Raw genomic sequence first — 60,948 nt, 5'->3', positions numbered from 1 at the left:
ACCCTGTTCATCATGAGCGTCGGAAACCAGACTCCCCGTCGAGTTGTCTTTGATTCCGCCCGGACCCGTTCGACCGGTTGACCCGACCCTTCTCCGATCGGCTGGACTTCATGCTGACCCTTTTGACTTCTGGCTTCTACGTGTCATTGGCTCCCCACAAAGGGGGTCCCCCGTCCTTACTGCCGGATCAGAAATAAACCTTTAATTCATTAAAATTAAGATTAAAATAAGTTTTAAGTTAGTTTAAGATTTTAGTAAGATTTAATTAATAAGTAACTTAAGTTTAATTAGACTTAATGTTTTGAGTTTTATTCGATTAAAATTTAATTATTTACTTATTAATTATTTAATTAAGTTTAAAATTTAAATTAATTAAATTCTAATTGTTTAATTATTTATTTAATTAAGATTTAAGAATAAATTAATTTAGGATTTAATTAAAGTTTTTAGATTTTCTAATTAAAGCTTTATTTTACATATTTAATTGAGGCTTAAACTTAGGTTTTAATTAATTAAAACTTAGTATTGTTGATTAGATTTAACTATTTAGGTTTAGTTAAAGATTTAAGTTTGGTTTTGAGTTTAATATGATTATTATTTAATTTTGGATGAATATTTCATAATTGAATTTAGGTTTTATTTTTAGTTAGATTTAATTATGTTTTATAGTTTTAGTTAAGTGTTTAAGTTTTAACTAAGTCTTTAAAATAATAAGATTTTTTTTTTTAAAAAAATATATTTATAAGGATTTTTAAAATACTTTATAAAATATTTTAAAAGTTATTTGTTAAAAAAATATTTTTAAAAGATTATTAAAGAATTTTAAAACAATTTTAGAAAACATTTATAAAAGAATTTTTAAAATATATTTTATTTTAAAATAATTTATAAAATACTTTTTTAATTAATTTTTAAAAATGATTTTTAAAAGTATTTAAATTATTAAATTTCATTTAAAATAATTTTTAATGAATTTTTAAAATAATTTTAAAAGGATTTTTTAAAGGATTCGTAAACAAATTTTAAAATAGTCTTAAACATATTTTAAAAAATAATTTAAAAGCATTTTAAAATAACTTTTAAAACATTCTTAAAGATTTTTAAAATAATTGTTTTTGTTTAAAATATTGTAATAAATTTAATTTAAACATTTAATTTATTTAATTTCAAAGTTAAATTTAATTAATTTAATTTTAAGGTTTAGTTAATTAATCTTTATTCATTTCACTTTATTTATCTTTTCAACCAAGTGTATCATATAATTTTATGAGTTGATTAGTTATAATTTTTTTTTTGAAAAATTGTTTAACTTTGTGTTAGATTCAAGTTTAACTGTCAGTCAATTAAATATAATTTTTAAAAATCAAATTCTAAGCTTTGGCGACGCATAGGGATCTTCTTGAATATCAGAGCAATGAAAACTTCAATTCTAGACAAAATCTTTTTAAAAAATTAGATATTTAATTTTCCTATTAATAAATCTTGATCTAACTAGTCTAGGATGTGACGAGGTATCTTCGGTTATTTCCATTTAATTAAGTAGACCAAGTAGGGTACGTATTAGTTATTACCCAGCTTGACTTTCTAGTCCAAATTTTTCTAACGTACTATCATCTCGTCCTATCCTAGTACTAGGTTAGATAAGAATCAAATTATTTTTCTAATCTAGTCTTAATTATCCAAATGAGTAAACTATTTTTAGAGGTGTCAACAAATTTGGTGTCTCCCCTAAATCATTGAACTATATTTTATTAAGTTTAATTAGGCTTAATTTAAGTTTTGATTAAAGTTTAATTAATATTTTAATTAATTATAGTTTAAGTTTAATTTAAGTTTTTAATTTTGAATTAATTAAGTTTGTTAAATTATCTTTTATTTAAGATTTATATTTTCTTTTAATTTTGAATTTATTAAATTATCTTCCTTTGAAATATTATCTTTAATATCTGACTTATTAGTAGTTTATAATTTTAAATTTATTAAATTATTTGAATTATCTTGATTTAAAAGATTATATTTAATATTTAAATTTTTTATTAATTTTTAATTTATATATATGATTTAGTTTTGATTTTATCGCAGTGGTTTAATTTATCCGTCTATTCATATTTCCTTTGTGTTTTAAGTTTATATTATTAGTTAAATTTATTAGATTAGTTTTATCTACATTATTATCCTTAAAATTTAAATTTTTATTAATTAAATTATTTTAGTTTTGGATATAAACTTCTAGATTGAATATTTAGATTATCAATTATTTTATTAAGGTATTTATTAATTTTATCTACATCTTATCATTTTTAAGCTTTAAATTCAAATTTATCATAATGTTTAAGTTAATTAAGTTACTAATTATTTCTAATTTTTTATTTAATTTTAAAATTTTAGAATTAATTAATTTATTTGTATTGATTTGGTTAATGTTATGTTTGACCAAGTCAAGATTGATGTCGATTTGATCAAAGTTTTAATTGATTTAATCAAAATCTAGATTATTTTTAATTTAATCAAAATCTAGATTATTTTTAAGTTTTGAATTTTCAATTAAATTTGAATTATACAAATCTAGTTTATCATGCACCATATTAGGGGTAATTTTATAATTATCTAAATTATCTTGTAGAATTTTTAAATTACTACTGACAGGGATATATTGGTAAATTATACTAACCTTAAACATAATTCCTAATTCAGTAAGCTTCTCCGTTAGGTTAGACTCAAGTCTATATTCACTTTTGACTTGATCCTCCAGCTTCAACAACTCATCGTGAAACTTATCAACTTAGCCCAAAGCTCGTATACATTCTCAGACTTTTCTAATCTGCACAATGCATTGTTAGGTAAAATATAACAAATTAACTTAATTATCTTGTTATTTAACTCTGAGTCTCGAGAAGTTTTTTTCATTATCAACAAATAGTGAATATTTACACTTCCTAGAAGTATTCCATTGCTCGCCTCTAGTAATTGAAATCTTCTTAATCATATGCAGGGGCAGACCGAAAGAGGGGGCTAAGGGGGGCTTTAGCCCCCCCTCCTCCTCCCCGAGTTTGTCGGAACCGCCTAATATGGTGGTTCCTGATTGTGGGGGCTACTTTTGCAGCCCCCAATCTTCTTCTCCGACATATTTTTATGTAGGAGGTGATGAAGCGAGTGGTGTTGGTGGAGAAATGGAGTCAACCTGAGCTCTATATATTCCACATTCCGTCTCCTCCCCGTCCTTCTTCCCACCCAAAAGGACACGTTGAAGTGCATCTGTGCATACGATCGGTGGTGGCAGTGACGGATGGTCCGTGCAGGGTGAATTCAGCCCCCTTGTAAAAAATTTTCTAATTCCGCCCCTGGTTATATGGCGGAGATTTGTTGACATTTCGTCCGAGCATTTCTTTATTCATCATTTTTCCTGCAACCATAGCAACGTCAGTGCCGAGCCAGAGAGGGGTTCCCGGCGATAACCCTCCGATTTTCAAGTCAAACACCGGCAATGTAGAAGAAACGAGGAAGCAAAATGGTAGGATAACTATAGCTACAGTAGAGATTATGTACACCTCCGTTGAAGCTTAGAGCCCTTTATATAGGGCTCCGGGGAAGCGTGTGCACGCTCCTCGAGGCATGCACTCTCCTCAAAGTATACCATGAAAAGATATGTCAGAAAAGTGTCCCTGACACCATACCTTAACGATCCGAGCATATCTTTGATAGGACAGTAGAATCTTCCGCCGTATGATCCTCTGCCTGTTCATGCCGCCAACCATGCCGTCTGTCGGTGACGCGAGTCCTTATGAGGATATCGGTTGATCCTCCTTTTGTCTATTAGTGGGTCGAGCGGGATGGCCGCTCGGCCAACCCTTGGCCGTTCGGCGGGTCTTGTCCTCGGGGCGAGCGGAATGACCGCTCGGCCAACATCAAACTGTCCTGGCTCCATATATGTAGGCCAGAGCTATGTCTGAATGTAGTTTGCTCGGTTATATGTTTTGCCGATGTAAGTCCGAGTGGACTGGCCGCTCGGCACATACCTCGTTTGTTTGAGCGTCGGAGCTCGGTACATGGCCGAGCTGTGCTAGCATCTGCTTTATGTAGGCTCGGCGATTCTTCCTCCCAGTCGGGAAAGGGGGTTGTCCGATCGGACAATAATACCGAGACGCTAACCAGCTTGACTTTGACCTCCACCATGTCATTGACCACCCTGCTGACTGGGGCCCCTCCTTATCACCGGATCAATATATATATTCGAGAATATGGACTAAATGATCCACCATGAGAATATTTCATGGATAGTTGTATGAGTGTCATAAATATTCTCATAATGACTATTAGTATAAATAATTCTTAAACCTGAAGTTACTACTGTTCTCTACATACGAGGTAGTATACCTTAGTATCAACAAACATCATCTGTAATAGGGTGAACTATAAAGTCAATTATTGTGTATGCAATAAGTCATGTGGAGCGATATGAGTGATGTAGACGAGATCTATCCCTTCCATATGATAGAAGTGATATTTGTGGGCCCCTTGATTAGAAGTGAATGGAGTGAATTCGTCTACTTTTATGTGGATGCTTAAGTGTAGCATGTGATATAAATTTTGGATTGTATTTAGAGATTTATGGATACAAAAGCATTTGGGTTATGATTAAATATGTCTTTTATGAATATACTTTTTGGCTGTATTTGATAGATATTTGTGATATATTTATTCAATTTTTACGATGAAAAATATTATGTTGTAGTAAAATATTATATACATTTTTATCAATTAAAATTATATTGTAGTAAAATATGATCAATTACTTTACCACTTATGTTGATAATATTGATAATCTTCGCATAGATCTTCTAAAAATAATCTTGATAATATTCCGCTGCACTTATGTTATTTTGCACTCAAGTTCCTAAGAGAGTTTGTATGTTTAATTTGTCATAGTTCAACCAAAATGACATATTAATGCAAAATAATTAAACAAAATCTATTACATCAGTCTAGATGCGTGGACTCGGGATCAAGATATCCCGACTCAAGACGCCTTGGCGCCCCGATATCCCTAGTCCCTCTACTCGGGATGATCCAACATCTTGACTCAAGCTCGGGAAATCCCTTTGTGTATTCTGACAAGAACATATTCAAGGAGAGATTTTTGAACAATCTATTTTATTCTTACTCCTTGGTGACTTCACAAGCATCAGAGGGATTTTACGCAACATCCCCGGCGCTAGGGCTGTGGGGATGCAACACTTCGAGTCGAGACAGAAAGACAGATGCAGTTTGGAGGGAGGTTGCGGATTTTGACCGCAACAAAATCTTATTTCAAATATGCTAGTATATAGCACAACAACAAAGTCTTATCCACTATCGACTAGGTGGATGGATCGGCTTTCATTTCTACTAATATCCCAACACAACTTCAAATTGCGTAAATAAAAACATACGAGAAGGTAAAAACTATGGCAAACTCAAGTTGCTCCCTCGTGCAACTATAGACTTCCTCACTCTTAAGCAGCACTCAAAGTGTTCCCGATATCGAGAACAAATCGATAGCGGACATCAGTCTTTGCGAGCCTCTCCATGGCTTTGTTCACATAATCCATGCTGATAAGCTCGATATCCGCAGTCACATTGTGCTCTGCCGCAAAATCTATCATCTCCTGAGTCTCCTTCATCCCACCAATTATACTCCCTACGATAGATTTCCCACCTGAACTCGATCCAATTAAACACCAATGCACAAATGAGAAGAGCTAGTCAGAAATAATGATCGTAGCAAACGTAAATTGCTGTGTGATGGCATTTGTGATTAATTAATATTACCTAGAAGTAAGGGGAAAGCATAGATCTCTAATGGCTTCAATGGTGCACCAACCATGATCATTTGTCCAGAAGTTTTGAGAAGAAACAGCCAAGGAGTTACATCATGAGCTGCTGAGACAGTGTTGATTATGCCGTCCATGGTCCCCCAAGCGGCCTTCATCTCATCGGGGTCTTTGCTGACCAGGAAAGCGTCGGCGCCCAGTCGCTCGACGGCCTCCTGCCTTTTGCTCGGCGACGTGCTGATCACCGTCACCTTCGCGCCGAAGGCCTTGCCGAACTTAACGGCGACGTGGCCGAGCCCGCCGAGGCCCACCACTCCGATGTGCTTCCCGGGGACATCTAACCCGAAGCGCTTCATGGGGCTGTAGACCGTGATGCCGGCGCAGAGCAGAGGAGCGCTGCGGTCGAGCGGCATGCCCGCCGGGAACTTCACCGCGAAGTGCTCCTCCACCACGATGGAGTCGGAGTAGCCGCCGTAGGTGACGGTGCCGTCGGCGTCGGTGGCGTTGCAGGTCACGATCATGCCGGGGCAGTAGTTCTCCTGGTGCCGCGCGCACTCGTGGCAGCTGCGACAGGAGTTGACCATGCAGCCGACGCCGGCGTGGTCGCCCACCTTGAACCTGCCCACCTTGCCGCCCACCTCGGTGACAACGCCGACGATCTCGTGACTGCAGCGCCGACAAATTCAGCCAGACGTTAATCAAAACGAAAACAGAGCGAATCCAAGATGTTGATTCATAACTAAAATTACCCAGGCACGATCGGGTAGACGGAGTTTTGCCACCCGTTCTTGACGGAGTGGAGGTCGGAGTGGCAGATGCCGCAGTACAAGATCTTGATGGTCACATCGTTCTCCCCATTTTTCCTGTCAAGCATTTCGACGACCACTTCTCAGGCACTCGTCCGATCATCTTTCGGAAGAATATATTTGCACACACAATTAGCAGTACCTCCGGGAGAAGGTGAAGGGTGAGAGGACGCCGGAGGTGTCTCTGGCGGCCCATCCGAACGCCGGGCGGCGGTGGCCATCATCTGGTGATGCGGCGGCGATGTTCCCGTTCTCCATATATCGTTCCTTTGCAGGACTAGGTGAGGTGGCTGTTAAATTAATTGGTGGGTGCTGCATTTGAGGGGCTTAAATAGTTAAGGTGGTGAAAGAATGGATAATAGAATAATAAAAGAATCCACAGTCGTTGGCTCTTAGAGAACTCCATTTGGCTCTTAAAATAAAAAAAATATTAATGTAATTTAATTTTAAACTTCATCGAAATTAATTATTAAAGGATAGATTCTTAATTAAATAGTAAAACTAAACCATTCACAAATTAATATGAAAAGTTTTATTTTAATAATTATTGTTTCATGCACACGTACTGTGTATTTAATATAAAACATAAATACATATAAATATAAATTTTATAAAAATAAATACTACATTTAATCTTAGTTAAAAGGTCGCCTATAAATTAGATAATGATGAATCATATCCATGTAATAGTGCAATGTAAGGATAAGGCTAGCGATCGTGCACATGCGCGTGTATGTAATATAATACATGAATACACGTAAATTTTATGAAAACAAATGTTATACTTAATCTTAGCCAAAAAAAGATCGCCCATAAATTAGGCAAGGATGCACTAGATCCATACAATAATGGCAATGCAAGGGTGACATTCGAGAATCTCAGCAGCAAGCTACACCGACTCATCCTTATAAAAATTTAATTTAATATATTATATTTGATCTTAGCAAAAAAAATCGAGAACAATATGCTTTCTAACGTCGCCGACCTAATGTATTTATAGAAGTTCTTTGCTCACAGTGCTATCAATCTTAAGATATGAGATTAAAAATATTTTAAATTTCTAATTGATTAATAAAAAAAAATTTAAATAATACATCATCTATATTGTTGATTGATTAAACTCTAAATCTCTTATTGATACATCTTTAAAAATTATTAATGAATTTTAGAATTGTTTTCGATATGAATTAAAAAAAGATTAACATCGTTTTATTTTAAATTTTATCAAAGCTATTTAGTAAGGTCCAGATTATTAATAAAATAATAAAATAATTTTGATTTCCTAATATTCTATCAATTCAAATGATATATTCAATAATTTTCTCTTTTTTAAAATGGATGATACGATGGGAGACGTGCCACAGAAGGAGGAGCCATTGTCAAAACCTAGCTAGCTCTATGATGATCATCCTAGCCATATTCATAATTTTTTTTTATTAATTATCAAGATAAATCACACAACACTTGTGATGGACGACCCAAAAATCTAAGCCCCTTTAATTATGTTTTTCATTTAAAAAAAAAATCCTATAAATTTATCCGATTTTACTCTTTAATACTTTCAATAGATCGCTAATAAGTCCAATGAATATAAATTTAATAAATCATATTGAGGAAGAATTATATTAGTTAAAATAATTTTCAACATCATTTAATCCAGCAATGTATTAAGATTACAAATAGAAATATTCCTCTATCCTTTTACATTTATTTGTATTATCGATAAAATTTTGTTATAGAATTAAATCGATTGTTTTTAAAATTAATCAATTTAAAAAAATTAGATATCTCAATTACAAAAAAAAAATATTAATCTCGGGAACAATGATACAATGCAAGGATATCTTTTAAATTTTTTTAAACGTATTGATGAGTCAGATTTAATAGAAGAAAATCTACGTAACTACGCAGGGTAAAAAAAAATTAAATAAATAAATAAATAAAAATAGAGAAATATTAGATGGCGTAATTATACCTGCATATCGAGCTTGATGTTTAGATGTCGGACTTGATAAAATAATAAAATAGAAAATTTAGTCCAATTTATGACTTGACCGCCATATCAAGTTTGACCTGCGCATTCGTCTTACTCTTTGATACTTGAATACATCGCTAATAAATTTTAACAGGCGCAAGAGTTTTCGGTATTGGTACTTCAACTTTCAAATCAAGTTTCCAACGATATAAAATAGTAAAAAAATTATAACTAAAGCGTATGAAAGAAATATATTGTGCATATTTCTATCGTGGAAGGGAACCCTCTTTTTATATAATTATGGTAGTACTTATGTACGTATCTTAAAGCATAGACATATCTTTCAGATATCCCACGAAAAGACAATTCCAGAAAGTGTCTTTGACACGTTCTCTCAATAGGATATGTATATTTCTAAAGGGACAGTAGGAATTTCTACCGTACGAATCGTAGGCAGACCACGTTCTATTGTCTGTGGTGCCAATTCCCAGGAAGATATGTTAAGATGAGCAAAGGATCCTACTGTTTAGGCAAGCGGGCGAGCTGCTTGGCCAAGCGGGCGAGCTGCTTGGCCAAGCGGGCGAGCTGCTCGATCAGGATTCCCCGTGCGACCACTCAAGGTTGTTCCTTCCTCTGGTCGCTCGACACAGTAGTTGTCCCTTGCCCGGCCGGATAGGAGACCCGGTCAAACTATACTTCGAGCGACACTTACTTCTTTAGATCTCAGACTACTAAGTGACGATAACAACCGATTAACCTATTATACTCGATCGGTCGAAATCAATAAGTAGAGGAAAGAAATAATATAAATTTTTTTGATAATCTTATTATTAAAGTCAATAGGCTTATTTATACAAATTGTCCAACACAATAATGAAAAGATTAAATAAGACATACAATCATAATAATTATAAACATAGTAATATAATAGACTTAGAAATATTATTTTTCCTATTTAATTCATGTCGATCTTGATTACGTGTCAAATATAATAAATCTCAATTGATTGAAATCAATTAATTAAAGATTATTTTCATTATTGTCATTACACGACATCTTGTCTTCCTCGCCCGGCCGTGCATGGCCCACTTGACAATACGACATCCGCCCGACCATGGATTATCCACTCGGTTGTCCCCTAATTCGCTCGGTAATTCTCCTAGTCTGCTCGACCGTGCTCTAATCCGTCCTGTTGTGCACTGGTCTACTGGGCCTCGCTCTACTCGGCTAGAAACTAGTCCACTCAGCCCGTTCACCTGGCCAGCCTTAGGACGATTCGTTCCTTTGACTTTGACTTATCTGTAGTAAGGTGTCTCGTCTGGATAAATAAGTCTATTGGCTTTAGTGATAAGATTATCAAAAAGTTTATATTATTTCTTTCCTCTATTTATTGATTTTTACACGGTTGACCTATTATATCTGATCGGGAGAACACGACATCTTGTCTTCCTCACCCGGCTGTGCATGGCCCGCTCGACAATACGACATCCGTTCCGTCATGGGTTATCTGCTCAGCTATTCCCCCAGTTCACTCGACAGTTCCTCTAGTCCGCTCGACCGTGCTCTAATCCGCCCTGTCATGTCTTGATCTGCTGGGCCTGGCTCTATTCGGCTAGAAACTAGCCCGCTTGACCCGTATTCACCTGGCCAGCCTTAGGAGGATCCGTTCCTTTTGACTTTGACTTACCCTTAGTTAGGTGTCTCGTCTGGATCATTATTTAAACGTCTTACGTTGCACGAAGGCATCTGTCTTATTCTTTAATACTTTCAATACATTACTGATAAGTTTTAATAGGTCTGTTAGTATGAATTTGATAAATCATATGGGAGGTAAAACAAATTATATTGGTTAAAATGATTTTCATTGTCATCGGATTCGTAGTTTCACCAAAACAAATTAATTAATTAATTAATTAATTAAATGGTGATAATGAGGTTCACCAAATATAGAGAGATAATGAGGTTCGTTTTTTCAATGATAATAATTAAATTAATGATGATGACTAAATAAAATATATTTGATGGACGACGATTTACCTGACCCAGGTCGGGTCTAACTTGGACTCGGATCGGGCTCGTAACTGGGTCAACGTGCCGGTTGCCCGTTGACCCGGTTCGTCGGGGTCGAATTGGAACCGACTTGGCAAGTTGTCAGGTCGGTTCCCATTCCGTTGGTGCAAAACCGGCAGCCCGTCGGTTCAACCTTTGTTTTTGTTTTGATCATTTTTTGATCAATGACTATGATTTAGTGTCCATTACTATCAAAACTTTATAAATAGAGAGCTCATTTCATCATTTTCACACACATCTTCTTTACACTTAATCTCAATTTCGTATTCTTTACACGCTTTCGTTTCCAATTTTCAATTACAATGGAAGGAGGCCGCGGAGGTGCGTCATCTAGAGCTCGGAAGGGAAAGGAAATAATGAATCCGCGGGAGGAAGACCCCAACATTCAATCCACCGATGATGAGATGGAGCATCTTCCGAATCCGACACTCGAAACACAAGGAAGTATTGATGCAATTACTTATAAGGTTCGAGAACTTCCACCTCTAAAGTCTTCTATTCTCACTAAACATTTTAAGAAGATCACTCTTCCGTCAGGAGAAATACGTGCAAAATGTAAGCAATGCAATGTTCCTACAAATTCCAAGCCGGCGACATCAATGAGTCGTTGAAACGCAGCCCGGATCCTCTAGACAGCTTTTTGTGGTCCAGGGGATAGTCCCTTGATGTGGATTGGTGGAGATGAATGATCCCCACCTATTTTATGAATGGGGACTATTCATTTCACCAATCTATGCCAAGGGATCATCTCCTGGATCACAAAAAGTGATCCAGAGGATCTGCCTTCGTTGAAACGACATGTAGAAACGAGCACCTGACGTAATTTGGACTCGATCGTTTTCAAACACAATTATCAAGATTTTCTTCAACTAGTGGTAGTACCGATTCCGGTTTATTTTTATATTCAGATAATAAATTAAGAGAATCATTTGTTAAATTTATTTTCGTAGAACATCTTTCTTTTAGTTTTGGATCTAAATGCATATTTGAAGATTTTTTGGAAGAATCTCTTAGTCTATGTGTTAAACGTGTTCTTAGAATTACACTTACTCATACAATTAAAAATTAGTAAAACAAGGGAAAAAAAATAATTGATGAATTTAGTAAATTAGATAATAAAGTTTCTTTATGTTCCGATATTTGGAGTGATCATTGGCAAATACATTCGTATATGGTTGTTACTTGCCATTGGATCGATAACTTTTAGAACCTCCAAAAAAGATTGTTAGCTTATAGAGTTTTTGATGAATCACATAATGGTTATAACATCGCATAATTATTATGTTTAATTTTAGAAGAATATGACTTAACTCATAAAACATTTTCAATATCATTAGATAATGTTAGTTCCAATACCGCTTGTATAGATGTTCTAAAATTTATTTGTCAACTTATTATTGGCGGTTTATTTTTTCATATTCGTTATGTATGCCATGTTTTAAATTTATGTGTTCAAGATAGTTTAAAAATTTTAGAAAGTTATATTAAACCAATTAGAATTGTAATTTCTTATTTATGATCTCATCCATTTATAATGAAACAATGGAGTATGTTTTGTAAAACTAATGGAATGAATTTCCACCAACACGTTGGAATTTAACATACCAATTATTACAAGATTCATTTCAATATAAAGAATTATTATGTTCATTTTTTGCACAAAATACTAATACTAATATATATTTATTTTCACAATAATGGAATATTTGTACTAGTATTTGTGCAAATTTAAAAGTATTTAATGATGCAACTGAACAACTTTCCAGTGTTTTTTATCCCACTGCTCAATTAGTTTTAGAAATTTTTTCTAATATAGTATTAGTTTTAAACATACATATTAATAATGAATCTGTATCGCCTTGCATCTTAGCTATGAAAACTAAATGGGAAAAATATTTTTATTTTATTCTTGAAATTTATTTATTACATTTGCTTTAGATCCTAGATTTAAATTAGAAGTTTTATAATAAATGTTAACTTTATATTAATGTTAGAATTTATTTATATCACATTTATAATCAATATTATGTAAAATATGGAACACAAACAAACTATAGTAATTTAAAACTTACAAAAACATAATTTTTATTAAAAGAACGGAGAAAACGTCCACGAGGATCCTAAAGTTCCATACAAGAACTTGAGAATTATTTTACAACTTCTTTTGATTTTAATGAAGTAGATAGCGAAAATTTCGATATCTTAAAGTGGTGATCACAGAATGCTCAAAGCTTTGTCGTCCTCTCCGTGATCGCCAAAGAAATTTTAGCTTGTCCAGTGTCAATTGTTACTGTGGAGCAGACGTTCAGTGCCGGCGGCAAAATAGTAGATGAACGACGATCAACTTTGTCTCCCGACTCATTGGAAGCCCAAACATTACTGGACGATTGGACCAGAGCGGAGAAAAGAATCCTAGGAATGTAACTTTCAGATGACAAAGTTGAAGATTTTGATACTGAAGGAACGAATACGACAAGAACGAGAAATGAGAGTGAAAATGTAAAAGAACAAGTTGGCTTTGATTCCCCTAAGAGGATACGTAGACAACTTAAATAACTGCAAGTCATTTTTTCTAATAAATTTTAATTTATAATTTATAATTTATAATTTTTTTAACATAATAATCTTGAACCGTGACGAACCGTGAATGGGAGGTTCCGAATCGTGAACGGTAATCGTTTTGGACGTTTAAGGTTAAGGATCGACCTGCCTGAAATCGTTGAACTGCCGGTTTTGAACCGTCAAATCGTCGGTTATGAACCGTGGTCAGATCTAGATGACGATTAAATAAAATAAAAAATATTTATTTGATGGATGATAACTCAATTAAATAGAAAATATGTTTTTGAATGAGTGAAAATTAAATTAAAAGGGAAATACGTTTTTATGAATGATGTCTAAAATAAATTGAAAAATATGATGATATTTTGATTTTAAGAATAAAGTGCATGAATTTGTGAGGAAAAACTAATTAAATATAAGTAATTTAAAATTACTAATTAAATAAAAAAAATTTAATTTTAAGAAGAGGAATTGAGATTATACATAGAATCATAGATGATGTGAGATTCGTTGACCTGAGTTTTTAATTGAATCAGATGAAGAAATTTAATATGCTGTTTATCATAGTGAAATGTTATTATGTAGACCTTAAGATTACATTGGGTAGTAGTTAAATTAAAATTATATTATAATATTAATTATTTTATTTGGTACCGTTTTAAAATTATAATATAATATAATCTAAATTATACACGTTAATAAAGTTTTATAATCTGATTAGAAGGTCAACGTCATTTAATCTAATTACATTATGAAACTATCGTTTAATTAAAATTTTAATGTCAAATATAGTTCTACTCTATTTTTGAGATCAATCGGTCACTGACGATGCTTCGGCCTATGCAGGCCACCACAGATCGTCACTTCCGGGCATCGCCGACGGCCATAGCCGGTCACTGATATCACAGAATATTTTTATAATTTTATAATAATATAAATTATATTTATTATAAAAAATATTGGATATTAAACAAAAGAATATAATCAACTTGTAATCAAATATTATACATTACATTACTAAACATAATAATATAATGAAGATTATATTATATTACGTTAAAGGTTTATTATACTCCAATCTAGCTAGATTGCATTATCCCAAATAAATGTAGTCAACTCTCAACGTTTATCCTTAGGTTATGTAGAAGAAAATAAATAATGAGGTCATTTTATTACCGATCGCCTAAGTGATTAGGGTCCGAAAAATTTTTTTTCTCCGATAATATGTACTCATCTAAAATTGATCCCTTACCTGTAATATACCGAAAAGGACGAATAACCATGAGGAACTTTTTGAAAATTTTTAGGAATTTTCTGGAAATTTTTCGGAGCACGTATGATGTATTTTGAGGGGATGTATTTATAGACTTGGGAAAAAACCTATTTGAAATACCCAAAGTTGGGAGTTGATTGAGGAATTTAACTTATGCTTTAATTAAAAGGACCTAAGTTATAATTTCCCTAATCCTTTTATTTCCTTCCTCCCAATCTCCTCTCCCTCATTTGCGTCGAACACCCTTTCCTTCCTCTCCTCCCCAACCTGGCGCCGCCTCTCCCCCTCACGGCGTGGAGCGCTTCCTCTTCCCCGAGCTCCTTGACTTCCCCAACCCGACACCTCCCTTCCTCTTCTCCAAATAGCGCCGACCCCTACCATTTCTCCCGATTTTCTTCCTCTCATCCGCCACACTCCCCCTACACATCGCTCAACACCGACACCACTGTCGCCACCCTCTCCGGCCACCGTCTTCCTCCTTTAAGTGGACACTCAAGGCTTACAAGAGCCCTAGTTCTCCCGATCACTAGACGTCGACCCTCTCCTCCTCTATCTCCACCGATCGGCCACTCATCCCGCGTGCCCTAGCTTCCATCTCCGCCGCCACCGATGGTTTGCCGCCAACCATGGAGATAGTAGTCGGTCCCACATCTTCATCCCCGGTTCCTCGCTGAGGCGTGCCCTAGCTTGGATCCACTGCCCTCTTCCGATCGCATTACCCTCTATGCAGTGCTATCCTCGCCGTGCCATCTATCGCCAGTTTGTTCTTCACCTATATATCAACAACCGCTTTCTATTAGGTCTCCGGCAGAGAGAAAGCTGCCGGCACAAGCTTAGGTGGCTCCGTCCATGGTTTTGCTGGCAGCAACTTCTCCTAGGACCAACCACTTTGTTCTAGCAGCAAGTTATCTCCGGCTATGGATCACCGGCTAAGGCTTCAGAATTGGGTAAGTTGTGCTATGGATTTATTACATTAAGTATGAGATTAGATTTAACAATCAACCTAGATGTTAATGTTGGGTGGTTGATTTAAGTTTATTGTGATTGATTATGCTTATAGTAAATCCTAATTAGAGTGGATTAATTATATACATGTTGTTACATGACCTTGAGTTACGATGTGAGATATATCTGATACGATCTCCATTTTTGAGGTGGGTACCTTTGATTTATCTTTTTGATATTATCATTCTGATATGCTTAGTGAGTTATAACTAGTAGTAATAGTTATGCTTATATCTGCTTGGTATGTCACTACTTGATATCGTAGTTTACCATATTGTTATCTGTTATGCATTTATGCTTATGTCATCTTGATTCTTGCATTGTGTACTTATGTAGTGACATATAATGCATTTCCGGATACAGGTCTAGCTACTAGATTTACTTGACATGTGTACCTAGTTTACTACTTGGCATGTGAACCTAATTTATTACTTGACATGTGTATCTAGGTTTATTACTTGACATGTGTACCTAGATCATTGATATGGACTTGATTTTCCTTTTGGTACACATTATGAGGAGATTGGTATTTCTAGGATTACATGCTTAGTGTCATGCACCATTTTGCATGATTGCATGATGAGCGATTGTCGGCTCTATTATTGTTGAGCACATCGCTAGTTACATAGATCTACACACACAACCACTCATGGGTTAATGGTATATCAGGCAGAGTGTCTTGCAGTAGGTTACTCTGTCAGGAATCCGCTGGTCCGCTCATGGGTAGTGTGATTGTAGCATAGTAGCGGACAGGGATCCCTCCTGTTGACTATGACACAGGGAGATGAGAGCATTGAGCTCCCCCATTATGATTTGGAGTAGGAGGATAGTGTTGGAACCCCAAGGTTATTTTGGTGTGATCAACAAGTTAAGTTAGGTCCTATCGTGTTTTTAACCTTGTGTCTAAGTGCGCAGGAGTTTAGGAGCACAGGGAGTCGAGCAAAAGACGCAGCTTGCGAGAAGGACGACACGGGAGGGAGCCGATGGGCTCGGTGTGTCTGAGGTACGAGGCACTGTAGAAGAGTACATCGGTAGACGAGAAGGAAGCGTGCGGTGGTTCCGAGGGACGAGAAGCCGGAGCGGAAGACTGCTCGAGGAGCAAGAGGCGCAGCTAGTGAGAAGGTCGGCATGGGGTGCGATAGAGGGACGAAGACTACGGATGAGTGCGCTAGCGGACGAGAAGGAAACATGCGACGATTCCAAGGGATGAGAAGCCGGAGCGGAAGCCTGCTCGAGAAGGCCGAAATTGGATTCGGGTGAGCCTTATTTCGGTTGGCTGAAATCACCCAAGTAAGCAGAGCCGGAGCGAAAGACTCGGACCGAGGCGAGCAGCACTGGAGCAGAGGGCTCGGACCAGAAAGTCAACTTAGTTGACTTACTGGTCCGGGCGCCCGGATCCATTCCGGGCCCTCGGACCGTCCGGGCGCTCGGAACCATTCCAAGCGCCCGGAGTTGGACTTTATCTAGATCCCGGTCAAACAGTGATCCGTACATTGGGGATAAAGTTTTATCCCCCCAAGGCGCCCGGAACTCTTCCAGGCGTCCCGACCAAGGCTATAAATACAGCCTTGGTCCAGAAACTTAATATCAACTCAAGAAATTTATTTCCAACACTTGTATGCTTTATTTCTAGATTAATTTCTTTGTTTTTGCGCTTCACAACTGTAAGAGGCTTCTCCGCCTGAAGGAGTATTTAGTACTACACTTTCCTTTAATTAACAACCTCTTCGGTTGTAACCAAGTAAATCCTTGTGTACCTCATCTTTTTTGTTTTATTTGTTCAATTATTTATGCAAGTGTTATTCTGTTGAAAGTTCAAGAAAGGTTGCGCTTTTTGTTTACAGGTTATTCAACCTCCCTTCTAGCCGGCCTCTACGATCCAACAAGTGGTATCAGAGCCAAGTTGCTTCAAGAGGACTAACCGCCGATCGAAGCGAAGATGATGGCTGGACAGAGCATATACCCGCCGAAGTTCGAAGGGGATTCCACTACATGGAAAAAGCGAATGCAGGTATTTTTTAAAACCGATTTCGATTTAATGTTAATTATCAAATTCAGTTTTACAACACCGGAAGGTAAGGAGAAATACCACTGGATGAAAAAGGAGCAGACCGACTATGTGACAAACGGCAAAGCAGAGTACCATCTGCTAAGCATTCTTCCGCCACAAGAAGTCAACCGAATCGGCAATTACAACTTCGCGAAGGGACTTTGGGAGAAGTTCCTTGAGTTGCACGAAGGAACGTCCGAAGCCAAGCTCGCAAAATGGGATTTACTCCGTAACCAACTCACCAGCCTATGACTTGGGGAAGACGAGACAGTTGTGCATCTGCACTCGAGAATTAAGGAAATCATCACCGGACTCTCGAATCTAGGAGAAAATGTAAGTAACTAAGATTCGCTAAGGTACACACTCAATTCCTTTCCTAGAAATACAAAATGAGCATCACTAGTAGATGTCATTTATATTTCGAAAGATTTAGAAAAAATTACATTAGGAGAATTCTTTTCCACATTTGAAGTGCATGAATCAAGATGTGTAGGTACGAAAGAGCCCAAGCAAAACATCGCCCTCAAAACATCGAGAGACAAACCTGAGTCAGAGTCTTCTCTCGCCGATGAGGAAATGGTAATGATGGTAATGCGATTTAAGAAGTTATGTAATTCTAGAAAAACTAACCATCCGCAGGGTAGAAAGAAAAGGACGATCCGCTGCTACCACTACAACGAAGAAGGGCACGTCAAGGACAACTGCCCCAAGCTAAGGTACAAGGAAAAGGACAAAGGTAAGACGTCTATCCAAAAGCGCAAAGTCTTAAAAGCGATGTGGGACAATACGTCATCCGAATCAGAAGTCGAGGCTTTCTCCGGACTTGCATTAATGGCAAGTCATCAAGACGACAACTGCGATTCAAGTTCTTCCGAGATGAGCATCGAGAGTATCAATAAAGGGGGAGCTACACCGGAAGATAGCAGAGTTCAGGGGGAGACACAGACAACGAGATCGACAACGTAAGTTAGATATGATCTCTTCCTCCGGACAAATTATTTAAGTTCGTTAAATTGATAACAAAGGATTGTTGTAAATTAGAAAAAGAAATTAAGAATTTAAAAATAATATTAGCTAAATCTTGCCCAATAGAAGAATTCAACATAATTAAATTAGAAAATGATAATTTAAAAGTACAAGTAAATAACTTGAAAACCCGTGCATGCTCATCTAATACAAATGTTAGAAATTTTAATAATCTAAATTAGTATTTTAGATATCACAAGGGACAAATTAGTAATATTTCAAAGAAATATGTCCCTAAGAAATTCTTAGTTAATCCAGTTGGCTGGAACCTATATTGGGTTCGTAAGTCTTGCTTAATCTAAATTTTAATCAGATTTAGTGCTTTCTGCGAGAAAATTAAATAGTGAGTTTCTTTATGAGGCTTTGTTTAAGGAAGTGGTTGTTGCTCTAATAACCAATAAGGCCTAGTGCCTCGCCACGACCTGGAAGGCAAAATATTGAAAACAATGTTTAATTAACTTTCTAATAAAGCATTATAAGGTTGAAATTTAATAATGCTTTAAAAAGTCTTTTAAATATTTTTTTGAAAATTTTCAAAAATATTTTTCTTAGATTTTTTTTTTAAAAAAATGCTTAAGTTAAAAAAGTTCTTCTCAAATTAAAAATTTCTGCTTAAATTTTTACTTAGAAAAATTTTTTAAAATATTTTTTGCAAAATTTCCTAAGTTAGAATTTTTTTTCTTACTTAAAGCTTTACTTAAAAAATTCTCTTACTTAAAGTTTTTACTTAGAAATTTTTCTTTCTTAAAGTTTTACTTAGAACATTTTTTTCGTTGAAAATTATTATAAAATTGTTCAAAATTTCAAATTTTTTCCCTTAGAGTTTTTCTTTGAATCCTATTTTTTTATGTGATCAAAGGGGGAGAAGGAAAAGTATAAGTCTAGGGGAAGGTAGACCAAAATTAAAATTCTATCTTTTTACACTTAATTGCAAAATTAGTTAGTTTATCTTTATGTCTATTTGCCCTAGCTTAACTTAGCTTGCTCACATCAGAAAGGGGGAGATTGTTGGAACCCTAAGGTTGTTTTGGTGTGATCAATAAGTTAAGTTAGGTCTTGCCGTGTTTTTAACCTTGTGTCTAAGCGTGTAGGAGCTTAGGAGTACAGGGAGTCGAGCAAAAGACGCAGCTAGCGAGAAGGACGGCACGGGAGGGAGTCGCCGGGCTCGGTGCGTCTGAGGTACGAGGCGCTGCGGAAGAGTACACCGGCGGACGAGAAGGAAGCGTGCGGTGGTTCCGAGGGGCGAGAAGCCGGAGCAGAAGACTTCTCGAGGAGCAAGAGACGCAGCTAGCGAGAAGGTCGACAAGGGGTGCGACCTAGGGACGAAAACTACGGATGAGTACACTGGCGAACGAGAAGGAAGCACGTGAAGATTCCGAGGGATGAGAAGCCGGAGCGGAAGCTTGCTCGAGAAGACCGAAATTGGGTTCGGGTAAGCCTTATTTCAGTTGGCTGAAATCACCCAAGCAAGCGGAGCCGGAGCGGAAGACCCGGACCGAGGCGAGCAACACCGGAGCAGACGACCCGGATCAGAAAGTCAACTTGGTTGACTTAGTGGTCGGGGCTCTCGGATCCATTCCGGGCGCCCGGAGTTGGACTTTATCCAGATCACGGTCAAACCGCGATCTGTGCGTCGGGGATAAAGTTTTATCCTCCCAGGATGCCCAGAACCTTTCCAGGCGCCCCGATCAAGACTATAAATACAGCCTTGGTCCAGAAGCTTAATATCAACTCAAACAATTCATTTCCAACACTTGTACGCTTTATTTCTATATTAACTTCTTTGTTTTTGCACTTCACTACTGTAAGAGGCTTCTCCGCCTGAAGGAGTATTTAGTGCTATACTTTCCTTGGATTAACAACCTCCCCGGTTGTAACCAAGTAAATCCTTGTGTGTCTCGTCTTTTCTGTTTTATTTATTCAATTATTTTATGCAAGTGTTATTCTGTTGAAAGTTCGAGAAAGGTTGTACTTTTTGTTTACAAGCTATTCAACCCCCTTCTAGCTGGCCGCCACGATCCAACAGATAGGTGTACTCCGACAGCATCATGTCCACTCGGTCACTCAGGTGACAGAGTACACAGTTGTCATAACCCTACCCACTCGGTCTCATCATCGTGTGTGAGATGGCTGACTGGCGTCAGGGGTGACCAGGATATTTTGCATCATATGCATAGATTGCATTTATTGCTTGTGATTGCTGCATTTTGGATGCTGCATTTTGGTAGTTGCATATAATTGACATGCATACAGGAGACATGAGGTATTTGGTCTGTCGACCAATATATCCGAATAGGAGGTCCTGGTGAGTACAACTTCTTTGCTGGTTCAGTTTTCACATTTCCTGTTTTTGATCAGGAGACTGTACTCCATGATTATTACTGTTAGATATATCTTACTATGCATGTCAGCTTGATACCTGCTGAGTTGTTGAACTCACCCAGTTGTTTTATTTCTATTTTAGGTTGAGACTGTCAGGAGGTTCCAGTCGCTAGTCCCCCACCTCGTGTAGATATGGTTTTCTACTTTCAAACTTTGTTTTCTTGTTTTATGATCTACATGCGTGTGATGTGTAGATCTTGTACTCGTGGATGTTATATCGAGTTTTGGTCTACTACCCTTGTTTTCCGCTGCGATGGTTTTTCATTGTGGGTTGTGTTTTCCTCGAGTAGTGGAGTAAGTTTTATAATAAACTGCGTGTTGTGATTTGTTGTGTAGTCAACCGAAGGCTGATTTATTATAAACTGCATGGATTGTTTGTTTATATTATTGTATATGTTCCGACCGTGTTGGTCAAGGATTGTGAGGGGTCCTGAGGGCTATGTAGTCAAATTTCAGATTGTCACTCGTACATGGAAGATATTGTTAAAAAAATTTCTGACAAAGATTTTCCCGGGGCGTAACATTATCCCTACTATAATAAATCTTAATATGCTCTTTATTAAGTCTAGAAAAATAACCATTTTCTTTCAAACAGAAATGCAAAAACACAATTAAATCTTTATAGGAATTCCGTGCTCTTGATTTTGTGTCAATGTATTGGTTGCAATTGAGGAAGTTCGATGTAAAGGGAACATGCAACTAAAATCAACATGATAGAGACGATAAGATCTTCATAATGTTGTTTTATCATGGTCATGCAAGTCAACTCCAACCATACAAAATTTAGATCGCTGTGGGATGCCCATGCCCGTTACTGATAAATTTACTATAACAAAAGAGAAATTAATTTTTTATAGACATATATTTTTGGAGAAAAAACTCCTCTTACCCCCGACAAGTGATTGTCGATCTTTTTATATAATCTGACGAACTATAAGGAACATTTGTGACGAGCATAATCACTTTTAGCTAGACAATACAAAATTTAGTGTAATATTTGTTTCCTTTTTTTCCTCTTTATTTTTTTATTTATTGGACGGAATTATTAATCATGCAATCCATCTTAAATTGGATTGAGAATTTTTTAAATCCATCAAAATGACGAATCAATCCACCCCATGAATTCATCCCATCGAGAATTTATCAATTTGACAACCAAAGCCGGCCTAGGGGTTGTCAAGGTGAGGCCGACATACAAGGCCCCATCTTAGCAGGCCTTTTTTTTTTTTAAATATATATATATTTATTAAGTATAAGCTAATAAAATATATTCATTAGACAAAAAATTATAAGATGTAATGATAAATTTTAAAATATTATGGATTTTTTTTATAAAGGTGCCCATAAAAAAGAAAAAAATCCACACGAGAGTTAACAAGTCTTTTCTTATTTCTATTTATCTAAATTCTAATATTTCAGAATCCACTTTTATTCATCCTCAAATTCTTCGCCCACACCGATAGCCATCGTCTAGCATCGTCGTTGTCACATCATCGCGTTGCCGCCTTCACCCACCGTCTAGCCATCGTCTAGTCAATGTAACAGTTACGTCCCTAGCTTTCATTCTTTATAATTTTTGGATAAGATCACTTATGATTTATTTTTATTTTCATAATTCAGAGATGGACTATAAGAATGTATGGATGAACGAAATTATTATTTTACTACAATTGAGTTGAAATTTTTATAATTTTAGATTTATGAATTGTATTGTAAGAGAATTAATTTTTTTAAGAAATGATTTTAAAAATTCACTTTTTTTTTGTTATACGTTTGTTTGATAATTATCTAATACAATTTAGTGAGATATATGTGATAGGTTTTTATCAGTCTTGCTCTCTATTAATTTGAGCCATCTTCAATAAATTTTAATAGGTCTGAGTATAAATTTGATAAATCATACCCATTTAGTAGAGATAAAATTAAGTTCACCTTGAGTTATTGAGCCGTCAACCTACTCGCCCTAAGCCATTGCCGCTAGACCTGCTCCAGCACCACGTTCTTCAATTACTTCATACCTCCGAACTACTAAGTATGTCGCATTGGTCACACCAAGCCAATGAGCTCTCTAGGTTCTATGTGGGCCCCCAGGGGCTGGATCAGTTGGTAAGTTGGTGGTATGTTTGTAGCATGGAGCGACGGTTCGAGTGTCGCCAGTTGCAATGTGGGATAATATCCTCGTCTGCTGGCTTAAAGCCTCGAACAACCATCAACTTGCCAACCCAGCATTCACCCTGATTTACCTTCCTCCTACAATACCATGGGGCAGGCGTAGGGGGCCGCTGGGAGACAGAACCCACCTTTTTGCAGCATCTCTAGGCTCTATGTGCGTTCCCGTAAATCCATTATATTCAAACATACATATTACACCCATGGGGCAATATCTAACTTGAACTCTTTGTCTAAGCATCAAAATTCAAAGTCATTTGGAGCTTTTGGGGGCATAATTGCACCAATAACAACTTAATCAAAGTTAGGGGAATCAAAGACTTGTGTTGGGATGCAATTGATTGGTGGTTGAGAAAATCATACCCCAAGTGTTTAAGAGTTTTATGGTTTCACCAGTTGATTGATGATTGTGTTTAAGAGTTTTATGGTGTCACCAATCGATTGATGATTGCAGATTCATTGATTGGTGGTTGAGAGAATCATCCTAAGTGTTTTTTGCCCCTTTGATTTGTATTTGAGGACTCAACTGGTGACTCAATACGGTACCCAATCAATTGAGGTTTGTTCGATCAAGAACAAAATATTTTCTTTTAAATTGGACAGTCGATTGACTAATCAACAATGATCAATCAATTAATATTACAACGACTAATTCAAACGCAACAAGCAACTCAAGATTCATACAAGATATTGTGGATAAGTCACATCAATAACATGATAGCATTTATGGAGAAGATATAATAGAAGGTAAGGTGTTGCAAAAATGAAATATATATCTATGCAATGTAAACAACTAACGCCCACACTACTCTATCACATTAAAAAGTTTTCTTAGAAATTTGTAAGAGATTTCTCTACCTTAAGTATGTGAAAAATGATAGAATCAAGAGTGATCTTAATTCCTAAGGGGATTATAGGCCATGGATTACGAGTTTGGAGTTGCCAAATACATTAAATCAATTGCGTACTCTGATTTGATTATTTTGTGTTCTTTCTTTATTATAGAGTATCACATATATTCTTTTAGAAGGCCAATATCGCAAGAAGTGGCATTAATAAATCATGTAAAGAACAATCAAACGGACATGTTTGCACGAAGCAATTAAACGAACTTTTATTTCAATTTCACCTGCAGCATCCCATAAATAATTCCAATTGCTCCCTCATGCATGCAACAATAAACTAATTCCTCACACTAGATCTTAAGCAGCACTCAAAGTGTTCCCGATATCGATAACAAATCGATAGCGGACATCAGCCTTTGCGACCCTCTCCATGGCTTTGTTCACATAATCCATGCTGATAAGCTCGATATCCGCAGTCACATTGTGCTCTGCCGCAAAATCTATCATCTCCTGAGTCTCCTTCATCCCACCAATTGCACTCCCTACGATGGATTTCCCACCTGAACTTGATCAAATTAGACACCAATGCACAAAGCACAAGAGCTAGTAAGAAATAATGAACATGGAGAAAGATAAAGGGAAATGTGTGATTACGTACCTAGAAGTAAGGGGAAAGCATAGATCTCTAATGGCTTCTCTGGTGCACCGACCAGGACCATTTGTCCAAAAGTTTTGAGAAGAGACAGCAATGGAGTCACTTCATGATTTCCTGAGACTGTGTTGATTATTCCGTCCATGGTTCCCCAAGCGGCCTTCATCTCATCGGGGTCTTTGCTGACCAGGAAAGCGTCGGCGCCCAGTCGCTCGACGGCCTCCTGCCTTTTGCTCGGCGACGTGCTGATCACCGTCACCTTCGCGCCGAAGGCCTTGCCGAACTTGACGGCGACGTGGCCCAGCCCGCCGAGGCCCACCACTCCGATGTGCTTCCCGGGGACGTCGAACCCGAAGCGCTTCATGGGACTGTAGACCGTGATGCCGGCGCAGAGCAGCGGCGCGCCGCGGTCGAGCGGCATGCCCGCCGGGAACCGCACCGCGAAGTGCTCCTCCACCACGACGGAGTCGGAGTAGCCGCCGTAGGTGACGGTGCCGTCGGCGTCGGTGGAGTTGTAGGTGAAGATCATGCCGGGGCAGTGGTTCTCGTGGTGCCCCGCGCACTCGTGGCAGCTGCGGCAGGAGTTGACCATGCAGCCCACCCCGGCGTGGTCGCCCACCTTGAACCTGTCCACCTTGCCGCCCACCTCGGTGACAACGCCGACGATCTCGTGACTGCAACGCCAACAAATTAAATTCCGCCAATATAATTTCGAAAACAGAGCAAGTCCAAGATCTGGATGCATAATTAACTTAATTACCCAGGCACGATCGGGTAGACGGAGTTTTGCCACTCGTTCTTGACGGAGTGGAGGTCGGAGTGGCAGATGCCGCAGTACAAGATCTTGATGGTTACATCGTTCTCCCCATTTTTCCTGTCAAGCATTTCGACGACCACTTCTCAGGCAATCGTCCGATCATCTTTCGGAAGAATATTTGCATGCACAATTAGCAGTACCTCCGGGAGAATGTGAAAGGCGAGAGGACGCCTGAGGTGTCTCTGGCGGCCCATCCGAAAGCAGGGCTGCGGCGGACCTCCTCCGTTGATGCGGCGGCGATGTTCCCGTTCTCCATGTATATATGGTTCTTAGACGGACTAGTAGTTGGGTCGACGAAGTGGCTGTTAAATTGGCGAAGCATTTGAGGAGCTTAAATAGGAAGCCACATACGTAATCAATGACTGTTTTGTGATCGGTTGCGTAACCGATGACGTTTCATTTCCTAATTCAAAAAGTGATGCCTTTAGACCGAGCCACCTGCTAACTAGCCCAACTATTTTTAAAGAACAAAGGGTATGAAGTGAAGAAGAAATTTTTTAGAGAATATTTTTTTTTTAAAAAAAAAGGTATACTTTTTAATTTTATCATTTTTTTAATCAAGCAAATTATTATACTTAATAATACTTTATGAATCGATACGGATATAAATACTCACATAAGTGTAATTGTATAAGTCTATTTCATGAGTCGAATGTTAATTATGCTTGAAATATCTATTTATATGGAAATTGATAAGAACGTGAGTAATAAGATTGTTAATTAGATCATATCTCTCTGACCTCAAGATTTAGTCATGATTTCAATTTAGATTTTCAAAATGTACTTAAACTGGATCAACACTTAAAGTCTTTAATTGAGACTCATCCTCACTCCTCGATGATTTATCTTACTTATTATACAAAATCGCTTGATTCTCCTATGATCCCCCACCTAGTTCACAAATCCAACTAGACTTCAACTAGCTGTCAGGTTCCGTGGACCCAGACGGACTTCCCACCAAATATCTGGTCACTTCCTTGACCCATCTAAACTTCCACACTAGCTATCAGGTCCAATAAACCTAGCTAGATTTCTATCTGGTATCAAGTCCTCCTGCAGGGCCGTCTCAACCATTCTTGAGACGCTAGATGGGGGAAAAAAAAATTAAGACTTTAATATATATATATATATATATATATATATATATATATATATATATATTTTAAAAAATAATAAAAATATTATTAGAAACATTTAATTTTTAAGTAAAATTTAAAAGCACAATTTTACACATTGCTAATGATTATTTATATAATTGGAAGGAGTGACCAAGTAAATCATGTAGCAATAATTTTATCTTATGTCAAACCTCAATTTTTTATTAATAAAAAATAAAAAATAAAAAATATTTTATGTAATTAATTTTATAATGAATAATAAATTATTGTAATACTATTAATATATATTTTAATTACTATTTTTAAAAAAAATATAAATCAATTTTAACTTTGATGAAAGAAAATCTTGATGTAATAGGTTTAAGTAGTAGATATAGATACTGCGTATAATAGATCTTTTCCCTAGGATCCCATATTGGGAGGACTTTTATGAATCAAGCTATTTTTTTTTATCAATTTGAATTTCGATAAATTATCAATTAAATTTATTTAGTCAAAAATATTTAGTTAATTTATTAAAAAAAAGTATGCATAATAACTCGTTGAGTAAAGACACAGTAATAATGATATACAAATGATAATAAAAGAGAAGAAAGAAAAAAAAATAGAGAGAAATAATAGTGCAATATTCAATATATTTTTGGCTTTTAAAAATATTTTTATAAAAGAATGTCAATTAACTACAACCTATAAGTTTTTTTAATTTATTAGACAAACTTAATTGTGATTATTAAATTAAATTTGTATCATAAAAAATTAAAAATTATGAGTCAAATTTTAATAAAAAAAGAAAAATAAATTACTAATCAAATCTAACTTTAATATTAAAAATTTCAAATGATCAATCAAAACTAACATAAGTAAAAAAAATAAAAACTATCAAATTTAATTTTCTATAAAAAATTAAAATTATTAGTTAAATTTTAAAAATAAAAAATTATTGATCAAATATAATTTAGCTAGTAAAAAATTATTGATGAAAATAAATCTTTACTAAACATTATTTTAACCATAATTTTAAATATTTAATATTCAAATTCATATCTTTTTAAATTAATATTCATATATATATATATAATTTGATGGGCCCCAATATAATAGGGGCCTTAGCCATAGACCTTAAAAACCTATGTCTTAAGCCGGCCCTATCCTTCTAATCCGTCAAATCCAGTATACTTGGTAAAAAGATTAGATCACATCATACCTAATTTTAATCCATTTGTCATTAATCAAAATTTAGGTTTGACCATTGATATCAATTGTACCAGCATCTCCTCTTTTTTATGTAATGAGAACATTAAAGTTAGAAAAATATAAAAAAGAAATAGTAATATGAAAATGATTTAAGAGATTAAATAATTTAGATTTGTGTTTATTCTGATTATTTTAGGATTAAGATTTTCATATTTCACTTAGTTTCTTACTTAAATTTTTACCTCTCTGTTTGACATTTATAAAAATATATATATAAATAAATATACTAAGAATAGTCAAGATTATTTGGGAGGATTTGATTGAATTTAACTCTTTCAAAGAAAATAATTGTTTAACTAAAAAATGTTAAAAAAATATTTTTCACGTAAAATAAAAATTTGCAAGTACGTTTTTGAAGAATCTCAAAATATTTTTCAAAGGTATGTTTAAGATATTTTTCAGAACATATTTCCAAAAAATTAATTTTGAAAACAATATTTTCTAACTAAATTTCCAAGCCGTTTTAAAAATAATTTTTATAATAATTTCAAAATATTTTCAAACTACTTTTAAAGCGACTTTTAATAAGTGATTCTCAAAAGAGTAATTTTCAAAACAATATTCAAGGATAAAATTTTCAAATAATTTTCAAAAACATTTTGTAAGTATATTTAAAATGAATTTTTCAAACTAATTTTTAAATTCTTTTTAAACACAAGCAAAGAATTTTATAGAAGATTTTAGGAGTACTTTCAAGTACATAAATTTCAAAAGATTTTATAATGTAATGGCTTTTAAAGTAATTATTTTTAAAACACCTGGAAAGTAATTTTTAAAATACTTTTTAAAAACACTTTTCAAAATTTTTCAAGTATTTAGAAAAAAATCAAAGACTTAGCGAGAATTTTACAAAACTTTTCAAGTATTTAAAAAATTTCAAAAACACTTTTTTAAAGGAATCTTTTTCGAGAATGGGCAAAGTAATTTTCTTTTATGTAAAGAAATTGAATTTTTAAATTTCCTTTCTAAGTAAATAATTTTCAAGTCTGAGAACAAATTTAATAACTAATTTTAAATAAGTGGATTTTTGAAAATATATTTTCAAGTAATTTTTTTTTAAATATTATCCCCCTTTAGTTAGCACTCCTCATTCACCTAACACCTCTTGATTACCTTGTTAGCAACAGAAAGTTCAACCTAAATATCTGAGGGACTTAGTGTTGGAATTAAGTTCCTCGTTACCTGATTGTTTGAAAACTATAGGTCATTGTATTTAATAAATCATAAATTAATTTAGTTTAATATCATTTTCAACTTAAGTTGATTAAGTCTAGCTAGATTAAGTTTTAATTAGATTTTAACTTCACTTTAAGTTAAATTAATTAAGTTAAATTAGGATTAACTAAGTTGAAGTTAGTATTAAGTTAAAGTTAATGGTTGCAAGTTTGATTAAGTTACAATTTTGTTAAGGTCTTTTATCTAGATAGGTTAAATTGAGATAAACCTTTAATTCATTAAAATTAAGATTAAAATAAGTTTTAAGTTAGTTCAAAGAGATGGTTGGCCATCAGTGCTACCTAAGAAGGCTTCGACTTCTGATTCGGAGGATGAAGAATCATCCCAAGAGGCTTTCAGACTTTTGCGTTTTGTGGATATCAGTCTCTGAGACTTGTCATTTTTCTTTAATTTGGGGTAGTTATCCTTGATGTATCCTTCCTCGTTGTAGTTGTAGTATCGAACCGTCTAACGTTGATGCTTTTTCGACTGTGATCTGAATTTGTTAGTCTTAATAAATTTATTTAATTTTCTTACCAGAAGAGTCGCTTCAGTTTCGTCGATCGACGCTTCAGAATCAGGATCGTCCTTTTCGGCTTGTAGGGCAATATTGAAGTTCGTCTTCTCCGGTTGTTTAGGCTCTGCGATTCGAGACTCGTGAAGTTCAAATGTGGAGAATAAATCTTCTAAACTACTTACCTCAAGGTCCTTAGAGATGTAGTAAACATCTACTAAGGACGCCCACTCTGGGGTTCTTGGGAAGACGTTGAGCGCATACCGGATAGAGTCTCGGTTCGTTACCGATTCTCCGAGGTTGGTCAGTTGAGTTATCAACTCCTTAATTCTTGCCTGGAGTTACGCTACCTTCTCGCCGTTGATCTTCTTAAGTTAAATCATATTATAAAAGTTGATCAAATATCTATTTCAAAGATCGGCTTCTAGGTCAAACGTGGCGAGGCACTAGGCCTTCTTGGGTATGAGATCATCCACCACCGCTTAGACAAAGTCTTTCGAAGAAATCGGATATTTAAATTTCTCACAGTAAACTAGGTTTAAATACAGAGACCTCAATAGAAACACATTATCGAAACATGAAATCGAAACAAATATCGATAACAAAAACGATAATTAAAACCGATAACCTCTTGTGTTTGGTTTTTCAAGATCTATACAAAAGATGAACTAGTTATGATGCGGAAACTAATAACTAGTTATACCTCTTGTAACTTATAGACATCTTGATCTTCTATTATATTCCTCTTCTTATCTCGGACGTCGTGTGGCCGACGATCTACCAAGACGAGAATTCACCCAAGCCTTTTTCTTCCTTCCAAGTTTCGGCCACCAACTTTCTCCAAGAGATGATGAAGTTCGGTCACCAACCAAGCTCCAAGAGATGCTAGGAAACAATACCTCCTTCTTCTCCAAGCATAAACCGGCCACCAATCCAACCTTCAAGTCTTGATGCCGCCGGCCACAACGATGAAGAGAAGAGCAAGAGCAAAGGGCCGACCACCACCAAGGAAGAGAGGAGAGGAATAGAAGATGTGTTCTAGGGTGAGACACCCCTCATTTTCTTTTATATTCCTTGGTCTTGGCAAAAAAAGAAAGTTTTGTAACAAAAAATAAAACTTCCTTTCTTATCTCTGACATGACCGACCACATGCTTATTCTCCAAGCAAAGAAAGATTTTAAATAAAATTAAAATGTCTCTTTTAAAATCTCTTTTGTGGATAGTTATAAAAGGAATATTTTATAAATTAAAATCTCTCTCTTTTAAATCCTTTTATGGATATATATAAAAGATAAGATTTAAAATAAAACATGGTTACAAAAGAAAAGTTTTATCAAAAATTAAAATCTTTCTTTCAAATTATAGATAACTACAAATAAAGAAAGATTTCAAACCTCTCTTTTATTTCTTTGTAGAAATTTATAAAAGGAAAGATTTTAAAACTTAAAACTCTCTTTTAAAACCAACATAAAAGGAAAGTTTTTAACAAAATAAAAACTTCCTTTTATGACCGATCTAAAAAAGAAAAGTTTTATATTTAAATCATCCTTTTAAATCTTTTTTATGGATCTCTATAAAAGAAAATATTTTACAAAATAAAACTTCCTTCTCTTCATGGTATGGTCGGCCCTAGCTTGGCCGGCCCCTTGATTGGTCTCTAAGGAAGGCTAGGTCAACCCTATCTTGAGCCTTAAGAAGCTAGGCTTTGGGTGGATATAAGACTTTATATAAGAGGCTACAATAGGGACCTAGAGGAGGAATTGGTTTTGGTCTCTCGATGAACTTGAGCTTCCCGTGTTCGCCCCGAACACACAACTCAAGTTCATCAATAATAATTCATACCACTAAAAAACTATTATTGCACTACCGCACCAATCCCATATTATAATATGGGCTCCTTCTTATTATGAGTGTGTTAGTCTCCCTGTGTTTAAGATATTGAATGCCCACTAATTAAATGAGTTACTGACAACTCACTTAATTAATATCTTGCTCCAAGAGTAGTACTACTCAACCTTATCGTCATGTCGGATTAGGTCCACCTATAGGGTTTACATGACAATCCTTATGAGCTCCTCAAGGGGACATCATCAACCTAGATTACTATGACACAGTTTCATTCTATAATCAACAGCACACCATATAAATAATATCATTTTCCAACTTATCGGACCTATTGATTTAACGAGCTAAATCACACCTAAATTAAAGAAATAAATATTAAATATATGTGCTTGTTATTATATCATGATTAAGAGTACACACTTCCATAATAACAGAGGTTTTGTTCTTTTATATAGTCAGTGTAAAAAGAAACTACCTCAAATGGTCCTGCTCAATACACTCATAGTATATTAGTGTAATTTATTAGTCAAGATAAACTAATACCTAATTACACTACAACCACTCCAATGGTTTGTTCCATTCCATCTTGGTTGTGAACAACTGTTTATAATTTATAAGGAATTGGTAACATGAACTTCTGTGTGTCTCCTCACACCATGTTATCTACAATATAAATTAAACGGACTGTTGGAACCTCAAGGTTGTTTTGGTGTGATCAACAAGTTAAGGTAGGTCCTGTTTGTTTTAACCTTGTGTCTAAGTGTGCATGAGCTTAGGAACACAGGTAGTCGAGCGGAAGACGCAGCTAGCGAGAAGGACGATAGTCCGAGGGACGAGATGCTGCGGAAGAGTACATCGGTGGACGAGAAGGAAGCGTGCAGTGGTTTCGAGGGACGAAAGCTGGAGCGGAAGATTGCTCGGGGAGCAAGAGACGCAGCTAGCGAGAAGGACGACACGCGGTGCGTCCGAGGGACGAAGACTGCGGATGAGTACACCGGCGGACGAGAAGGAAACATGTGGCGATTCCGAGGGGCGAGAAGCCGGAGGGAAGCGCGCTCGAGAAGACCGGAAGTTGGGTTCGGGTGAGCCCTATTCCGGATGTTAGAGATCACCCAAGCAAAGCGGAGCCGGAGCAGAAAGACCCGGACCAGAGGCGAGCTGAACCGGAGAAGAGAGCACGGACCAAAAGTCAACTGGGTTGACTTTTGGCTCCGGGGCGCCCGGAACCCTTCCGGGTGCCCGGAAGTGACTTTTTCACAGGATCGAGCTTTGACTCGATCCAGCCGTTGGGGGATAAATTTTATCCCCCCCAGGGCGCCCGGAACCCTTCCAGGCGCCCCGACCAAGGCTATAAATATAGCCTTGGTCCAGAAGCTTTTAATCAGTTCAGAAATTGTAACAACACTTGTGTGCTTCCACTGCTTTGATTAGCTTCTTTCTTTTTGTGCCTACACTGCTGTAAACGAGGCTTCTCCGCCTGAAGGAGTTCTTAGTGCAACTATCTTCCTTGGATTAACAACCTCCCCGGTTGTAACCAAGTCAAATCCGGTGCCTCATTTTTATGCTTTATTTTCTGCTTAATCTATTTTTCAAGTGTTAGCTTAATTGTTCGAGAAAGGGTTGTGTTTTATTCAGGGCTATTCAACCCCCCCTTCTAGCCGGCCCAACGGTCCTACAAGTGGTATCAGAGCCGAGACGCTTCAGGAGGACTAACCGTCGAACGAAGCAACGCAATGGCCGGACCAAGCATCCACCCACCGAAATAATAAGGGGACTTCGCTACCTGGAAAAAACTGATGCAGGTATTTCTTACAACATATATTGAATTATTTTTAACAATGAAATTTGGCTTTGAAGCTCCAGAGGACAAGGAAATAGATAAATGGACAAAAAAGGAGCAGACCGACTTCGTGGCGAACGACAAAGCAGAGTACCATCTGCTAAGCGTTCTTCCGCCTCAAGAAGTCAACAGGATCGGTAAATACAACTCCGCAAAGGAACTTTGGGAGAAGTTCCTTGAGCTGCACGAAGGGACGTCCGAAGCCAAGCTCGCTAGAAGAGATCTGCTTCGCAATCAGCTCACCAGCCTGCGACTTGGGGAAGACGAGACAGTCGCACATCTGCACTCAAGAATAAAAGAAATCATCACCAGACTCACGAATCTCGGAGAAAAGGTAAGTAACCGAGATTCGCTCAGGTACGCGTTAAATTCATTTCCGAGAAATTCAAAATGGGCATCATTAGAAGAATTTTTTTCAACATTTGAAGTCCATGAGTCAAGATGTGCAGGAATGAAGGAGCCCAAGAACAACGTCGCCCTCAAAGCTTCGAGAGACGAACCTGAGTCGGAATCCTCTCTCGACGACGAGGAAATGGTAATGATGGTAAGAAGATTCAAGAAACTTTGTAAATCTAGATCTACTAACCATCCGCAGGGGAAGAAGAAAAGGACGATCCGCTGCTACCACTGCGACGAAGAAGGGCACGTCAAGGACAACTTGAAGAACAAAGACAAGGAGAAGGGTAAGAAGCCTATCCAGAAAAGAAAGGCCCTGAAGGCGACGTGGGACGATACGTCGTCCGAATCGAAAGTCGAAGCATTCTCCGGACTCGCACTGATGGCGAGTCATCAAGACGACGACTGCGATTCAAGCTCTTCTAAAATGAGCATCGAGAGCATCGATGAAGGGGGAGACACGTCGGAAGAAAGCAGCAGTTCAGGGGGAGAAACGGACAACGAGATCGAAAAGGTAAGTCAAGTACGATCTCTTCCTCCCGATAAAATGTTTAAGTTTGTTAAACTTTTAATAAAAGACTGCTGCAAATTAGAAAGTGAAAATAAAAATTTAAAAGTAATTCTAGCTAAGTCTTGTCCCTTAGAAGAATTAGATAAATTAAAATTAAAAAATAAAAAATTGGAATTAGAAAATCAAAATTTGAAAATTCAAATAGATAACTTAAAAAATTATGCATGTTCATCTAAAACCAATGTTAGAAAATTTAATAATTTAAATTGGTACTTTAAATATCACCCAGGACAAATTATGAACATTTCAAGAAAATATGTCCCTAAAAACTTGTTAGTTAATCCAGTAGGTTGGAACCTATATTGGGTTCCTAAATCATGCTTAAATTAATTTTAAAATTAAAATTAGCGCTTTAAATGAGAAAATTAAACAAAGAATTTCTTTATGAGGCTTTGTCTAAGGAAGTGGTTGTTGCTCCAATAACCAAGAAGGCCTAGTGCCTTGCCACGACTTGGAAGCCAAAATATTGAAATAAATGTTTAATAAACTTACTTATGAAGCATTAATACAAGAATTAATTAGCGCTTGAAAAATGTTATTTAAAACATATTATTTCAAATTAGAAATTGACTTACTTAGAAATATTCTCAAAAACCCCATTTTTTTGTGATCAAAAGGGGAGAAAGGAAAGTATAAGTCTAAGGGGAGGTAGGTAGATGGATTTTTTTTTCCTATCTTTTTGCACTTAAATTGCAATTTAAGTTAATTTACTTAATTCTATTTTATGTCTATTTTAACCCTAGCTTAACTTGGGTTGATCACACCAAAAAGGGGGAGATTGTTGGAACCCCAAGGTTATTTTGGTGTGATCAACAAGTTAAGGTAGGTCCTGTTTGTTTTAACCTTGTGTCTAAGTGTGCAGGAGCTTAGGAACACAGGTAGTCGAGCGGAAGACGCAGCTAGCGAGAAGGACGGCAGTCCGAGGGACGAGATGCTGCGGAAGAGTACATCGGTGGATGAGAAGGAAGCGTGCAGTGGTTTCGAGTGACGAAAGCCGGAGCGGAAGATTGCTCGGGGAGCAAGAGACGTAGCCAGCATGAAGGACGGCACGCGGTGTGTCCGAGGGCCGAAGACTGCGGATGAGTACGCCGGCGGACGAGAAGGAAACACGTGGCGATTCCGAAGGACGAGAAGCCGGAGGGAAGCCCGCTCGAGAAGACCGGAAGTTGGGTTCGGGTGAGCCCTATTCCAGATGTCAGAGATCACCCAAGCAAAGCGAGCCGGAGCAGAAAGACCCGGACCAGAGGCGAGCTGAACCGGAGAAGAGAGCACGGACCAAAAGTCAACTAGGTTGACTTTTGGCTCCGGGGCGCCCGGAACTGTCCGGGGCGCCCGAAGCTGTCCGGGGCGCCCGGAACCCTCGAGCTTTGACTCGATCCAACCGTTGGGGGATAAATTTTATCTCCCCCAGGGCGCCCGGAACCCTTCCAGGCGCCCCGACCAAGGCTATAAATATAGCCTTGGTCCAGAAGCTTTTAATCAGTTCAGAAATTGTAACAACACTTGTGTGCTTCCACTGCTTTGATTAGCTTCTTTCTTTTTGTGCCTACACTGCTGTAAACGAGGCTTCTCCGCCTGAAGGAGTTCTTAGTGCAACTATCTTCCTTGGATTAACAACCTCCCCGGTTGTAACCAAGTCAAATCCGGTGCCTCATTTTTATGCTTTATTTTCTGCTTAATCTATTTTTCAAGTGTTAGCTTAATTGTTCGAGAAAGGGTTGTGTTTTATTCAGGGCTATTCAACCCCCCCTTCTAGCCGACCCAACGGTCCTACACGGACAACTACACTTAACATAAATGTAGACATTTGACCAATGTGATTCTTATTTCTAAATAAATGTTTATACAAAAAGTTAGGCTTTTAGTATATATTCCAACAGTTTCAGCTCTACTCACTTGGGTGATTTCGGTCATTCAGAATAGGGCTCAATCGAACCCATTTTCCAGCCTTCTTGAGCAACATTCCACTCCAACTTCTCAACCCTCAGAAACGCCGCTCGCCTTCTTCTCATCCGTCAGTGTATTCTTCCACAGCGCCTCGTCCCTCAAATGCACCGAGCTTGTCGGCTCTCTCTTGTGTCATCTTTCTCACTAGCTGTGTCTTTCGCTCGACCTTCTGTGCTCCTAAGTTCCTGCACATTTAGACACAAAGATCAAACTACAACAGGATCTAACTTGACTTGCTTGATCACATCAAAACCTCCATGGGGTACTTACAATCTCCCTCTTTTTGATGTGGATCAATCCAAATTAAGTTAGGGCAAAACAAGACATCAAATTAAATTACTATGCAAATTTAAAACATTAGATATGTAATATTTGAAAAATGTATCTCCCCCTTAAACTTAACTTTTAATTCTCCCCCTTTGATCACATTAAAAATATGGATTTTACTAAATTAAATTGAAATTGGACTAAAAATCAATTTTCAAAAAAAAATTATTTTAAAAATTATTTTGTTTGTTGAAAAGTTCTGAGAATTTTTACAAATGTTAAGCAGACATATCAAAGTAGCAATAAATTTTTTAAGAGAAAATAAAATCAATTTAAACATTAATAAATTATTTATTATAAAATGATGAATTTTACTTAAAAAAGCTTAAAAATAGATTTGAGATTCAATAAATCTTGAAAACTTTTCTAAAATGTAGCAGAGTAAGTATTTTTATAGAAAAAAATAAATGTTCAAAAATTAAGTGTTCAAGAATTTTTAATATTAAAAATTAAGATTTGGATAAATAATTTATAAAAAATTAAATATTAGTAAAAATATTTTGAAAATATTTTGTTGGACAAAGAATATTATAAGTTTTTACCAAAAATAAATTTTGTAAAAATAACTATGTGAAATATTTTTAAATTAAAAACTATAATATTTGAAAAATAAATCATAAAAAATAATACAATGGTCAAAAAAAAATTTAATTTTTTTTTCTACAAATAGGAAATGAAATTATCTTTTTTGAAAAAAAATAATACCTAATTAATTTTGAATAGAAATTATACGAAGAAATTTATTTTAGCACATTAGACAATTAAAAGGAAAATATTAAATCAAATTAAAATTAGAAATATGCATAAATTAAACTAAGTATAACTTTTGAATCCAATATAGGTTTCTTCCTACTAATGGATCATGTATTTTCTGGAAATATATGTTTGATCCTGTCCGAATCGCTGGATCAACGGACGCTGGGCACGTGGTGCTCTCCGACGATCTTCCGGACGACGCCCGAAGAAGTCGGGGGGGTTCCCGGCGACCCCGACGCTGTCAGCAGTGGACAGAAGTGGCTCCAAATCTCGAGAATGCATACCTCCGGGTGAGGACCCTTTATATAGAGTAAGAGGCCGGTGCATACGTGTCCTCCGTCCATACCTCATGGGCTTATCGAAGACCACCGACACCATCGCGCCCGAGCACATCTACGATGGGACGGATCCTCTTGTAAGATCTGCGATGGCCGGTCGTTGAACATACCCGCCGTCAGTTCCCCGATGTTTCCTTTGTCCTTGTCTCTCACGCCGATCGGCCACCGCCAGCATAGTCCGACCGGGCGAGGTATCGGTCCGACCGGTGCTGAGCTGAGAGTGTTCCTTTATACGCTTGCTGCTCTATCCGCTCGGCCAGGTGACCCTTTTCACTATGAGCGTCGGAAACCCGCCCATGGTTGGGTTGTCTTCTGTCTGGCCCGGGAAGCTCCTGGCCGAATGTCAGGTCGGCTCGGCATCCTTCCGTTCGGCAGGGCATCCTTCCGTTCGGCCCGGCATCCTTCGTTCGGCAGGGCATCCTTCTGTTCGGCCCGGCATCCTTCCGTTCTGCCTGACATCCTTCTGTTCAGCCCGACATCCTTCCGTTCAGCCCGGCATCCTTCCGTTGGGCCCTCCGCTCCTGGCCCACTGTCAGGTCGGCTCGCCATCCTTCCGTTCGGCAGGGCATCCTTCCGTTCGGCCGGCATCCTTCCGTTCGGCAGGGCATCCTTCCGTTCGGCCCGGCATCCTTCCGTTCGGCCCGGCATCCTTCCGTTCGGCCCGGTATCCTTCCGTTCGGTCCGGCATTCTTCCGTTCGGCCCGACATCCTTCCGTTCGGCCCGGCATCCTTCATTCGGCGCGAACTTGGGGTTGACCTCCACGTGTCTTTGACCCTCCGCCCATGAGGGTCCCCCATCCTTACCACCGGATCACACCCTGCCGAACGAAGGATGCCGGGCTGAACGGAAGGATGCCGGGCCGAACGAAGGATGCCGGGCCGAACGGAAGGATGCCTTGCCGAACGGAAGGATGCCGAGCCGACCTGACATTCGTCCAGGAGCTTCCCGGGCCGGACAGAAGACAACCCGACCATGGGCGGGTTTCTGACGCTCATAGTTAAAAGGGTCACCTGGCCGAGCGGATAGCCCGCTCGGCCGAAGCATAAAGCATCATTGCTGTGGAACACTCTCAGCCGAGCACCCGGTCGGACCGATACCTACGCCCGGTCGGACCTATGCCTGCCGAGTGGCTGGCCGCTCGGCGCATGAACAGAAGAGACAAGGACAAAGGAAACATCGGGGAAACATCTCCTGACAGCGGGTATGTTCAACGACCAGGCCATACGCAAGATTTTACAACAGAGGATCCCGCTGTCCCATCATAGATGTGCTCGGACTGTAGCAGTATGATGTCAGGTAAGCTCTTCTGATAAGCCCATATCGAGGTATGGACAGAGGACACGTATGCACCTCGGTATGTGTGCCCGAGCCTCTTCACAGCTCTATATAAAGGGTCCTCACCCTTCGCCGGAGGTATGCATTCTCTGAGATTTGGAGCCACTTCTTTGCTGTCCACTTGCCTGACTTGAGCGTCGGAGGGTCGTCGCCGGGAACCCCTTCCCGGCCCGACTTCTTTGCAGGTTCGCCGGAGCGTCGTCCGACCGGCCGAAGATCTACGTCAGCGACAAGGAGAGCACCACGTGCCCAGCGTCCGTTGATCCAGCGATTCGGACAGGATCAATGTTTTTACTACTTTTCTGATTTGACCATTGTGATATCTATAATACCAATTTAATCCTTGAGAATATCAAAAATTTAAGCATGCAAATTTTTTTAAATTTTCTATTTGTTCCTTTAAATTAGTATTTTTAATTTTTAATTTGTCAAGATCCTCTATTAAACAAGATTTTGTTAAAATTCTTTTTATTTCTAAATTTTTCCTTTTAAAATTTTTATTCTTAGTTTTTAATTTATACATTGATTTAGTCATAGATTTAATATTGAAGTATAGTTGATCTGGAGGTAAGAGGCATACCTCACTTACTATGTCAGATCTGAAGTTTGATTCTCCCCCTGCTTTGCTGCATTCGTCTGAAGTTGCTCCCCCTTCATAGATGCTGGCTTTTGAGATGCTTGGTTCTTCGTGACTAGCCATTAGTACTAGTCCGGTGTGTGCTTCTATTTTTGACTTGGATGATGAGCTTTCGTCCTAAGTGACTTTGAGATTCTTGTGCTTGTTTTGCATGAGCCATTTGTCTTTTGCTTTTAGAGTTCCTAGCAGTCATCCTTTATGCGTCCTTGTTTTTGACATTGGTAGCATCGAACCTTTCTTTTATTTCTTAAATTTTTTCTATTATGCATTTCTTTAAATTTGGTAGATCTAAAATTTTTTCTAAATTTTCTTACCATGTAAGCTTCTTGGTCTCCTTTCAGATCTGAGTCTGATTCGGGTTCATCCTTTTTGGTGGCTTTTAGTACTAGATTCTAGCTTGACTCTTTTGTTGTACCTGCACATCGAGTTTCATCTAATTCTAAAGTCGAAAAAAGTTCCTCTAGGGTACTTACCTCTACGTCCTTTGAGATATAGTAGGCACCTATAATCGAAGTTCATTCTGGAGTTCTGGGAAAAGTGTTGAGTGTATAGGTACTGTGTTACGATTGGTTATTGTTTTGCCGAGGTTGACCAGTCCGGTGATCAGCTCCTTGATCAGCAAACAGATGTTCCTTAGCTTGCTCCAAAGAATGTCCCATCGCAAAAGCTTCGCTTCGGATGTTTTTCTTCCAGAGATCTTTTGTTGATGTGTAGCTTCTGATGCAATTTACTTCTTGAGACGATAATACACTTAATATGTGATATTTCGCTCTACTGTTGGCTATGAAATCACTTTCCTTCTTCTTCGTCCAGAGGTACTATTCTTTCTCTATGCCTTGCTGATCTTTGGGAACTACAAAATTGTACTTGATTATTAAAAGAATTTCAAAGTCAATTTTTTGGAATACCTCCATTAGGCATTTCCAGTGTGCAAACTCCCCCTCAAACTTTGGCGGAATGAGTCTTCATCTGACTATCGATTTCTTTACTTCGGTCGACGGTTAGTCCTTCTGAAGTGACCTCACTCTGATAACAATTGTTGGTCCCCTAATGGCCGGCTAGAGGGGGGTGAATTGACCTAAAAATGCAACCATAAACATTTCTCGATTTTATAGCTTGATTCAAACAACACTTGTACAAAAAGAATTAAGAAGCTAATTAATTAAAAGAAATAGATAAGAAAAGATTTACTTAGTTTGTAATTAGAGAATTGTTAATCCAAGGCAAATGAAGCAAAATGTGAAAATCTTCTTTAGGCGGAGTAGTCTCTTACAACGTTGAAAGCTCACACAATAGTAGACCAGAAAGAGAAATTATTTACAAATGTTGATCTTCAAATACTGAAATCAGGGATGTATTTATAGAGCTGATTAGAGCACCTGGAAGGGTTCTGGGCACCTAAGGGTGGATAAAATTTTATCCACGACGCAAGGGATCATGACAGCTCGGCAAAAGATAAACTTTGTTGTTCGAGTGCCCAGACCAGGCTGAACTAGCTTGACCAGGGAGCGAGCCCAAGGTGCCTTGGTTGCCCTTGGGGGTCTGGGTGCCTGTACTGGGCTAGATAGTCAATAGTTTGTTGACTGTTCGTTTTCACTCGTTCTGGCTGCGCTCGCTTGGGTAATTTCGGCCATTCGAAATAGGGATCACCCGAATCCATTTTCCGACCTTGTCGAGCAACCTTCCGCTCTAACTTCTCGTTCCTCAGAAATGCTACGTGCCTCATTCTCATCCTCCAGTATACTCTTCTGCAGCGCCTTGTCCCTCGGATGCACCGAGCCCATCTACTCTCTCTCGTGCCATCCTTCTCGCTAGTTGCATCTTTCACTCGACGTCCTGTGCTCCTAAGTTTCTGTACACTTAGACACAAGGATCAAATCATAATAAGACCTAACTTGACTTGGTTGATCACATCAAAACCTCCATGAGGTACTTACAGAGTCGACGTGGATAGAGATTTTATTTAGTGTGGTCACGTTAGCAGTCTAGGAGCCTTAGGGTGTTCTAGGTGTTGGTGTGGGAAGCATCCGACGATCGAACCATAGTTTTGATAATGAAAAAGGGATTCAAAGTTAAGCTTACTTGTTATCTGATATGCTGAATGAGTTTGCAAGAAAGTTCTAACTGCGGTTAGGCAAGTGGAAAATCCTAGGGGGGGGTAACCTTAGGTCCTAGGGGGTAGTAACCCTAGGTGGAGGGAAACCCTAAGCGGCGGCAACCTTAGGTCCTAGGGGGTGGTAACCCCAGGTGGTAAAAATCCTAAGGGGGGTAATCTTAGGCCCTAGGGGGTGGTAACCCTAGGTGGCGAAAAATCCTAGGGGGTGGTAACTCTAGGCGAAAAGTTCAGTCGGTCTGGAGGACCGGACTGACATCAGGTATGCTCTCCTGGGTGGATTAGGTGAGGGCGCATTCCCCGGAAGAGGGAACAGTAGGGGTCGGTTCGACCTAGGGTTTTCGGTCGAAAATTCGAAGTCAGAACCGGACAGTCCGATGACTGTCGATTACTTAATTTATTATGTTTATATGGTACTAACTTTTGTCTTGCAGGGTATGTTGTTATTTTGTGGACTAACTGTTGGTGCAACCTTAGGTCAAGGTTGACTTGGTTGACCCGACTCGAGTTGACTTGACTCGAGTTGTATTTTGATGTTTGACTTGGGAAAATTGATGATGCAACCTTAGGTCAAGATTGACCTAGTTGAGTTGCATGTTGATGTTTGACTCTTGTGAGAGAGTTCTATTCTTGTTATGGGACAAGAATAGATGTTTGGGAGATTATTGGTGCAACCGTAGGTCAAGGTTGACCTGGTTGACCTGATTCGGGAAAAGTCCAAGTATGGAGACTTGGCACGGAAAAGTCCAAGCAGGGAGCTTGGCACTGGAAAAGTCCAAGTATGGAGACTTGGCACGGAAAAGTCCAAGCAGGGAGCTTGGCACTGGAAAAGTCCAAGTATGGGGACTTGGCACGGAAAAGTCCAAGCAGGGAGCTTGGCACGCGAAAAGTCCAAGTATGGAGACTTGGCACGGGAAAAGTCCAAGCATGGAGACTTGGCACGGGAAAAATCCTAGTATGGAGCTAGGTGAAGGTGAAAGTCCTGGTGAGTGAAGCCAGGCATTGGAAATGAGTGAGGCGGTGAAAATCCTAGTGAGTGAAGCTAGGTGAATGGGAAAGTCCTAACCGGATGTTAGGCAGGTCCTGGTGAGTGAACGGTGAAAGTCCCGTGAGTGAAGCCGTGCAAGGAAAATCCAGATGGATCGAGGATGATCGGACTCTGGTGTTGAAAGTCCAAGTAGGTCAAAGGGATTGACCGGACACTTGGCAGGGAGTTCTAGCAGTCAAGGGAGTGACCAGATGTTAGGGATGAAGTACCAATAGGTCAAGGTTGACCGGATATTGGTTTGGAAGTCTTGGGACTTGGTTTGGGCCAAACCTAAGCTCGGATCGATCACCGCATCGATCCGGTGATACTTGTTTGCTCGATCGGTCCGGTGATCGATCGATATCGGTCAAGTTTCGTTGATCGATCGGCCCGTGACCGATCGCCAGCAACGAGGCAAAGGAGAGGCAGCCGATCGGTCCACGATCGATCAGTATGTCCTCGATCGGTCGGGGACCGATCGAGACGATGTCGCTGAGGTTGGGATCGGTCTGCAGATCGAGGGACTCCCGATCGGTCCATAGACCGATCAGAACCCGCACAGAAGGTGGGCAGCTTTCTGTGAAGAAAGCTGATCGGTCTGGGGACCGATCCACATGGAGCCTGATCGGTCCACAGACCGATCCAGGCACTAGCCGTTGCGACGCAACGGCTAGATTTCTTCTGTGTTTTCTTCGCCTTCTTCGCAGGTATAAAAGGATCGAGGGCATCTTCTGTGAAAATCTCTCCTTCTTCCTCCTTCCTGTTCGAAGTGCTGCTGTGCTTGAGCTTTGTTGAGCTCCTCCGAAGCTTCGCGTGAGTTTCATTCTACGACTGGGTCAGCTGCTGCTGCTCGCTCTTCCGTGAAGTTGCTGCTTCGTCAACGGAAACCAGTCGAAGGCAAGCTAGCGTTTGTTTTTACATTCATATTGCTCTTGCTTCTTGCTGTATTTCTTGTACACTTATCTTGCTGTTGCAAGAGACTTTGTGGTGAGGTTTCTCCACCCACAAGGAGTATATTATTAGCCGGTTCTCCGGGGACTCATCCACCGACGGATTGACCGGACTCGTCCACCTTACGGACACGCCGAGGAGTAGGAGCCCTAATCTCCGAACCTCGTTACATCCATCGAGTTTGAGGTTTGATTTCTTTCCGTGTCGCTTCTATTGTTTTATTTCCGCTGCGCTAACTCGACATTGTAGAAAGAATCGAACGAATTGGGGTCGGCTATTCACACCCCCCCTCTCTAGCCGTACAAAGGATCCTAACAAGTGGTATCAGAGCAAGGCCGCTCTTCATCGGATTCACACCCGTGGGAGCACAAGCGCTAGAGATGGATCAATTCGGAGAAGACATCACCATTCCACCCTTCTACAACGACAACTTCGCATATTGGAAGGTAAGGATGATGTATTTTCTTAGGACTAATATGTGGAATTGGTTTTGTGTACAAGAAGGGTTTACTCCTCCAATGGATAAAGAAGGAGAGCCTCTAGAGAAGAACAAGTGGACAAAGGAACAAGTCCATCAATCAACGGTCAACAATGAGGTAACTAAAACAATTGAATTTTCATTACCTACTAATATTTTGCGTAAGATAGGTGAATACAACAATGCCAAGGAGTTGTGGGATAACTTGGCCAAGTACCATGAGGAGAGTTCCACTTCAAGTCATGAAGAGGAGCCTAGTGAGCCAAGTAGCTCACATCATGGAGGGAGCGAATTGGGAGTTGAGGGCTACTCAACATCCAAGGAAGAAGAGGAGGAGAGTTCCTCTTGTTCAAATTCGGAGCAAGAAGAAGAGGCATCTACCTCCGGAAGGGATGAGGAAGAGAGCTCACACCCATGCCCAAACCTAGGTAACTCAAGCATTTCAATTTCAAATAAGTTACATATAATATGCTTTGAGTGTAGGGAGTGTGGACATTACAAGAGCAAATGTCCAAAGAGAGTTAGGAAGACTCCACCGGCACCAAAGGTCAAGGAAGCCGGAGTCCCAACACGCAAAGGCAAGAAGCACGTGGTGTGCTTTCAATGCAAGCAACGGGGACACTATAGGAGCCAATGTCCGAAGGGGAGGAAACCTCGCAAGGACAAGAGATCGCACATCGATAGGGGGAGCTAAGGCAAACCCTAAGGTATCTTTTAAGGCTCATTCGTGCAATTCTAGTAGGATACATGCTAGTAATTTTATTGCATTAGTCAATAATGATAAGCATGTTAACCTTAGGAATCAATACATGTGTTTAGATGCTAAGCATGTTAACTTAGATAAGGATAATACTAGGAAGGCCAACTCTAGGATTAACTCATCTAAGGCTAAGGAGAACCTAGGTAGAAACCCCAAGACAACTAGACATATGCCTAGGAACACCTCAAGAAAGAATGATAAATCAACACTTGAGGTATTAGAGAAGGAGAATCAAGTCTTGAGGTCAAGACTTGATACTTTGGAAAAGGCTCTTAAGAACTTGGAGAAGTCATCTCTAGGGTTTAAGGGTCAAATTTCAAAGCCCAAGGACAAGAAAGGTTTGGGTCACAAATCTAAGTCCCAAATGGTCAAGCCCACTTACCACAATGTTCCATTCGATTATGGAACAAAACCTAGGGCTAGGAAGACCATCACCAAGGTCACAAGGGGAGTCACCCCTAGAGTTGATCTTGATGAGTCCCAAATGACCAAGGCTTTAAAGCCTAAGAGGGTCATTAGGAGGGTTGCTAGGGAAGTTATCCCTAGTGAATATTTAGTGAACCCAATGAGCTCTAATAGGTATTGGGTTCCTAGGAGCATCTTCTCTACCCCATAGATGGGTTAGAGAGTGTCAACTCCAATAAGAAGGGTAGTTAACCCAACTTTGAGGAAATTGACACTCAAGGAGCATTTTCAAGGTTTGTGTGAACCTTTGAAAATGAAATGAATTATCATTTACTCCTTTGAAGAGTTAAATGTGCCTAAAGATTGGAAATCTCATTTTTAATCTCAATTGGCACAATTTGGAAAAACCTAGAGAAATATCAAATTGGGATTTTGATACTCTCTTAGGTAATCAAGGCAATCCGGGCCTTAATTTAGAAGTGCTACTCTTGTAGAGTCTTAAATGGTATAAATCAAACAAGAGATCAAGAAATGCCAATTTGGGTTTTGACATTTTCTTGGAGCACTTTGGGCAATCTAGGATTAGAATTTAAGTTAGCTAAGTAATTAAGGATACTTAGATAGGTAATCTAGGTATTTTATTTGTGTTAACTTACCATGATTATTTGCCATATGCCATGTCATCATCTCTTGCATTATAATCAATGAAATTGATTTAAGGACAAACATATAATTTGATATTGAGATCAAATTGGTGTTTAGAGAATGCATGAGACCTTAGTCTAAGATACCTAAACCCATATCTCACATCAAAATTGACATGGATGTGTTTGATACACTTTAGATGTGTGTGAGATATTAGGATCATGAGTTAGGATCAAGGTGCATAGTTCTTGTACCTAGATGAGCCTAATTCAAGAAATGGAGGATCATAGGGAAAGCTTGTGTACAAGTCATGTACATCTAGCCCTAAGATTATGGTCCTAAATTCAAATGGTTTTAAAAGCATTTTAAAATTGATTTGAAAAACTTTGATGAAGCTTTTCTAGTGATAGCATTCATCATTGAACTTTGTGATACAAAGTTGAGTTAAAACTTGAACTATTTCAAAGTTTTTGAACTTTGTATCAAGATTTGAAAATGGAAACTATTTTCATAGAAAATTATTTTTCCATGATAGTGTATGATATGAGGAATGTATCCTCAAAATTTCACAATTTTTCGAATTTTCTGGAATTTATTAGGGGTTTCTGAATTTCGGGAGAGGAAAAATCAGAAATCCCTGTGATCAGTGTCTGGATCGGTCGCTGGACCGATCCAGGGAGGGCTGGATCGGTCACTGGACCGATCCAGAGTGCTGTGGATCGGTCTGGTGACCGATCCAGTGAGGTCTGATAGTGTGCCAATGTGCTGAAATTCGACTGCATGTCTGAAATTTCGGCTGACAGTTGGTTTTTAGATTTATAAAGGTTTGAAACTCTCCAAGACATTGTTGGTGCAATGGTCAAGGGGGAGTTGGCCTTTAGGGGGAGTTTTAACTATTAGTCAAGGGGAGTTGACTTTTAGGGGGAGTTTTTACTCCTTGAGGATTAGTGATATGGGATTATCACTAAGTGGATTGTTGAGCTTAGTATCAAAGGGAAAATAAGAGTTTCAATGAAAGGTATGGGACTTTCATCAGGAAGAAACTTTTGACCTTGATACCCTCCTTTTTCTTTTTGATGTGTGTCAAAAAGGGGAGAGTGTTCATTGGAGGATTATTAGAGAACCTAAGTTAGGTTATCGGTTTAACCTAAGCTAGGGGAAGTTTGTCAAGGAATGTTCGAGGAAGAACATTGGAATACTTTTTGATGTGTGTCAAAAAGGGGGAGAATTATTAGAAAATCCAAGTTAGGTTATCGGGTTAACCTAAGGGGAGAATGTCCAGAGAATGTTCAAGGAAAGAACATTGGACATTGGAAGATGGTTGGAAAACCTAAGTTAGGTTATCGGGTTAACCTAACTTGATTATGGTTTTGTCAAACATCAAAAAGGGGGAGATTGTTGGTGCAACCTTAGGTCAAGGTTGACTTGGTTGACCCGACTCGAGTTGACTTGACTCGAGTTGTATTTTGATGTTTGACTTGGGAAAATTGATGATGCAACCTTAGGTCAAGATTGACCTAGTTGAGTTGCATGTTGATGTTTGACTCTTGTGAGAGAGTTCTATTCTTGTTATGGGACAAGAATAGATGTTTGGGAGATTATTGGTGCAACCGTAGGTCAAGGTTGACCTGGTTGACCTGATTCGGGAAAAGTCCAAGTATGGAGACTTGGCACGGAAAAGTCCAAGCAGGGAGCTTGGCACTGGAAAAGTCCAAGTATGGAGACTTGGCACGGAAAAGTCCAAGCAGGGAGCTTGGCACTGGAAAAGTCCAAGTATGGGGACTTGGCACGGAAAAGTCCAAGCAGGGAGCTTGGCACGCGAAAAGTCCAAGTATGGAGACTTGGCACGGGGAAAGTCCAAACAGGGAGTTTGGCACGGGGAAAAATCCTAGTGAGTGAAGCTAGGTGAAGGTGAAAGTCCTGGTGAGTGAAGCCAGGCATTCGGGGAAATCCTGGTGAGTGAAGCCAGGTGAAAATCCTAGTGAGTGAAGCTAGGTGAATGGGAAAGTCCTAACTGGGATGTTAGGCAGTGTGGAAATCCTGGTGAGTGAAGCCAGGTGAAAGTCCTGGTGAGTGAAGCCAGGCAAGGGAAAATCCAGATGGATCAGGGATGATCGGACTTCTGGTGTTGGAAAGTCCAAGTAGGTCAAAGGGATTGACCGGACACTTGGCAGGGAGTTCTAGCAGGTCAAGGGAGTGACCAGATGTTAGGGATGAAGTACCAATAGGTCAAGGTTGACCGGATATTGGTTTGGAAGTCTTGGGACTTGGTTTGGGCCAAACCAAGCTCGGATCGATCACCGCATCGATCCGATACTTGTTTGCTCGATCGGTCCGGTGATCGATCGATATCGAAGCTCTGTTCGGTTATCGATCGGTGACCGATCGCCAGTTTAACAGAGGCAAAGGAGAGGCAGGCTGATCGGTCCTGGACCGATCAGGTTATGTCCTGATCGGTCCGGGACCGATCGAGACGATGTCGCTGAGGTTGGGATCGGTCTGAGACCGATTCAGTCAGGTCCCGATCGTCCATGGACCGATCGTAACCCGCAGAAGGTGGGCAGCTTACGGAAGAAAGCTGATCGGTCCGGGACCGATCACATGGAGCCCGATCGGTCCACGCATCGATTCAGCACCAGCCGCTGCAACGGCCAGATTTCTTCGTTTTCTTCGCAGGGATCGAGGGCATCTTCAAAATCTCCTTCTTCCTCCTTCCCTGTCGTGCTTGAGCTTTGTTGAGCTCCTCCAAGCTTCGTGAGTTTCATTCTACGACCGGCCGCCGCTCTTCCGTGAAGTTCTTTGCCGTCAGCCAAACCACCAAGGCAAGCTAGCGTTGTTTTACATTCATATTGCTCTTGCTTCTTGCTGTATTTCTTGTACACTTATCTTGCTGTTGCAAGAGACTTTGTGGTGAGGTTTCTCCACCCACAAGGAGTATATTATTAGCCGGTTCTCCGGGGACTCATCCACCGACGGATTGACCGGACTCGTCCACCTTACGGACACGCCGAGGAGTAGGAGCCCTAATCTCCGAACCTCGTTACATCCATCGAGTTTGAGGTTTGATTTCTTTCCGTGTCGCTTCTATTGTTTTATTTCCGCTGCGCTAACTCGACATTGTAGAAAGAATCGAACGAATTGGGGTCGGCTATTCACACCCCCCCTCTCTAGCCGTACAAAGGATCCTAACACTAACATATTTTACAGAGACTAAAGTACACATCTTGCCTCGGATGAACAGTACCCGAGGCACCCTCCATGGAGCTTGGAGGCGCCTCGGGTGCAAGGCAAAGTTGGCTGCGTAGAGGAGCTGGAGGTGCCTCCATGGGATTTGGAGGCGCCCTGGATGCTTGCTTGAATGCGCCTTGGAGTGTTGATGGAGGCGCCTCTAGGCGGATAAGAGGCAGGCAGCGAAGACTCATCGCAACGCAGGAAGCGGGATAGATCTTAGCCTTTGAGGCGCCTCCATGTGGCATTGGAGGCGCCCTCAATGGTCATTAAAAGGATGTCTCGACCAGCACTTGAGATAATCACCTTCTAAGCAACCTTTCTGCAACAAGCTGCTAACAAGACGTTCCGACGAAGCTGCAACTTGATGCCGACGACTCGGAGCTCTGAATTTGCTATTTCTCTTGTCGTTGGTAAACATAATAGCTACTAATTATACTTTAACTTGTAACACTTTTCCTAATATTATAGCTGTTGCCCTTAGTAAACGTTCAATGAATATGGGCGTTGGAGTAGGAGTCGCCCAAGGCTCCGAACCAAGTAAATACTTGGGTCTTCTTATGTGTGATTGTTTTATTTTATTATTCCGCTGCGTTACTCATCGAGTTTTATGAATCTGAAACGCGTGAAAGCCACGAGTATTATTCAACCCCCCCTCTAGCGTATCTCGATCCAACAATTGGTATCAGAGCGGGGTCGCTTTGATTTGGTGCAACCACCAATCAAGCATTCTTTTCGTGGTGATTTTAATTTTTCGGAGTCGATCGGAATCGGTATTCTTGCCATCTTCCGATCTAATTTTCCTTCATAATTGGATTTGTCTCGAAGCTGGTGCAACATCACTCAAGATCGTAATTTATTTTTACTTTATACCACACTGCTAATCCAGGACCAAGTCCTGGGACTCATTTTCGGTTTGTTTTTCTGTGCAAGAATTTTTACATGGCTCTTCAAGAAGGGTATAGCATCGCTCACCCACTACTCTTCACCGCAGACGACTTCGATTACTGGAAGGGTCGGATGGAGGTGTATCTCCAGACTCACTTTGAAGTCTGGATGATCGTCAAAACCGGGTTTCAACTACCAACTGACGGCGCCGGCAAGCCAATATCATACGAGGACTAAGACGTGACTCTTATCAAAAAGGTAGAAGCGAATGCCAAGGCGACCTGGACCCTCCAGTGCAGCCTATCGAAGGAGGAGTTGAACCGCGTCGGCCCGTTCTCAAGTGCCAAGGAACTTTGGGAGAAGTTGATCGAGTTTCATGAATGAACGTCCGACACCAAGGTAAGCAAAAGAAATTTAATATTCAATAAACTACATAATATTAAAATGCAGGAAAATGAGACGGCTAGCCAACTCCACGCCCTGATACAAGACCTACTCAACGGTCTACATGCAATCGAACAGGAGGTAGAAAACAGAGATGTAACTAGGTATTCTCTAAACGCTTTTCCAAGGAATACCTTATGGACATCCATGGTAGATGCTTACAAGGTTTCTAAGGACCTTTCTTCAATAAAATTAGATGAGCTATTTGTGGAATTCGAATTACATGAATAGATTAACTCACGTTTGATCGAGAAAGGTGTACCTTTGGTTGCAGGTACAGGAAGAACCCGGGAAGCTAAAACAAAGCGCAGAATCGAACCGGAGTCAGAAGAAGAACCGTATTTGGACAACGACGATGACGAGCTCACGGCGGAACTCATCAACCTAGTGAGGAAGCTCTACAAGAAGAAGAAGGGGTTCTACAAGAAGGATGTCAGAAAGGTCATCCAGTCCAAGGAGGCTCAACCAAACTCAAAAGTAAAGTTCGAGGTGACGTACTACGGATGCAACCAGAAGGGGCACATCAAGGCCAACTGCTCGAACCAGAAAGATACAAAAAAGTCAAGAAGGAAGAAGGCTCTGAAGGTGACCTGGGACGAGTCATCCTCAGAAGAGTCCGACGACGAAAAACTCTAACAGACGAGTTTTCTCGCAATGACGGCCCGAGATCAAATCAGCGAATCCGGAAGCGAGGACGAATCAGTAGTTGAGTCCGAGAGAAGCCACGGATCTGTATCCGTTTCTGAAGGGCTAGACCTTTCTGTAAGTATGCGTCATTTATACAATTTAATCAATTATTTAATGAATAAATTAGCTAAGTCCAACATTTGGATCAAGTTGCTTCTAAAGGAGGTAACCTCCCTTAAAGAAGTGACTAATTCCGAATCCTTAACTGAATCGGTTCAGACTGGAACCTCAACTCAAGTTCAAAAGTTTGAGGAAGAGAATTCTAGCCTGAAAATTCAAATCAAGGATTTGAAAGTTACATTGGAACGGTTTACACTGGGTTCCAAGAATCTTGACTTGATTTTTGGAAATCAGAAAGCCGTATACAATCGATCTGGACTAGGATTTAGAACTAAAAAGAAATATCGATCTTATTTATCGCTTGTTAACAGACCGAATAGAAAGATAGTCCAAGCATGGGTACCTAAGTCCAACTTGGTTAATCAAGTTGGAGTTGGTCAATATTTGGTCCCCAAGGATCAAGCCCATTTCCTTGATAAACCATATCGAGGCTATGATCCAGGGAGAGCCAATAGAAAAACTATCTCTAGAATTGTTTGATGCTTGTTTATTTTTTTTTGGTAGTAAGCATGATTAAACTAAGATAGTTTAAGGATCTAGGCGTAATTTACACTTGTTTAGTTAAACCTAGAGGTTTCAAAAGGAAAATTAAATATATATTTTCTTTGAAAGACTCTGTCTAGAAGTGGTGGATGATCCCATACCCAAGAAGGCCTAGTATCTCACCACAGCCTGGGAGTCGATCTTCGAAATGTATATTTAATTAACCAATTGAAAAACCTAAGTTTAACTCAAATGTAAATTAATCCTTAGAAATAATCTAAATAAAAGATAATCATCTCACAAAACTACTTAAGGTTCCCTGATTAATAATTTAGAATCGGGTGAGATGGATCTAGGTTGAACTTAGTCCAATTTAATTAATCAACTTAATAATTTAATTTAATTAATCAATTTAATAATTTAATTTAATTAATCAATCAATTTAATTAATCAACTTAATGATTTAATTTAATTTAATCAATTTAACAATTTAATTTAATTGATTTAAAAAAATTAACTAAAATCCAATTCAACTTAATTAAATTGACTTAACCCAATTGACTCAATTAACTGAATAAACCATCTCACAAACACCCATAGGAATACCATGGTTGATCATTTAGACTGGGTGAGATGGAACATTAGGATAATTTCAGTCAAACTATCTTCTAAATCCAGTAAATTGACCTAAATCAAATACTTTATGTAGGAACATAAAGATTTGGATCAATGGATGCTAGATAGTGGATGCTCCAGACACATGGCTGGAGACTGACTGAAATTCACTAAGTTGAAACTCAAGAACCTAGGGTCTGTCGCGTTCGGCAACGACGAAACCCTTAAGGTAATCGGAATAGGTAACATCCAATTGAATTCCGATTTTTACATTCAAAAAGTGTTATTGGTTGAACAATTTAGTTTCAATTTACTTAGTATTATCCAGTTATATGACTCAGGATATTTAGTCACATTTTCAAAAACTGAATATATAATTAAGAATATTAATAATCCTGAAATTACACTTAAGGGTATTAGGAAAAAGAATATTTATACTATAGACCTACCAACTTGCTCACTAGAATGTTTATTAACACAACAAGAGGAAACTGAATTGTGGCATAGGCGACTTGGTCACACTCATACTAGACTCATTTCAAAAAAGAGTCAAAATGGTATAGTTAGAGGTCTGTCCAAATTAAAATTTATTGAAAATTTAATTTGTGATGTTTGTCAACAAGGTAAACAAACCAAGTCAAACCATAAGTTAACCAACCTAAACAGAACAACTTCAATACTTGAGCTCCTTCACACTTGTTTGATTCACATTGAGCCAAGTCACTAAGCAAAAACCAATATTGCTTAGTAATAATTGATGACTACTCAAGATTTACTTGGGTAAAATTTATTAAAACTAAAGATGAAACTCTTGAAGTATTTAAAGTTTTTTGTAAATTAATAGAAAAATAAAAAGATATTTTTATAGCCCAAATTTACATAGACGATATAATTTTTAGATCAACCAACTCCAAATTTTTAAAAGAATTTACCAAATTAATGAAAAATGAATTTGAAATGAGCCTGGTAGGTGAACTTAACTTTTTCTTAGGTTTACAAATCAAGCAAACCAAAGATGAAATCTACATTTATCAAACTAAATATGCTAAGGAATTAGTTAGGAAATTTGGAATGGAAAACTCAAAAAATATTAATACGCCAATGACTACTAATATTAAAATTGACTCAGACTTAGAAGGTAAAACCAGTAGACCTGAAATACTATCAAAGTGTGATAGGGAGTCTACTGTACCTAACTGCGAGCCGACCAGATATTCTTTTTGCAGTAGGTATGTGTGCAAGATACCAATCTTGTGCAAAAGAGTCTCACTTAACCTTTGTCAAAAGAATACTTAGGTATATTAAGGGAACTTTAAATGTAGGACTCTGGTACCCTAGGTCTTGTACCTTTGACCTAACTGGCTATTCTGACTTAGACTATGCCGGGTGCAAGTTAGATAGAAAAAGCACAAGTGACAGCTGTCAATTTCTAGGTCAATGCCTAGTAAGTTGGTCAAGCAGAAAGCAACACTGTATTGCCTTATCTATCACTGAAGCCTTAGGTGAGTATGCATCTCAATTATTATGGATGATGCATACCCTAAAAGATTATCAACTAGAATATCATAATACTAAAATTTCAATTGATAATATAAGTTCAATTAATCTAACTAAGAACCCAATTCATCACTCAAGGACTAAACATATAGAAGTAAAACATCATTTTATACGGGATCACGTAGCTAAGGGTGATATTGTACTTAACTATGTTGAGTCCAAATCAAACCTGACTGACATATTCACAAAGCCCTTACTTGAATTTGAGTTCAGTGCACTCAGAAGATAAATAGGAATGTGCTTAGTAGAATAGAACTTATTCTTGCTTAATATATTTTTAAATCAGTTTATTTTTAAAATTAACATTAAAAATTCTAGGGAAAATATATTTTTTTTAAATTCCAAGTTTTGTTAGACTTTCAAAAATCTGGTTTAGCCTAGGAATTTACCCCCTAAAAATTATGTACCTCTAGTTTCAGCCAGAGCACCTCACAAGCACCCTAGGATTAACTTGTTTGTGTTTGAAAAACACTTAGAATGGTGTGAGATGCATAGGGTACTGCCTGGACTTAAGAATGATTATGTCTGTGCATCGACATAAGTTTGGACATTAAATACCAAATAACAGTAATCAAGTTAAGTTATCCAGACTTAGTCAAATATAACTGGATCACAAACCTAACTTGACTAACCAAGTGAAAACTGTTACCCTCTAGGTAAATAGTTAGTAGCTAATGGTTAGACATTTGGCCAAGGAAATTAAGTAATTACTTTCATCTTTTTGTTACTCATGCTTGGACTTAAGAATTTGTGTAAAGGAACAATTTTTTTTAAATGACCTTAGTTAAAATTTTACAAGTTTTTTAAATTAAGTACTTTTCAAAATAGAATTTGTGTTAGGAATTTGTTTTTTAAATGGCCTTAGTTTTTCAAATTTTACGAGTTTATCAACTTTAATTATGTTTTTTAAAGCTCTAGTTAAGTATTTTTCAAAAAAGCGTTTCAAACTTAACCAAGTATTTTTAAACAAGTTAATTAGTTAAGTTTTTTTTTATGCTAAGTGTTTTTCAAAACTTTTTAAATTTCACTAAATATCTTTCAAAAAGTTTTTCAAATTTAACTAAGCAGTTTTAAAAACTTTTTAAAGGTTCTTTTCAAATATAACTAAGTATTCTTCAAAAAAAAGGTTTCAAATTTAACTAGGTAAAAGCTTTCAAAATTTATGACAAATTTTTTTTGGCTAAAAAGTTTACAAGAGAATTAACCCTAAAAGGAAAAGTGTTTATCAACGTATGGTTAACCCTTTATTAAAAATTCTTTATTTTCTTTTTCCCCTCTTTTAAAGCTAAGTGCTTATTTAAAATCTCTATTTTTTTTTGAAAGATAAGATAAAAAATTATTTCTGAAAATATAAGATTTCCCAAAACTAGCTAAGGTCATTTATCACTTTTCTCATTTTTTTCTTTACTCTCTGGCTTATTTTTGATGTAGGGAAAAGGGGGAGAGTAGAGGAAAATTCAATTCAAATTCAAATTCAGGGGAGCTTTTATTAAGGGTGATTTTTTATAAACTTATATTAAGGGGGAGCTTTATATTAAATTTATGTTTGTGCTAAATTTATCAAATTTATGCTTATGCTAGAGATGCTTTATAACATTTCTTTATTATATCTCTTTACTTAACTTTGAATTTCAATTGTCATAATAAAAAAGGAGGAGATTGTTGGTGCGGGAAGCATCATACGATCGAACGTTAGTTTTGATAATGGAAAAGGGATTCAAAGTTAAGCTTACTTATTATCTGATATGCTGAATGAATTTGCAGGAAAGTCCTAACTACGGTTAGGCAAGTGGAAAACCCTAAGGGGGGGAGGGGGGGGGTAATCTTAGGTCCTAGGGGGTAGTAACCCTACGTGGAGGGAAACCCTAAGCGGCGGCAACCTTAGGTCCTAGGGGGTGGTAACCCTAGGTGGTGAAAATCTTAAGGGGGGTAACCTTAGGTCTCAGGGGGTGGTAACCCTAGGTAGCGAAAAACCCTAGAGGGTGGTAACCCTAGGTCCTAGGGGGTGGTAACTCTAGGCGAAAAGTCCAATCGATCTGGAGGACCGGGCTGACATCAGGTATGCTCTCCTGAGTGGAGTAGGTGAGGACGCGTTCCTTGGAAGAGGGAACAATAGGTGTTAGTTCGATCTAGGGTTTCCGGTCAGAAATTCGAAGTCAGAACCGGACAGTCCGATGGTTGTCGATTACTTAATTTATTATGTTTATATGGTACTAACTTTTGTCTTGTAGGGTATGTTGTTATTTTGTGGACTAACATATTTTACAGAGACTAAAGTGCACATCTTGCCTCGGATGAACAGTACCTGAGGCGCCCTCCATGGAGCTTGGAGGTGTCTCGGGTGCAAGGCAAAGTTGGCTGCGCAGAGGAGCTGGAGGTGGCTCCATGGGATTTGGAGGCGCCCTGGATGCTTGCTTGAATGCGCCTTGGAGTGTTGATGGAGGCGCCTCCAGGCGGATAAGAGGCAGGCGGCGAAGACTCATCGCAGCGCAGGAAGCGGGATAGATCTTAGCCTTTGAGGCGCCTTCATGAGGCATTGGAGGCGCCCTCAATGGTCAATAAAAGGCTGTCTCGACCAGCACTTGAGATAGTCACCTTCTAAGCAACCTTTCTGCAACAAGCTACTAAAAAGACGTTCCGACGAAGCTGCAACTTGATGCCGACGACCCGGAGCTTTGAATCTGCTATTTTTCTTGTCGTTGGTAAACCTAATAGCTACTAATTGTACTTTAACTTGTAACACTTTTCCTGATATTATAGCTGTTGCCCTTAGTAACGGTTCAATGAATGTGGGCCTTGGAGTAGGAGTCGTCCAAGGCTCCGAACCAAGTAAATACTTGGGTCTTCTTGTGTGTGATTGTTTTATTTTATTATTCCGCTGCGTTACTCGTCGAGTTTTACGAATCCAAAACTCGTGAAAGTCACAAGCACTATTCACCCCCCCTCTAGCGCATCTCGATCCAACACTAGGCACTTGGAAGTGGATAACTCAACGACAAAGGGGATCAGATAGGCCTTAGTGGAGGCGCCTTGGATCGGTCCAGACGCTTGGAATGACTTATAAAAAGTACCTTCGACCAAGAGCTCCATACAACTTTTTCTAACAAATTCAAGTGCTCCAATTGTGGTCTTTTCCCCGAAACACCAACACTACGGTGAGACTCTACTCCAACAAGCACGTAGAAGTCAATTTATGATTGTCAGTATACTTAGTGCATAATTTCATTTCACCTTATTCGTACTTCATTTTTAAGGACAGTAAAGTTGTTACCGATCCTAACCTTTGTAATTGACGGATTGATAGTGAATTACCTATCGAAAACAATCAATGATTATAGGCCTTAGACTAGCAGCATAGGTTGTAAACTAACTAAAGAGAAAAGTGTTAGTATTGTCTGTTTTAATTTCATTTTTGCTACTATCTGTCGAGTTTTCAAAAAATCGTGAAAAAGTGACACACGTAAATCGCCCCTCCTCCTCTAGCGCTTCTTCGATCCTACTCGTTCAAGGTGCATCCTTAGACTCACACACACACACACACACACACACACACACACACACACACACACACACATATATATATATATATGCAGAATTGTGCTCACACACACACACACACACACATATATATATATATATGCAGAATTGTGCTCACACACACACACACACACACACACATATATATATATGCAGAATTGTGCTCCTAGTGATACTCTTATGCCAAAGGATGATGAACTTAGCTTATAGCAATGTCTGCGCCATGAACTTTAGATTGAGGAAATGCAATAATTTCCCTATGCATCAATAATAAGGAGTTTAATATATGCTCGAGTATGTGCACGTCTGGATCTTGCGTACATTATGGAGATGTTAGATAGATATTTGAGTAACCTGGATAGAGCATTGGAAAGTTATAAAGAGGGTTATATAGGATCCTTGGTGACTGACTAGAGGGGGGTGAATAACTCTGCAAAGAAAAATAAACCTTCTTCGAACTTTACAACTTAATAACAATCAACACTTGCATAAACAAAATAAAAGACAAAAAAATAAGAGGGACGAAAGGGGTTATTTGATTATAACTGGGGATGTTGTTAATCCAAGAAAGTTGAATACACACTAAATTCTCCTTCAGGCGGAGAAGTCTCTTTACAACAATTAAAGCACTAGATTATAGAAAATAATTGAATGGAAATCAATCACAAGTGTTGTTCTTAACCATTGAGACCAAGGTTGTATTTATAGCCCTGGTCGGGGCGCTTGGAAGGGTTTCAAGCGCCTGGGAAGGAATAAACTTTTATCCCCGTCGTAGCGGAACGTGCCACATTGTGTTTCGGATAATTTTCTGCTCTAGGCGTCTGGAAGGGTTCCGAGCGCCCCGGACCAGCTCGGGGCACCCCGGACCGAAAAATCAACTTTTCTTGATTTTTCGGTCCCAGTCTTCCGCTCCATTTCCGCTCGCCTTGGTTTGGGTCTTCCGCTCCGGCTCCGCTCGTATTGGTCCGAGTCTTCCGCTCCGGCTCCGCTCGCTTGGGTGATCTCGGTCATCCAGAATAAGGCTCACCCGATCCCAACTTCCGACCTTCTAGAGCAATCTTCCGATCCGGCTTTTCGTCCCTCAGAAACGCCTTGCACCTTCTTTTCGTCCACCCGCATACTCTTTCGTAGCACCTCGTCCCTCATACGCACCGAGCCCGTCGACTCTCTTCTATGCTGTCATTCTCACTAGCTGCATCTTTCGCTCAACTTCCCGTGCTCCTAAGTTCCTGCACACTTAGACACAGAGGTTAAATACCAACAGGACCTAACCTGACTTGGTTGATCACATTAAAACCACTTTGGGGTACTTATAGGTTATAAATATTTTCATAGTGACTATTAGTATGAATAATCCTTAAACCTGAAGTTACTGTTGTTCCCTATATAAATAGTATATCTTAGTATCGACAAACGTCACCTGTAATAGGGTGAGCTATAAAGTCAATTACTGTGCATGCAATAAGTTATGTGGAGGGATATGAATGATGTAGATGAGATATATCCCTTCCATATGACGGAAGTAGGGATGTAAATGAACCAAACGGTTCGCGAGTTATTCGGAGCTCGATTCGGTAAAAAGCTCGTTCGAGTTCGTTCGTTTATCTTATCGAGCCGAGCTCGATTTCGAACTTGACAGTTTTATCGAGCCGACCTCGAGCTTAAGGATATTCGGCTCGTGAGCTCACGAATATGTTCGTTTATAGGCTCGCGAGCTAAAAAACGAGCTTTAAAACGAGCCTTAAACCGAGCTAAAAAACGAGTCTTAAATTGAGCTAAAAAACAAGTTCTGAAACGAGCTCTTAAACGAGCCTTAAAACGAGCTCTAAAACGAGCCCGAAAATGAACCCGGGCTCGTTTAGGGATGTAAACGAGTCGAACCAAGCCGAACAGTATCAAGCTCGAGCTCGGCTAGTTTTAGAATTATCAAGCTCACGAACAATTCGAGTTCGATTCGTTATTAGCTCGATTATCAAAATTAAGGATGAGACAGATTTTACATAACATCCCCGGCGCTAGGATCGTGGGGATGCAACACTTGGAGTCGAGACAGAAAGACAGACTCAGTTTGGAGCTTCTGGAGGGAGGTTGCGGATTTTGACCGCAACAAAATCTTATTTCAAATATACTAGCACATAGCACTACAAGAAAGTCTTATCCACTATCCACTAGGTGGATCGGCTACTAATATCCCAATACAAATTCAAATTGAGTAAATAAAAACATACGAGAAGGTAAAAACTATGGCAAACTCAAGTTGCTCCCTCGTGCAACTATAAACTTCCTGACTCTTAAGCAGCACTCAAAGTGTTCCCGATATCGAGAACAAATCGATAGCGGACATCAGTCTTTGCGAGCCTCTCCATGGCTTTGTTCACATAATCCATGGCGATAAGCTCGATATCTGCCGTCACATTGTGCTCTGCCGCAAAATCTATCATCTCCTGAGTCTCCTTCATCCCACCAATTATACTCCCTACGATAGATTTCCCACCTGAACTCGATCCAATTAAACACCAATGCACAAATGAGAAGAGCTAGTCAGAAATAATGATCGTAGCAAACGTATATTGCTGTGTGATGGCATTTGTGATTAATTACCTAGAAGTAAGGGGAAAGCATAGATCTCTAATGGCTTCAATGGTGCACCAACCATGATCATTTGTCCAGAAGTTTTGAGAAGAAACAGCCATGGAGTTACATCATGAGCTGCTGAGACAGTGTTGATTATGCCGTCCATGGTCCCCCAAGCGGCCTTCATCTCATCTGGATCTTCGCTGACCAGGAAAGCGTCGGCGCCCAGTCGCTCGACGGCCTCCTGCCTTTTGCTCGGCGACGTGCTGATCACCGTCACCTTCGCGCCGAAGGCCTTGCCGAACTTGACGGCGACGTGGCCGAGCCCGCCCAGGCCCACCACTCCGATGTGCTTCCCGGGGACATCTAACCCGAAGCGCTTCATGGGGCTGTAGACCGTGATGCCGGCGCAGAGCAGAGGAGCGCTGCGGTCGAGCGGCATGCCCGCCGGGAACTTCACCGCGAAGTGCTCCTCCACCACGATGGAGTCGGAGTAGCCGCCGTAGGTGACGGTGCCGTCGGCGTCGGTGGCGTTGCAGGTCACGATCATGCCGGGGCAGTAGTTCTCCTGGTGCCGCGCGCACTCGTGGCAGCTGCGACAGGAGTTGACCATGCAGCCGACGCCGGCGCAGTCCCCCAACTTGAACCTGCCGACCTTGCCGCCCACCTCGGTGACAACGCCGACGATCTCGTGACTGCAGCGCCGACAAATTCCCCCAGACGTTAATCAAAACGAAAACAGAGCGAGTCCAAGATATTGATGCATAACTAAAATTACCCAGGCACGATCGGGTAGACGGAGTTTTGCCACCCGTTCTTGACGGAGTGGAGGTCGGAGTGGCAGATGCCGCAGTACAAGATCTTGATGGTCACATCGTTCTCCCCATTTTTCCTGTCAAG

The 60,948-nt window shown here is 39.0% G+C and overlaps 3 protein-coding genes and 1 long non-coding RNA gene across 5 annotated transcripts in view; 1 reads left to right on the top strand and 3 right to left on the bottom strand.

The window, feature by feature from the left end:
- Positions 1–5,264: 5,264 nt before the first annotated feature.
- LOC121986151 (probable mannitol dehydrogenase) lies at positions 5,265–6,910 on the bottom strand. The gene is made up of 4 exons (XM_042539973.1): positions 6,759–6,910; positions 6,560–6,673; positions 5,809–6,476; positions 5,265–5,695 (listed from the first exon to the last, which is right to left on the bottom strand). Exons 1-4 carry the CDS (start codon positions 6,872–6,874, stop codon positions 5,493–5,495), a joined length of 1,101 nt encoding a protein of 366 aa, XP_042395907.1. The 5' UTR covers positions 6,875–6,910; the 3' UTR covers positions 5,265–5,492.
- Positions 6,911–14,710: 7,800 nt separating this feature from the next.
- LOC121986150 lies at positions 14,711–21,341 on the top strand. 2 transcript variants are annotated; one of them, XR_006113348.1, is made up of 3 exons: positions 14,711–15,443; positions 17,346–17,512; positions 21,042–21,341. It is a non-coding gene; the product is annotated as an uncharacterized LOC121986150 (long non-coding RNA). The 2 variants fall into 2 exon arrangements; XR_006113347.1 differs by lacking the exon at positions 17,346–17,512.
- A 2,886-nt stretch (positions 21,342–24,227) lies between these two features.
- LOC121986149 (probable mannitol dehydrogenase) lies at positions 24,228–25,732 on the bottom strand. The gene is made up of 4 exons (XM_042539970.1): positions 25,583–25,732; positions 25,386–25,499; positions 24,632–25,299; positions 24,228–24,533 (listed from the first exon to the last, which is right to left on the bottom strand). Exons 1-4 carry the CDS (start codon positions 25,696–25,698, stop codon positions 24,331–24,333), a joined length of 1,101 nt encoding a protein of 366 aa, XP_042395904.1. The 5' UTR covers positions 25,699–25,732; the 3' UTR covers positions 24,228–24,330.
- A 33,831-nt stretch (positions 25,733–59,563) lies between these two features.
- LOC121986148 (probable mannitol dehydrogenase) overlaps positions 59,564–60,948 on the bottom strand; it is a 1,607-nt gene continuing 222 nt past the window's right edge. The window contains exons 2-4 of the mRNA XM_042539969.1: positions 60,827–60,940; positions 60,076–60,743; positions 59,564–59,968 (exon numbers count right to left, since the gene is read on the bottom strand). Of these exons, the coding sequence (XP_042395903.1) occupies positions 59,766–59,968; positions 60,076–60,743; positions 60,827–60,940 (985 nt within the window). The 3' untranslated portion in view covers positions 59,564–59,765. The remainder of the gene's footprint in view (positions 59,969–60,075; positions 60,744–60,826; positions 60,941–60,948) is intronic.

The sequence above is a fragment of the Zingiber officinale genome, chromosome 5B, assembly GCF_018446385.1.
Source record: "Zingiber officinale cultivar Zhangliang chromosome 5B, Zo_v1.1, whole genome shotgun sequence".
In the NCBI taxonomy this organism is placed as follows: Eukaryota; Viridiplantae; Streptophyta; class Magnoliopsida; order Zingiberales; family Zingiberaceae; genus Zingiber; species Zingiber officinale.
The sequence above is the reverse complement of the archived record's forward strand: the minus strand, read 5'-3'. Positions and strand labels throughout refer to the sequence as shown.

What these genes read in the sequence shown, in the direction of transcription:
- LOC121986151 (XM_042539973.1), bottom strand. Translation starts at nt 6,874, where the DNA reads ATGGAGAACGGGAACATCGCCGCCGCATCACCAGATGATGGCCACCGC. An exon ending in CCCTTCACCTTCTCCCGGAG is followed by an intron (nt 6,674 to 6,758) that starts GTACTGCTAATT and finishes AATGCTTGACAG; the next exon opens with GAAAAATGGGGAGAACGATG. An exon ending in TGCTTTCCCCTTACTTCTAG is followed by an intron (nt 5,696 to 5,808) that starts GTAATATTAATT and finishes GATCGAGTTCAG; the next exon opens with GTGGGAAATCTATCGTAGGG.
- LOC121986149 (XM_042539970.1), bottom strand. Translation starts at nt 25,698, where the DNA reads ATGGAGAACGGGAACATCGCCGCCGCATCAACGGAGGAGGTCCGCCGC. An exon ending in CCTTTCACATTCTCCCGGAG is followed by an intron (nt 25,500 to 25,582) that starts GTACTGCTAATT and finishes AATGCTTGACAG; the next exon opens with GAAAAATGGGGAGAACGATG. An exon ending in GTCTACCCGATCGTGCCTGG is followed by an intron (nt 25,300 to 25,385) that starts GTAATTAAGTTA and finishes TTGGCGTTGCAG; the next exon opens with TCACGAGATCGTCGGCGTTG.